The sequence below is a fragment of the Dipteris shenzhenensis genome, chromosome 2 (assembly GCF_047967505.1).
Source record: "Dipteris shenzhenensis isolate YYH24624 ecotype China chromosome 2, Dip_SZ_1.0, whole genome shotgun sequence".
NCBI classification, from domain to species: domain Eukaryota; kingdom Viridiplantae; phylum Streptophyta; class Polypodiopsida; order Gleicheniales; family Dipteridaceae; genus Dipteris; species Dipteris shenzhenensis.
The window spans coordinates 35,747,777-35,819,865 of NC_141597.1; the positions used below are offsets into that span (position 1 = coordinate 35,747,777).

Here is a 72,089-nt window from a genome sequence, read left to right on the forward strand (position 1 = left end):
GGGCAAAGACTAATTACATTTGCAACTCTCTTTGAAACAAGTTTGATGTGAGGAGGGCAAGATCCAAGAGTATCTGTCCATCTATAGAAGCAAACAAGAAGTATATGACAATTGGTTAGGAGTTGTCAATAGCTATGATGGTTGTGAAAGAGAGCCGAAAGAATGATGCTTTTATTAGGGCATTAGTAGCTTACATGATTGTGAAAGAGAGCCAAGAGAATGTTGCTTTAATGGGGGCATTTGATATAGCAAAATAGATAGACTTTGTTTGTTTGTGTGGTGTATGACATGTACCAAGGGATCGTAAGAATCACTGACAAAACTATAGTGTTGTCCCTTGTTTGTGTAGTACTTAGTACATATGAATATGAAATGTCTTTAACTTGGCCTAATCCAAATGACATTCTTAATATATCCAATTCGTCGGTTACTCGAGCCTCTTAGGCATCCGATTGTCTCAATGTAGATGTGTTGTGAGGAGACCCTAAGTTCCTTGAGAGATATGTGTAATGAGTGTGATAGCTAAATTTTGACACACTTAGGTTTAATAATGTTGCCCTTGGGAGATGGAAATAAAGTATTGGTAAAGTTTGAAGTTGCAACCTTTGACTGTAAGGGTGATGTTTGATCAAATGATTCCGGTCGCGTGCGTAGATATCTTCCTGATCCTTGGGTGATTTAGATTGTACTAAAGAGCTAGTGTGTAATCCTTTGTGACACCCAATGTTTTGCAACCATGTGACAACTTGCGCATACCAACACCGAACTTTCTTAGGAGGTGTGCACGTAAACTCAAGTGCAAGCCATGTGAGCTCTCATACTTAGAAATGTGCATAAATGTTGTACTTAAATACATTGCATCTAACCTCATTGAAGTGGTTGCAAACTTAACTAGAAGGATTTGATGAGGTTTTGATTGTTTGCACTTGATAAATTTGGAGAACATGAGGAAATGCTACTTTGTGGTGATGTATCTTGGTCTCTAAACGACTCTTGCATACATTGTTGGTCTCACTAATGAGTCAAATAAGAGGAGTTTCACTTTTGTATCTTGAAATAGATGAGATTCATATCCATATGGTGGAATCATGACAGAGGGATTATATATCAATATGCAGAAGACACAAAGAGATGCAAATTTGGCCCGGGCTATGGTTTCTATAGAACAACATGGAGTGGAAAAGACTTGCAGAGCAGTAGAAGAAAAAGGAGGAGAAACAATCAACTTTATAGAGCCAACGTGATGAAATTCAAAAAAAGCATCATACATTATGCCAACACATTGAATCATTGAAGAAGATGGTCACTAGCATGTAGTTAGTTGAAACCAAAATTAGTTTTGGTATCAAAAATATATTTAGTAAATAGTGTTCTTTTTCTATTTTGTAAATATGGAACTAATATCTTGTATCAACATTGCTTATGGGGTTTGGGGAAACAATACCTACGTCTAGGTGAGCATCATAGAAGTCAATTCATTGGACTATAAACAAAATTTGTAATTTGAATACGATAGTCAAATAGATACTATGTTGAGCTTGCTAGAGTTCATGGTTGTGCGCTAGAAAGAAAGAAAGAAAGAGAAAGAAAGAAAGAAAGAAGGAAAGATCTATTAACGTTCGTGGAAATTGAGGGACTACACAAGGCCAACTCCTCCCGAGTGATTAAGGCATAACAACATTCTAACACTATCATAAAGTGGCCTTTATAACATCAGTTTAAGACTGAGAGTCTTTGGGTTTGGATTTGAGAGAGAGAGAGAGAGAGAGAGAGAGAGAGAGAGACCCTCGATTTCTCATAGACTTGAGTTTAGGTCGATGGACAAGGACATCTCTAGAGTTGAGTAAACACCCTTTTCAAAGTTTTGACTATGTGATAAGTTCAAGAAGGGCAGTTGATTACCCCCTTCTAAATCACGTATTGATCCTTCAAGCGATTTAGGAGACTTAGAGACCAGGAAAAGGAAGAAGAAAGAGGTAGGCACTACATCATTGAATCTGGGGCTATCTCAACAAGTGCCCGCTCTTGTCGGTCCTTTAATACCTCTTACGGTGCATTGAGGTTTTTTATTCCTAAATCCAAAAAGATTAAATTAGGACTATGCGACCCATATGTAAGTAGGGGTTTTACTATTACCCCTTGAACAAACATTGTATGTGGGTTTTTCCAGTTATTCACCCCTAGAGATCATTAATTGTCAAGTGTAAGCATGTGCACAAGCACTTCCTACTTTACTTCATGAAGAACTTGAAAGGCACAAAAGTTCCTTGTTAACCATTAGAAAATGGTAAGTATGGTAGCCACCTAGTAGCCAAAGCAATTGTCCTAAGGGAAAGGGGACTCCCTTTGACTTAAGTGGAGGTTTTGATGAAAATGACAAGGGTGGCATTGGGATTGTGCCATGTAGATGATAAAAGATGGTTGAATTTGAGGCATGCCATTTTGAATTGAGGGCTACTAATATTGAAAAATGCAACCATGTGTTGAAATAGAGGACTGGCTATGGCTAGCAAGCGCCCATGTAAGCTCCTCATTTCAAAGATGTTCAAGAGGAAGTAAAGTTTGGGGGGAAGACTTGAGAGAGAGAGGGGGAAAGTCACTTGTTCTACCGAAGCTTGCTAGTAAAAAGAGTCACCTAGGAGTGAAAGTCCATATTAAGTACATGGTAACCTAAGCGCACAACTTACTCGAGTAGGAGTAGAACTCCAGCCCAACTTGTAGTTTATATACATGTTACTCTGGAAGTCCATCCCAGTATGACTTGACTTACTTGTGGAGCTTTGCCAGCTTACAAAATCCTCCATCCATGTCGCCTGATACAGGCATCAGGAGAGTGAGAGATAGCCACCCAGGACTCATCAATAGAAGTCTGCAGAGACTAAAGGACTCTGGTGCCCAACTCGGAGAGGAAGGAGCTGCATCATTTCTTTGGTTCACGAGGAGAAGCTCCATATGGATCACCTTCGTTTTCGTCTCCTTGAGCGTCGTCATAGGCCTGCTGATTTTCGCAATCGACCAACGCATTACCGAGAGCCATCCTTCCAGCCTTATTATTGCTGCGATCGTCCTTAGCTCTTGCTTGATCATTGTGCTTCTGACTTGTCTCCGGTGTGCTTACGGTCTCAAGGTTAAGGAAGATGCTAAGCGTGCTATGGATGATGTCCAATTGGGGGAATTGGATGCAGAATTTTTGAACACCCTCTCCGGGCTGCCCACCAGGTTTTCATACAAGGAGCTGGAAAGCGTCACGAAAAATTTCAGTAAGAAGCTGGGTCGAGGCGGTTTCGGGTCGGTGTACGAAGGGGAACTGCAAGACGGCAGCAAGGTGGCCGTGAAGAGGCTGGAGAAAGAAGGGCGGGGACAGAAAGAGTTCTATGCGGAGGTGGCCACCATTTCCAAGATCCGACACGTGAATCTCGTGTCCTTGAAAGGATTTTGCGCGGACTCGGCGGACCTATTGCTAGTTTACGAGCTCATGCCCGGAGGCTCGCTCGACAGATGGATCTTCAGGAACAAGGATGAGGATGCTGGGTCATCATCAACGGCGGCTTTGGATTGGGAGACTAGATTCAGCATAGCCGTGGAGACGGCAAGGGGACTGGCGTATTTGCACGAAGGGTGCGAGGAGACGATTTTGCATTTGGATGTGAAGCCGGAGAACATACTTTTGGACGATAGATTTCGAGCGAAAGTGTCGGATTTCGGATTATCACGTAGCGTGGAAAGGGAAGGGAGTCGGCTAATGACTACGATGCGGGGAACGCCGGGCTATCTAGCACCGGAATGGCTACTGGGAGCGGGCATCGACAGCAAGACCGACGTATACAGCTATGGAATAGTGCTATTGGAGATGGTGAGCGGGAGGAGGAGTGTGGATCAGATGCAGAAGGATCCCGAGGATTGGTATTTGCCAGCTTTGGCCATGAGGAAGTTGAGAGAGGGTCTCCTTTTCGAGGTCGTGGATCGAACCTTAAGGAAAGAGTTGATTGAGGATGAGCACCATAGGGAGCATGCCGAAATGTCCATCAGGGTGGCCCTCTGGTGCATCCAGGAGAAGCCCCCCATGAGGCCCACCATGGGTTTGGTGCTCGAGATGCTCACAGGCACGGTCACGGTCGAGGACCCTCCCCTCTCTACCAACTTATCTCGCGGAGGCACCCAAGGAGCTGGGACCATGGTGTCCTTCACCATTGATGTTGAATCTCTCATTACTTTGCCCAGATAATAACCAAATAAGGAGATCATGACCCATCACTCAAATAGTATGATTTCTTGGACGAGCTGTTTTTTCGACATTCACCCACCTCGACTAGCTAATCGCATCGAGAAGCCCCCTGCTACCTGGCAACACATGTCACAGGTCATTGTGCCTCTTGTAAAGGGCCGTGAGTGTGTACTGTCTCAATTCACTCAACCCATCACTCAAAATGCCCAAAGTATTTCTCTTCTTTCACCTTGCATTCTGGACATGACTCCATGAGTTATATGTCATATGAGAAACTAGTCATGGCTATCATTACTATGACGTTAATTAATTTCAATGTTTTTCACTTTATAAACTTGCCAAGTGTGGAACCAGATGTGAAAGACTTCTACATAAGCGTCACATATAACATCAAAGTATACATGGATAGCTAGTCCTCTTTAGACCTTAGTATATGGTGGAATTTACACCATTCTCAACAACAACAAGTACTTTTTCTTGCCATGCTATGGGTCTCTTGTGCATTAGATCGATAACACTATCCATTTAGAAGCAAGGTTTTATGAGGAAGACCCCAAAGACATCGCGGCACACAAATTCCTATACAAACTGGCCAGCTCATGCATCCTTCTATCAAATTGTTTGCATGGTGCATATGGAAGTGTTCTTCTATGAGGAAGACCCCGTGGACATTGCTAATGCCCAAATACTTTGGTAGACCCTCATCTATCATTAACACTATTATGTGAATCTGTTAAATTAGCCACTTCCTAGAATTATTCAAAAGCATCGATAAGGTGTTTTGAGATTTTGATTACTTGCCACAATAGCTTATGTGCTGAAAGAAACTTGGAATTATTATGGATTGGAACTTGCACCTATTACTTTGAGCTCTACCTAAAGTTTTAAGGTCAACCTAACACCGATATTTCTAGCTATTCTCTCAAGTTTTAAATAAAATGGCCATACTTCTTACTTGGAATGAGTTTTCTTAGAGTTTGTAAGTCCTAGAGTCTAAGGATAACTATAACACATATGTTTATATTTCCTTCGAACTAGATAATCATATTCATTATGATCTATGGCCTTAAATGTAATTTTAGTGAATGCTGATGACGAGGCAAAATTTGATCTTTTACAAATTCTTTGACGTGTCTAACAAGTTCCAAATTCAACCTTACTTTGTATATGTCTTCAATAGGATATTATGAAATAGCATGAGCTTTTAAGCGACCTAATGTCATGTAGAACACCAAATTCAAATCGTATATTAATTGCTCCTTATGCTAGAATTCACGCTAAATTCAAGATACAAGGGTTAATGGATATCATAAGAAGCTTTATACATTTAAATTATACCTATAGAGTGCCTCTAATCATGGATGCCTAAGGGGTGTTCTAAACTACCCGATCTACATACTCATCACAAAAAACAATAAAGAACAATAATTTTTATTTTTTTAATGGGTGATTTCCTACTTTTCCAAAAAACTATTTACTCTACCAGATTTTGAAATCCTCAAAAAACTCAATTCTAAGAATATTTTCTAGCTATTTGTCACAATTACAACCTTAACAATTAATTGCCTTGCTTCTCTTACGATTTCAACTTGTTATAAAACCAAACCACTCGAAAAATTCAAGAAACGAGCCCATTGGCCCCTATAAGTCCAATATCATCCACCTTTCAATACTCTAATTGTCATGGACAATGGGTAGATTACAACAAAAGCGATGTGAGTGTAAAGTGTACCTCTACTCCTCGGCAATGGCACCAAAAATGCTAAGGGAAAAGCCACCAACATCTCCATGTGTCATGGGAAGAGCTCATCTTCTTCTAAGCCTCATCTAAGAGCTCACACTTCAAAATGCCATCCACGAATGTCATGTCGTAGATCCCGAATTGCATCTTGCGAGTTGTTCCACAAGAATAGTACACGAGGAAGAGAGAGAGGAGAGGTGAGAGCATGAGTGTGTTGAATGGGAAAGGCAATGCAAGCATGGAAGCTATAAGGAGGGAGTAGACACAAGACATCAAAGCTTGGAAGCAAGAGAGCTTGTATTCTCCACAATGCATAATGAGCTCCAAAGAGAGAAAGTTGGCTTTAATATGTGACCCTTGTCCAAACCCTAATTCTTACCTCTCTCTCCACAAGCCCCTATTCTCACTCTTTTATGCCAATGTGACTCAATGAATCTATTCTCTGCTAGTCCTAGTAGAGGGAACAAGTTACACGGCTCATCTCATCAATGATATTATATGTCTTTTCCTACAAATCATGAGATATTACAAGTATTTTTGCACACGTGCCAAAGGAGACTCAATAGTACTAGTAACCAAATCGGTAACAAATGAGACTCAATAGGAAATAATTTTTGTACTACAAAAGATAATAGGGTGATAGGTCTTCGAATCATGATTTAGGCAAGACATCATGTACGTGTGTGTGTGTGTAACCATTGTAGTAAACACATATAATTCCTTGTTATAGTCTAATCACAAAAATCGAAGCTTGCTCTAATTCCAACTTCAATTCTTTAAATGCTCAATCTTGGTCTTTTCTCTAGTTGAATAGTGTACATTCTTCAATAGATCAGTCAAAGGTAAAGTTTGAGCAGCATATTCCTTGATGAAAGACCTATAGTATCCTACCCCTCCTAGGAATCTAGAGCTAGGGGATGTCTTGTAGCACAGGAAACTCTCTGGTTTGTTTTACCTGCTCTAGATCTACTTCAATACCTTGAATGCTTATAACATGTCCACGTAAGACCCCATAGGGAACTGAGGACATGCATTTTTTTGGGTTTAAGGAAATCAAGTGCCTTTAGCAACTCTCTAATAGGTTCCTCAAGCTATTGATGTGGTCCAAGGGTGTTGTTTCCCAAAGTCTAATAATCCGTGAAGATCTTGAGATCATCAAAATAAATTAGTGAATGAATCATTCCTGAACATTTGATATGTGCCCAATGCACTCCATAATCCAAAAGGCATAACATGGCTGTCAAAAACCCCAAACACATAAATGAATGTAGGTTTGAGATTATCCTCAAGTGCAACTACTTTTTGGTTGTACCCCACAAAGAAATCCATAAAGATGTAAATCTCTTTACCCACACATTGATCAAATATATGCTCTATGAAGGACAATGGATAGGCATATGTTATGGTCACCTTATTCAACTCCTTGATTTGTAGTACACAATCAAACGCTTCTTTAGAGGTACATTTTTTTGGGTTTAAGGAAATCAAGTGCCTTTGGCAACTCTCTAATAGGTTCATCAAGCTATTGATATGGTCCAAGGGTGTTGTTTCCCAAAGTCTAATAATCCATGATGATCTTGAGATCATCAAAAGTAAATTAGTGAATGAATCATTCATGAATGTTTGATGTGTGCCCAATGCACTCCATAATCCAAAAGGCATAACATAGCTGCCAAAAACCCCAAACATAGAAATGAATGTAGGATCGAGATTATCCTCAGGTGCAACTACTTCTTGGTTGTACCCCACAAAGAAATCCATAAAGATGTAGAGCTCTTTACCCACACATTGATCAAATATATGCCCTATTAAGGACAATGGATAGGCATCTGGTATGGTCACCTTAGTCAACTCCTTGATTTGTAGTACACAATCAAATGCTTCTTTAGAGGTACATTCATCAAATATTTGATCTATGAAGGATAGTGGATAAGAATCTAATATAATCGATGTAGACTTGCCCTTCAGTCAAAAACTTTTTGGTGGGAACTAACACGATGGGTGGGCACCATTCTAAAACATGTACTATAAATATTATTCTAGCCCCAAGGAGTTCTATAATCTCATCGTAACATACAGGTTGTAGCTTCTCACCCAGTCAATGGCATGGCTATCAAACCGGCTTGGCACATGGTCTGAGTGGAATATCATGAACCATCTCAAACGAATGGATTCCTTTTAAATCTGGATAGATCTAATGCAAACATATCAACAAATCATGTTAGTACATTTTTGTGAATGTTTTGGATATAAAATCCCCTTATATTGAACCCACGTCATAAGGTTGCACCATCTCCACATAAATTAAGTGGGTTTGTCTTAGTAGCATTTACATAAAAATCTGTGGGGCGTTCACTATGTAAAATTTCCCATAGCATCTGCAAGAAAGCAGATATCTAAAATACTCCTACATTTGAAATTTTACATGTGGGGCCAAAACTAGATTAGGTATTTTTTGACATATTCCTACGAAAGCTTAATTGGGTGTAGCCATTTTTTGTGATATCCAAGGAATATACTATGGACTGATAACTTGTTCATTGATTTATAATTTATGCATTATTACTCAATAGAATTTGACAAACTTGGTGTCTAAACTTCTCTAGACATTCCAAACTTGAATATGGGACCAAAATATTATAGATTTTCCTTCTTAAATGGAATATCATTAAACCATTTCAAAATGATATTTTGCATATGAAACATATGTTGGAGTAGAATTGTAGTAAAGTAAAGTAAGTAGAAGTTAAGTAGGTAGTGCTCATGCACATGCTTACACTTGACAGTTAATGACCTCAAGGGGTGAATAACTAGAAAAACCCACATTCAATGTCTCTTCAAGGGGTAATATTAAAACCCCTACTTAGATATGGGTCGTATAGTCCTAATTTGAATTTTTTGGATTTTGGAATTCATGTGAATATTTTTAATTAAAAATCCCCTTATATTAACCCATGCCATATGGTTACCTATTTTATAGTGCACCCATCACCACATACTTAAGTGATTTGTCTTAGTAGCATATACACAAAAATCCTTAGAGGGATCACTATGTAGAAATTTCCCATAGCATCTATGAGAAAGCATGTATCTAAATTACTCATACATTTGAAATTTTACTCGTGGGATCAATGCTTGATTGAGTATAAGCCATTTTTTGACATATTCCTATGTATGAAAGTCTACTTATGGGGTACAAACTTGATCGCATGTAGCCATTTTTTGTGAGATGTAAGGAATATACTATAGACTGAAAACTCATTCATTGATCTTATGCATTGTTACTTAACAGCATTTGAAAAACTTGGTATCTAAACTAATCTAGACATTCCAAACTTAAATATGGGACTAGATATCATTTTTGAATGGAATCTCATTATACCATTTCAAAATGTTATTTTGCATGTGAAACATGTATTGTAGACTATATATGATATTCAAATTGATTTGAAAACATTTAAAAATATTCCACGCATAAATTATCATTGAAAAGTGCGCTAATTGAGCTTTTGTTTAAGCTAGAAATTAGACTCCATAATCATAATTATGGAGTTTCTACATGGCTCTTAAAACATTGGTCTTTCATAATATTCATAGTTTGAATCACCCTAAAATGGGCATACTAGAAAATAATCAAATCATGAATATGTACATGTACACTGCTCTTTGTCCACCATTATTTATCCTTCCTTTCTTTTGCATTCATGTCCTTGCAAACAATGAGGCTCACAAACATGTCAATGATGACTCAATTTATTAATCTATAATAACATCAAATCCTCTGGTGTCTCGTTTTACCATTTGGTTTTTTCAATCATTTTAGGCCTCTTTGCACTTGTCTTGTGAGCACCAAGGAAATCCAATTTGGTGATGTATATGATTTGTAGTGGAAAACCATGGCCATCACCTCTTCCTAAAATTCACATCTCTTGCACTTGATTTTAAAATTTCATGGCTCTCACTCTAGTAAATCCTAAATATATTACATTTTTTTTCTAATATTCTTCCCATCTTTGGACTTGTACCTTTCCATATTGCACTGGGATTGCATTATTTCTTTTCAAAGATAAATTTCTCTCTCCATATTTTTATTCCCCTCTCCATTCTCATTTTCCTCATGTCATAAGCTCATGTCACTTTTCCCTTTGATCATGCAACTTGATATTGGATTTGGTAGGGTTTTGCATGTTGTGAGCCTATATTAACATGGTCATGTGATCATACTTTAGAATCACGAGAGAAAAATCTATGGTCATGCCAATATTCATGGCGACTTGGTCATGATTGTCTAGTTGACCTACCCATTGATAAGTAGTATATTATTGGTAGTATAAAATACCAAATTTAGTATATGCATTTTAATGATGGTATGTTGCACAATATTTTATGTATAAAACTAATCACCTTCCAATAGACAAGGACAAGATTGCCTTTCTCTTAGGATTGTGAACTCTTATACTAAATGTTCATTGGGGATTTGTTAATTCTAAGAAACAAAATAGAGTTTTGAGGATGTGGACAATTCATGCTTTTTTTTGGGAATGTGAGCTCTTTTTCTTCTTGTGGATGAGACCTTGAGCAATTCTAAGGAGAGATTAGAGTTTAGGGGTTATGCTTTATTTCCCAGCTTCTCAATCACTTGAGGGAGTCACTATATATAAATGGTATATATCATGTGCATTCAAGGCCTATTTCTTAAATCCCTTATCTATGAATATTGTATGACGAAAAGATATCCTTTATCTATGAATATTGTATGATGAGAAGATATCCTTTTTCTATACAAGTCTATAACTTTTTTTCAAAATGTTCTTTCTAGTATCCTTTTGTAAAAATATTTCAAAGTATTTTATGATCCCTCTCTATAAATATATTTCAAAATATTTTCGAAATATATTTTATGGTATCCCTCTAAATATATTTTGAACTACTTTTCCTTTGTAAAGACACTTTAGTTAAAAACATGATTTAAAACTATCCTTATATTGAATGCACATGATAATCACATTTTTTCTACACGATTCCTTCGAGCTCAATGACAACTATAGGGATTACAAATCTTATGTGGTTTGAGATTAGTCTTGACAACATTGGATTTCGGGTGATTCTAAGGAAAAACTTTTAGGTTCTCTTACTATTATGCTTAAGCCTTATATAGTATGAGTATTTGTTGTGTTGAGGTAGTAGCAATAGAAACCATGAATGACCAACATTACAGCCATTATAAGTAACTCAAAGCACAAGGAACAAACCAACTAAGGCACATAGCCCTAAGTAGGATTTTGTGGAATGGGCACATGAAGATATATCTAGTAGAAGTGCCCTATTTATTAAAAATCAGTGAGTGTAGGTGTTCCATGCATAAGAAGTCATTTTTGGGTGACAATAAATGTCAGATTACCAAGTATCCAAGACTCTATGCAAATGATATTGTAGATAAATTACAATAAAATCTCTCACTATCTAGGTTGGCCAATTAAGCATTAACATATGATGTGTGTTAGAGCATTCATCAAGAAAATTAGCTACTACAGAGAGTTCCCCACTTGGAAAAATACATTAAGGGGGATGCTAATGAAGTGTATCCTTCTACTAAGATCATAGAAATTTAAGGACTATGTTATATTTTAAGGCATGATTGATGAGATTACATTAGGGTGGAAGCATGGTAAGGTGGAATGATTTTTCCATTATATAGCATGAAAATATAGCAACTTCCATAGTAGAAAAAATGGTTTTTATATTTTGCAATTTATTATAAAAACTTAGTTACATAATTATATATGCTGCACCACTACCAAGTTATTGAAATATTGACACGACATTTTTGGCAGGCCCTTGATTCTCTTTCCAAACTTCCATTCCCCCTTGTTGCAAGTGACTATCTATTCAAGCATTTGTTTCTCCTATCCTTTGTGTTGGAGAATCTTTGTTCACCCTCCACCCCATCACCTAGCTTAATAGCTCATTATTCCTTCATTCACCCTTCACTATTCCTTTTTTTGTAGCTCTAGTCTATTGAGGATTCAAACACATGATAACAAAGCAATAGTAGACATCAATGCATCCATATTTCTTTTAAAGTGTGGATCAAGTGTTCTAGATTTTTCTCAGAAGAGTATTTCAAAAGCTGCCATTTTTTTCTTTCAATCAACTGGTGACTTCAGAGTTTGCATTGGGCAATATATACTGACTTTTAGTCTTTCTATTTTTTTTAAACCGATTCATATCAGGTCATCATGGCAGCTAATCCAACTTGTAAGACATCTAAGAAGGTATCCCAAGTGCAAGTCCCTATACAAAAGAAAATTTTCCAATAAACATGGGATTTTAATGAGGATTATGGGCTTAGTGTGGTTGGAATAGATCCAAGGGAGATACGAGCAAGTTTGAAAGATGTCAGCCTTGTACACTGGGAGTTTGTATTTGCATGTCCCAAACCAATTTTTGGATATCATGTACATGATGAATTTGCAAGAAGCTTGTGCAGTGTCAGTATGAAGTCTATTAAGATGGGCCATCACATTACAAAATTGGCCTATTTTTTCCTTGGAGAACTGCAAGGCAAAGGACTGAGGACATGTAGCCTTTAAGGCAGTCGATCAAGCGAGCGATGTCAAGCAAGCAAGACCAAATAAGCGAGCGAGAAAAAGCGAGCAAAGCTGAAATGGTTGGACTACAAACACATAATCTCATTGTATGTATGTATGTAATCATTAATAAAGATTTATAGTGCTTCCTCAACATTGACCATGATTATAATTTAATATTGCAAGTGTTCATTCGTAATCATGTTCTACATTCTATGAGATGAGCTTAAATAGAAATGGTTTGGCTATCAACAATAGGTACTATATAGTTGAAGTGGCATAGAAAACATTTGATTGTTTTTCTCCCAATATATATATATATATAGTTATAACATAATCTTATTATGAGTGGCCTTGCTCTAAATCTAGTGCAAGAAACTGGCAACAATTCTATTAAATTCACATTTTGATGCATGGAATCTTACTAAATGGTGCAAAAGGTCATGATAATCATCTAAATCATGCCTTGCTATTCATTTTGATATGTAACATGACCTTTTTTGGATTTGTAAATTTAAAGATACAGGACGTTGAAATTCTCATCTTTTGGGCCAAAAGAGAAAGCGTTAATGCACAGCCTGTGTGGAAGATTTGGTGATCTCACTTATGTTGGTGGAGAGAGAGAGCTTGATTATGGAGGATTACAAAAAATTGGATGAGTAAAAGTGAGTGAAGATAGGGTGTATGTTTACTAATGATGCCTTGGCAATGACCTAGGTCCAACTCTCTCATGGACTTTTGAAGAATTTGGAGAGTTTTGCTACTAAAATAAGGGATTTTCCAATCTATTATTGTTATTTATTTATTTATTTTTTTGGCTCGCTCGCTTTTTTCTTGCTTGCTTTTTTTGGTTCACTCACTTTTCCTCGCTCGCTTTTTGGTAATCCTTCTAGGCACAAAACACAAGAGGCGGGAAGACAATATGAGATCTTTGCATGGTGTGAACTCACTTTACCATCCAATATGAAACCTCTCGTTTCCACAACATTGGTGAAAAATATATCTTACATGAACCCAGGATTCTAGAAAAAACAGGAAGATGGTATTGGTAGGATGATGATTGCAACTGAGGTTAGGTTGGGATATCTGAAGTCTACACTTGATGGCAGACACAAGGTTCTTGAGAACACTAGCCAAGATTTGTATAGAGCAGAGGGCAAGCATATAGAAATGAACAATCTAGAAGCTAAACTGTGGTCTTGGAGAGGATAGTGATTGAGAATGGTTGCTATAAATGTTCCAAAGATTGCATACCAAAGATAATGTATAGGAATTATAGAATAGGGTTGATGATGCCAAGGTGAGTCTCTCAAATGATGTTATCTTATTTCTAATTTTCTATAGCTGTGCATGGTACATGTGCTACTTAGCTATCTGCCATCTATTATACAGCATGTTTATTTGCTATTTAGCACTATTTAGCATAATCTGTTCAATATAACATGGTTGATGTGCAATGTAGTATTGTTTGTGCCACAATTTCTCCATATAGCATAGTTAATGCACTTAGAAGCAAATTCTATGCTATATAGCTTATAATATATTAAGCTTCTATGCTATGTGCATTATCTATTCTATATATCACTCAATCTATTCTTTTAGGATTCTAAATGAGCTATACATCTCATACTATTTTCTACGTACAATATCTTTAATATATAGCACTTAATCCATTCTTTTAAGGCTATTTACTACATACAATATCTCTGATATATAGCACTTCATCTATCCTTTCGAGTGTAACTGATAAGGTATATAGCTCATACTATGTGCTATACAATATTTATTTTATATATTACTTTATCTAATCTTTCAAGAGTACAAGAATGAGCTATATAGTTCATACTATGTGCTATGTACATTATCTCTACTACATAGTAGTCAATCTATCCTCCTTTCAAGCCTACTAAATGAGCTATATATCTCATGATATGTGCTACATGCATTATCCCTACTATACACCACATAATCTATTCTTTTAGACATACTATATGAGCTATATAGCTCATGTTGTATGCTATTTACATGATCTCTGCTATATAGCACTCTATCTATTCTTTCAAGCCTATTGAATGAGCTATATAGCTCATGCTATGTGCTATACACCCTCTCTACTATATAGTACTTAATCTTATATTTCAAGCATATAGTACTCATACACTCTTAGTTATACAGCTCATTCTATGTGCTATACATTATTTTTGGTATATATTACTTTGTACCTAGTATGAGCTATATAGCTCCTACTATGTGCTATACATTATTTTTTGTTATATATTACTTTATCTAATCTTTTAAGCATACAATATGAGCTATATAGTTCATACTATGTGCTATGTATATTATCTCTACTATACAGCTGTTAATTCATTCATTCAAGCCTATTGAATGAGTTGTATATCTCATGTTATGTGTTATGTACAATAAATATGTCTTCTCTCGTGTCTTTGATATGCCATGCTTGGCGACGAATCATGATCAATCATGTGTTCCATCTTCTCCATATTTGTATTGTTACACTTGTTTCGATCATATTTAAGTCTAGTTGTGTGTTGCCCAAACAATGCAATGTGTATTTAGTTATTGTACACAATGCAACAAATGATGTGAATGATGATTCACACATAAGAAAAGATCATCCTTGAATCTTTCAACAGCCAGCCAACTTGCATGTACAAGCTCAACAAGATTTGTCGTGGGCACATGTGATATGTCCTCTGTGTCCTATCAAGAGTGAAGTACAGTGTGTGGTTTGTTTGCAAAATTTGGTGGGAAAATAAAATTTTGTATTTGTGAATAGATACTCACACCAACAAAGTGCTTCCGCCAATGTGGATATCGGACATGCCACTAACTCAGGCAACAATCCATCACAAGGATGTTCGAATCAGAAACCTTCCCTATGGCCCACCAAGCCTGAATGTACCTTTGCTAGGTGGTTGCATCCTCCTCTGTAGATGCACACCTCCACAATCGGCACAAGCATTTGTGCTCGTCTTGGAAGCTCCTATGCACATACTAGAAGGTGTGGATCTGTAGGCTTTGCTCCCAATGGAAAAGGCAAGACCTTTCTTGGCCATGCATCACGTTCTCTGGTCCATTATTGAATACTATTTGTACTGCCCTCCAATTCGCACCAGCCTCGTTTCCATGAAGCCTTTAAAGCCTGCAATGGGGTGCCCACACTTCTCCATGACATCATTTAACTTTGACCAAAAAATGATCTGATCCTCAATGTCCTCCTCTTTCATCTCGCACATGGCAATAGTCATCAACTCTTGGATGCTGCATCATACAACTAAAGTTAGGCATAAGCATAATCCTTTAAGTGCTGGAGGGAATGTAGGAATACTAGCATTTGCCTTACCTCGGATCATATATGTGAGCAGCCATCGTTGTCCACCTGCATATGCACCGTACATGGTCAAAACATATCCAGCTATTTTGTAGATCTCCCCCACTAGTGTGGCACATGCGGTTCACTAGATCTATCCCCGAAGCAGGCCTTGTTGTCGACATCTTGAAGATAAAGCATATGCTTTCATCATCGACCACTTTGACCGGGGAAGAGGCTCCCATGGAAAAATCTATAAGCACATCTTTGCTTTAGCTTCCAGAGCTTGGACTCCATGCCTTCATCACTTTCAATGCGAGCACCATGTACCATATGCTTGAACCTGAGCCAGGTGTCCATTTGACTACACGTTATGTTGCTTCTAATAATGCAAAGAAAACAAATTTATGTGTAGTTGCCATTGGGTTGGCCCTGTATGGTTTACCTGTGCCTTTGGACAAGAGGCTCCAACTCCTCAAGCATTGCCATCAACTCATTATCTGCTATAAGGGAGATGCCCGGGTCGCAGATGAGGGTACTTGAGACTACTTTTTTTGTGACTACCATTTGTAGTGTCTGGAATCTATTGCACTAAAGTCCTTCACCATCTCTTCGACTGTGCACTTAAGGTCTTTTACATGGGCTCTACAGGTACCTCTTTGCACCTTGTGATTATGCATGCCCACGTGGAAAATGAGTCTCATCATTTTGAGCCCCGCCAGCACATAGTATGCCACACATTCGCATTGCTTCAAAAGAATGGGGGACCTTTTGCAAAAGAAACAAGCCAAGGTTCCCAAGCCACTAGCAGACATTCCAACAGTTAGATGTTGTTGTTCATTTTTCCTACACCAAACGAGAGAAGATTATACCATGCAATCAAAGAGACATAGTCAACGTTCTCTAACTCAATTTCTCGGCAATGGGTGTGCGATCTATCCATGCAATGAGGTTCGACAATCCGTTAATTGACCTATCAAAGCAAAGGGGGTTTGTACACTCTAGCTCCCCCCCACACCTACTGAAACGAACTTTGCTAAGAAATGTCATTGTTGTTGACATTGGTTTCGTCCAACAATGGCCGTCACACTTTTGCTCCATGCCATCCATTGCACTCGCTCCATGCGGCATGGGCGGCAGTTTGAACGCAACGTTCCCATTGTACATTGTCAAAACTTCCATCAACTTCTCCATTATGGTTGAATTGTGCAACAGTTGATGAAGCAGTCGATGATGTCCCCCATAAGACTTGATGTATGATGCCATGCTAATGTATGCTTGAGGACCCTCCATTGTGGCTACTATATCATTGTCATCATCAATCAGTACTGTGCCATGGCCTCCTAATGGTTATTCAACATGGCTTGAACTCGGCCTCGAGCTCAGGCTTCTTGGGCTAGCCGCCATGAGATCTATTGTGGGTATAGCTTGTGCAATGGCTACCTTCCCTTGTGCTCAGAATGATGGGTCCAACTCAAATGGCCTCTACCTCAAATTAGCTGGGCTTTGGGTGAGATCTATTGTGGGTGGAGCATGGGCAGGTGCACTCTTTCCTCTCTCTAGCACATAGTCACACGACAACTCTGTGTTCAGCATGTACAATTACCACAATCCACTCTCCTAAATGGCTTCCACTTGTGTAGTCTATAAGCAACCATTTACATGTGTGATGGCCATCACACGAATGCTCTTGCCTATCACGGGGTCATCCTCACTTAGCACAATGGTTCCACCATTTGCATATCGTATCATTGGCTCTAACGAGAGGGAGTTCAAGTAGATCTGCACTTCATTGAGGTTGCTAGACCCTGCACTAGTTGGGCCGGTCATTTCAAGAGGGATCAAAGAGAGAGAGAGAGAGAGAGAGAGAGAGAGAGAGAGAGAGAGAGAGAGAGAGAGAGAGAGAGAGAGCTAGGGTATGGAGGAGGAGTTGAGAGAGAATGAGAGCTTGAGAGAGATGTGAGGGGGCAAGGGGGGTAGGGGGTCTTTATATAGTTGATGTCTGACAAATAGGGATAATCCCTTCATTTGCACGAGTTACACTGAGCACTATTGTAGTGTGTTGATCTCTCCAAGTGTATAAGAGAGATAGGGAGGACATATTGTTCTCTATTATGGATCATAGTGTCTCAGTATCATGATAATAGTTCTCTGTGATTGCACTAGACAAAATAGTTGGCCAGTTAGATAAAACCTTTACACTTTTGCTTTATTTGGTTGTGCATTTCCCTTGTGGTGTAAGGAAGGTTTTACATCAGTGCTGAAGGGATTTTTGGCTTGAGTCATTGATACTCTCACTAATTATGGATATCATGGGAGGCGAATACTGGTGTGTAGTGGTGGTTTGTGGCTATTGTGTTGCCAAGTGCATGGCCCCTTCACATCACCGTAATAGACTGTATGAGATATTATTGTGTTGTTTACCAGGGTATCAAGATCTTCTTATGTATCCTCAAAGAACAATCATGATCTAGTAATGTGGACCTACGTAACAATAATGATCATCCTTACTTGAAATATATATATATATATATATATATATATATGAACGAATCCTTTTGGGTACTTTTATTGATTGCAAAGGTAGCTTATTGCCCATGAGGTGGTGCCTAACTGTGTACAGATTACACTCCTCCTCATCTCCTTGGACGTAATATATAGTAGACATATTTAGTGTTGCTTATGTGTGGTTTCAAAAGAATTGACTATGTTCGCACATGGGCATATCTGCATCTATTTACCCTTAAGCATTGAAGCTTGACGACCAAGTCTTTTAATGCTCTATGAAACCTTAGAATTTGTTATATAAGAAAAATGTTGTTAATTTCCTCTTGACTTAATAGATCTTGGGGGGTAATTACTAAGTCGTCCTTAGTTGCATAAGGATGATTATCCATGGACTATATTTATTTGGACTCCTAGGGGCAATGGCTGGACTATATTTATTTGGACTCCTAGGGGCAGTGGTAATCTCCTTTGTGGTTTAAGGTTACTTCTTGGGCTATTACTTTGGCCAGTGTAAAGTAAATTTTCTAACCCTTGTCTCAGGCACAAGTCCCATGAATTAGTTAAGTTTCAATAATTTGGGAAGTTGAGAAATTATGTTGCCCATAAGATTTTAAGTGTGAAAAGGTGGTAAGGCCATGTAGCATGGAGTCAATCCTTCAATTTTGACATTATTTAATTGTGATATTGTGATAATTGGAAAGTGCCAACAGGAGATCGAAGAAAGGTATAAGTATCTTGAGGTTATATTTGGATTTTTTGAATTTGGGAATTCCCTTGGACTTGGTTGGAGTACCCAAATTTATGGTTTACTTGAGATTCCCACTTATTACTTAGATTTCACTAACATTTTATATGCATTTTCTTCATATCTTTAATTGCCCACCTCTGATTACTATTGAATAGTAAAATGCCAAGATTTGATTATGCTAATCTAGATCAAGTGACACGGATAACAACTGTGTGCCAGTACTACTAAACCTGCAGTTCCACAATTCATAGTGTGCATGTTCTAATGTGCTATGTTTGTGGATGGATCCAGGTGAGTCGGCATACCTCTCCATCAGGTTTGCAATGAAGACACAGTGTTGGCAACTTCGAGGAGCACTCTACAATGGATTTTCTCCAAGTACTTCTAAATATAATTAAACTCTATATTGGAGAGTCATCAATATCATTGTACTTTCTACAATGTACTGAAATAAATGTGAGTATAATAATTGACTCCCACGTTGACACATTGTTAAGAGGAATGGTATGATATGGATTATTCTCCACTTATGTGGTATTGAAAGGTTGGTTATTAATGGACTACTCTCACTAGGTGTCTGATAAGGGCAATAGTAGATGCTTGCAATTGATTTACTTTGACATTGAAAACTGGTCTAGTAGTATAGTAGGATAGATGTTTGATAGGAAGAAAACACTAGTATATCCATTGTAAGATAAGAAAAATCTTACTACTGATGGCTATACTTGGATTGACTTGTTTTGACTGATTGAAGTTTCAGGCCTAATGGTAGCATGAGGATTATGGAACCAATCCCTTTTCTTAGTTGCTACGCTATGATGCTTGGACCAACATCAAGTTATTGGATGCATCCATTGCCCATGATATAAAGGATTTACAAGGAGATGCAATTCCTCTTCAAATATTTGATATTCACAAAAAGTCTCCATATGGTAGAGGTAATTTATCTAGAAGCTCGAAGTGTTAATTATCATTAGAAGCATGTTAATTTGATACTTGGGACTGATACCCTCGACCAACTGATTGAGCGTCTTTCACTTGATACACTCTATGAATGTCTCCAACCTACTGGTCTAAGGACTATTCCATAACTATGAAAACTTGGTCACCCTCCACCGACTAGTTAGAGAGGATTGATACTTTTATTTACTTTTTACTTACACATCTAACTCCACTACATAGGGTAATTGATAGTAAATTTTCCCTCGAACAAATCTCTATTATACTTATTTTTTATTCTATCTAAGGTAGTAGTTCAACCCAATCCATTGTGATCAACGGACTACTGCCCTCACTTGGATTGTGTGTTAGACCTGCGAGAATGCGGTCAATGGAACACACACACACACACACACACTCCCATCTTTCTCTTTTTTGTCTTGTAATTAGGGTTTTGGTGTCATGAATGTAGGTCTTGTAAACCCTAACTTTGTACCATATCCTCAATTCGCATCCTAACAAGAACGGCATCACCTGTATTTAAGCAAGATGACATCGTCATCTTGTATGATGACAAATACGATCCCGTGGCTCAAGCATGCATTCGTTAGGCACATGAGTCGGAAGGCATTCGATCCAATGATGTTGGTGTCATTATTTTGTGCATGTATGATAAGGTCCCATTGAAAGGAATCAACAAGGATGGGGCTAAAGTGGACCTCAAAGAGAACGCGTTACTCGTGTGGCTTGTTAAACAAGTGGTGAGCTCTTCTATCATGTCCTTCTTCCTTTGCATCAGCTTAGAGTGGGCTTTGTTGGATTTTCTTGAACTGAATTTACCAATTTCTATGAATAGAGACTTGATGATATAGCCCAACCCGATGATGAGGAGTGCTACTTCAATGCAAGGGGGAGGTAGATGAAGGACAATTTGGCTCGATCCCTTGGACGTGCACACTGTTATCGATGCATCATCGATGGGAGGCCTATTCTTGAAACTCTGTGGAGCCTTGGTGACATCTGCTAGGGCTACCACCATTGCTTCTAAGCAAGATTCCAAAGGAAAGAGGAAACTTGTGATGCGAGAGAGTTCAATCGAAGAAGAGGAGGAGGAGGAAAATGAGGATAGTTCCTCCAACAAGCGTAGCAACTGTGAGCACACCCTCTTCTCAGGGGCGACATGGCAAAGGCACAGGTCAATGGCACCAAAGCAACTAGCTAGAGAGGATTCCAAGGATGATGACGAGGAGGGTGTCCTTGGAGAGACAGCACTGAGCACCTCTTGCGACAAGACAATTGTGCGGGAGTGCATCGAGGACCAGCTACAATCATTCACTATGAGTAGTTTGGTCTTTTGAAGGTCTATAATCTCAAGGCACGAAGTGAGAACGAATGTTTGGGCTAAATAAAAAAATTTCCTTTATAGGTGGAGAAAAATATTCCTCTGTCCTCGATCCCCTTGTGTTGATTGCTCTATCCACTAGATCACATCCCGCACCCAAGAGTTGCAGGAAACATTCTTCTCAAGTGGATACTTGCCAGGTTTGGGTGTCTTCATCATGTCCACCGGCACACCAAAGAGCAAAACATGGACGTGGATGAGGATGTGAAAAGGGAGTGGAATGCACACTAGCTCTAGAAGCACGAAGAATTTGAGGAAGAAATTAGGAACACAGAGTGGGCATTCTTGTCGAATTCCTTATTTTGTATTTGGGAAGGGAACCATCGCCACACATGGTGGATGATTGAGATAAGGACATGTAAGTATTGTAGTCCATCGATTTGGGTGATTCAACATTAGTAGCCACGTTTCATTTGTTTTCAACTCATGAATTCTTTTTTTTCTTTTGAGTGCCAGCCTTTCCTAATGATGAGCGCCAGCATATGCATGTCCAATGCCGTTTAGTGGAGGTGCCCTCGGAAGATGGAGAGTTGTTGTCTGTGTTGTCAAGGATGAATAGGTGAGTTCAATGATTCCTGATAAATGCACTGTGTCTTTAGTTGCCTCGCCCTCACTGAAGGATCCTTTAATATGTTGCTTTCGACTCTACACTAGCATAGAAGGGGGTTGTCACCACCACTTTTTTGGATCTCATTTGCGAGGCGAGAGTGTTGGGTGTTGTATTAGATGTGGCAATCCATCAAAGATTGTCAACTAAGTAGAAGCAGTGGCTGGATGCCAACAGGAAGAAGACAGCTACGAAAGTGCATAGGTACAAAAACCCTAAGGATCAATAATGGGACACTTTTCCCTTTCCTTCTCTAGTTTTTGTAATATGTTTGATGACAAGGCATGTGCAGGACAAACACTTGCGTCCAATCATGCATAGCCGCAGCAAGTTGTCGGATGTTGACTTTTGAAAGAAATGGAGCGAAGCGTGCTACAGTGTGAATGATGAGCTCTTGAAGTGCATGCATCGACTCTTGAAGTTGGCTGACCCTGCACTAGGGGCAAGATGATACAAGTAAGTGAATTGTGGGGATTACATGTGGAATGGCAATGATTAAATGACAAGCTTGTGTATGAAGTGATTGTTTATTGAAACCACTTTCGGTTTGTAGGACTATCACCACTCTGGAGTGGGGGATGAAGCCCCTGGGGGCGATCAATGAGGAGTGGCTATATAGCCTCACAATGTCGGGGTTGACTGAGGATGATAAAGTAAGGTCTATGGAAGCACTAGCAAGCAACGATAAGAGGATGTGTGTCATCATGAGCAAACCTGAGTGTATGCTTCAACACACCGTAAACCCACGATGAATAGGCTTCTTTGCTTTTGAATCGTGTTGTCATTGCTCAATTGATGAACACTTGTTTTGGGTGCTTTTTTGCAGATGGAAGTGTGGTTTTTAGACCCTGGCTATTTGCTGAGACTCCAGATTTTACGGTGCTGGAGGAATTTCTACTCAATTGAGTGCAACCAGAATAAGTTCTTTAGACACATGCATGAAACCAAGCGCAAACACAAGGAGCACCTCTTCATGCACGTCCACAAAAATTTCAAGCTCGGTACTACCTTGACAACCTAAGAAGATGCAAAGCTCGCAAGCTGGAGGCATGTGTATTGGTATGCTTTCATGACACATGTTTTTTTGTGAGATGTATTTGTGTTTTATAGTGGAGAGACTAACTTGGTGGGCTCGACCTTTTGAATGTGCCAGTTTCATGTTTGCAGAAATGGCGAACTGGGCCGTGAGCCATTTGTCAGGCGAGTACGAGGATCGGGCCATGATACATGATCCGGATGCATCAATGTATGAGGAGTTCCAGTTGGATCAAAAGTGGCCAGAGGAAGTGTACAAGAAGTGCCCGCTATTCTTGGATTACCTTAAAGGGGAGCATCCATGAGAGGAGAAAGAAATGTACATGACGTACAACAAACTAAGGGGGCCCAAAGAACCACAGAAGCCTGTAATAACAGTATGTACAAACTCAAGTGTCCCCTAAAAGATTTCTCTTCTAGGTTATTTTATGTACTTATAAAGGACTCTATGCTACAAGAAAGTGAAGCAAGCAAGGTCGGGATGCCTGCACCTACTAGACCGGGCAAGAAAGCGGCTGAAAGAACAAGGAGGGTAGAAAAAAAAGATCAAGCAGCTAGATAAACCCAATAGACTTGGACAGTCCCGCACCTAAATGTATGAGACAAGATTGTGATAAGAATCGAGTTGAATTAAGAGTCGCATGGATGTTGTTTTTTTTTTTTAAAGAGGGCCTCAAATAATTGGCAATGTATTAGCTTCTGCAGAAACGAAGCCACTGGCTGCACAAGTTGGAAGCACCCGAACAGGAGCTACAGGGAAAAAAATCAATGTAGAGATCAAGGTGAGGAGGAGCTTCGTATGGCAAAATTCCTAGATGCAGCAATGTAGGTGCTTGATGAATTACTGACACAAAGTAGTCAAGTGGGACCACTGCCAGTTGGCCCTCAATCCACGAGTGTAGGTGGGGCTACAACTACATCTAGACATCCAACCCAAACACGCAAGTAGCATGATCCTTTGTTTTTTCATTATTGTCCTTAACAGCATTCTAAAACATAATTTTCATTAGTGGCTGTGCAGCCACAGTTGTTGATGTGGCCACAACTTCAAACATACAAGCATCAGGTGGATGCAAAGAGAACGAGGAGGACCTACCAAGAGAGTGCGAACAATCCACTAGTATGTAGGTCTAGAAGCAACAAGATCCATGCAAATCAATAATCCATTGTTGAGGCACTTGTAACTGTGAGTTTATTGAACACAGCTAGGGGCGAGGAGATCCGAGAGAGGCAACTTGATGTTGCATGTGAGATGTCTGCATGCATGGACATCCACCGAGCACATTCCACCAAAATGGCAGGTTATTGTATGCAATCCATTCTAGGCAGGAAGTTTGTTACGGAACGAGTGGAATTACGAGAACTTCAATTGGTTATTGGAGTTTATGGAGGAGCTGAACCACGGGAAGTGTTTAGACATAGATGGTCAGAGCATAGATAGCTCATGTAAAATCATGGTGGTTTGCCTCCCTGATGCATCACCAATATTTGGACTAGGGGATGTCATTCAGTGGTGGAACGGTTTTGGACAGAATGCTTGCAATGCATTCGATCTTGAAGATCGAGTGCTTTCAGACAATGGTGTCCTTATATTCATAGGGACAATGAAAGTATTGGAGGTCCTTCTCATAAAGATCAGGGAGGATAAGCGTTTGCATGAAGAAATAGGATGCTAAGTGGATGTTTTTTTGCTCGCAGGTGGTGCACTCAAAAACCACAATATGTGTGCAGGGAAAGAGAGAGGTATGTGCTGTAATCATGAAAGGGTTTTTCAAGACATGATCACATGATGCATATGTTACACATATTTTGATTTGTTCATGTATGTTTATATGTAGGTCCACGTGATGCATGTAATGGTGTATGTGCACTAAGGTAAGGAGCATAGGGCCACCCCGTTGGATGACTTCATGGATGATGATATCAACACCGCAGAATGGGTGCATGATGCAAATGATATCCCTGTGTGAGGTACTACTTAGCAATTGTGTAATAGCTTTGGCAAAGTTCGAAACACAAGCTAGGCTTGCATTGACTTTTAGTGTTATGGTAGGTGGCATGCAATGCTGATGATTGTTTTGGATGAGATTGTTGCAAGCCTTCTCAGAACATGGAGACACACTCCTCGATTGCAATGTAGGGTGCAGAGATTTGGTAGAACCCGTAGTACAAGAGGGGCGGAGAGTCTTGTGCCTCACCATCGAGGGAAGGGAAACACGATTTCTAAGAGGTAGAGTATGGATTCGAGTTTGACATCTGCATGAATGTTTGCTGAAATTCAACTACGTACAATTTGGTTTTTCCTTTATGCAATATTGCACTTTTGTAATCTCATCAAGCTTGTGGCTATGAACAATTGCCCCTAGCTTCGAGGAAGCTGGTGATTTTTTATTTGAACGGGGTGTTGCTGCATAGGAGGCAAAAGACTCAAGGTGCCTTGCTCAACTTCAAGCATCAAAGTATAGCCTTAGCTTGCTATTTGTGCCTACATTTCCCCAAAGTACCTCGTCTACTATGCCTTCCCTCTTCTTGGAGAGTTGGAGAACCGGAATCCTCAGGTTCTATTTTTATTGAGTCTTGAAACTGGATGCTCAAGTTCCATTTTTTATTGAGTCCTCTCATAGTTACTAATCCCCCCCACCACCACCGTCCCTCCTTTCCCCTCCCCTTACGTATATATATATTTTTCTAAAAACCCTTTCTAATTTTCCTTTGGTCTCCCCCCTTGCATCATATTTACACTCAACTTCTAAATTCACTTTGTCTCTCTTTTTTCATTGAATACAAATCCCCCCTTTTTATTTATAATAAGTTCCTTTATAAAGTGCTCTTATATTTTCCCCTCTTAGTTTTTCCCCCTCCCAATACTTCATTCATAAAACCCACTCTTCCTTTTTCTAAAAAACCCCCTATATATCTATATAATTTCTCTCTATATTTCCGCTCTTTACCCTCATATCTCTCCCCTCGTTCTTTTTATAGAAGATACCTTTTTTCTCCCTTGTTTATACATATATCTTTTCCCTTCTATATATATTTATAATGTAGCCCCTTATACTTCAAAGACTAAAACGAGCAACAATGTAGAGCAAAATGCCAAAACAAAGACTCCTCTAACCCCTTATGAATATATAGCCCCTTATACTTCAAAGACTACAACGAGCAACAATGTAGAGCAAAATGCCACATTGGAATCGTCAAAACAAAGACTCCTCTAACTCCTTATGGCAAGGAAAGTCATAGCCATGTTAAAGTGGAGAGAGAGTGAGCAAGAGAGTACACCATAGAAACCTACAATATACAACTCTATTAAAGCCTCAGACCAAATACTTCCTCTCTTCCCTTATGTCAAGGATAGACACATCCATGTTAAAGCGGAGAAGAAAGAAGTAGAGAGTAAGTGAGCAAGCACAATAAATGAACTTCAACATGACACCATTCGCTTGGAACCACACCCCATCGGAGACTAATTGGCCTTTTGATCCCTAATAAAATTCTTAGGGCCCACACACACCCATGGATGAAGTAGAGCTCAGCTGCCACACGAAAGCAATCATTTATAAAACAATGCTTTATATGGTGTGAGAAATACGGAACTGTCATTCCTTGAGGCCCTGCACACACCTACAGGTGAAGTAGAACTCAACCCCCACAAGAAAGCAATCATTTACTTGTGTAGGTCTACTTCAGAATTTGGATCCAATTGCCACGCTACTATAACTAATGAAAAGTATAATGATTGGTTTGCAGTGGCTAACTAGGATCAACTCAACTCAAACCATGGGTGTGCCAAGCTATACGGTAATATAGGAATAAAATTTGTTGTATGTCTAAATGAATATGTAGGTCAATTTTAACATGAAAAACACTCTTCATCTCAATATATTTGATTGGTTTTAAAACATATAAGCTATGGTGCAAGCTCATGTTAGAACATATGAACTATTGTGCAAGAGTCCAATATGGCCCAAAAACGCACTACTTTCTTTTATTTCTAATTGTATGTACAATTGGGATGTGGTGTGCAGCCCTCTCCTCCTTCATCACTCCATCAAGGCCCACCCCATAACACACGGAACCACATTGAATATCTTGTCACACTCCACCAAACTGCTTTGAATGACTCTCCACCAAGACAACTTCTCACTCCCTTCCTTTCTCCACAACTTAATATTCAACACCTCACCTTTCTCATACACACACCTTATCACCTCATCCATTCCAGCAAACTCTGTCATGTCAACACCTATTAACCCTCCACCTCTACAAAGCCGTTGATGTATCTTCTTTACACCACACCCTAGAAGGTGGATCTGCTTTCAATCATGGCAGTATCATGTTTTGCACATTCTTACCAATCAAGGAGGTAAATTGGATAGATGAATATTTTATCCAAAGCTGAACCTAAACAAATTAATTAACCAATAAATGAGACCAACAAAGGATGTAGTGAGAATTAAAACATGATGCACTATACCTTTGTAAGACTAGAATATATCCATTCATACAAATTTAGATTTTTTATTGTTCTAAACCTCCAAAAATCTACACACAAAATAAAAGAGAAGGAAAGAGAAGAAAAAGAGGCTTTTTGAAAAAACAAAGGAAGACATACTGAGCAAGCAAAGCAACATTTATGTGGTAGAAGGGGATGAGAATGACACGGAGGAGGAGAGGAATGTTATAGAAGAAGAGAGAGAAACCCAAAAAGGAGAAGCAACTAGAGGTACCACGTCAGCCTTCAAGAGAATCAATGCATGCATGGTTTTTCCAAAAATTTGAGAAGTTTTATTTACCTAAATGCATATTCCATTATGAAAAAGAAGAGTGGGGAGGGGATACAATAGGTCCCATGAGGATGCAATTCTTCCCAAGAATGAGGCATAGCATGCTTTATTTCCAAGGACTTAAGAGGCGAAATGCTAGCTATTCTTGTAAATTTAGACCCATGAAATAACTTAAGTACAGTGTTGTCACTAAAGTTTGCACACACATAGTAGTATCCTTGCGACCATGACAACTTGGAATTTGGTGTGGACCTTCAAAGGCACACATCCCTTGCTGTCCAGTATTGTAACCTTCCACTACTCCCTCATGATAATGTTTTTATCCTTTTGTGCACTGACTACCTCCTATGAAATGTTAATGAAAATATTAAGCCCTGTAGCAGTGGGCTTTAGGAAATAGTCACTAGTTTACAAAGTGTACCTTGAAATAGTCACTAGCCACAACTTTAAGAAATAGTCACAAGTTTAGAAAGTGTACCTTGAAACTCCCCTCAGACTTCTATTTTCACATATGTGTACTGAAGCTCCAGACTTCATAGGCAATTTTGAGAATTTATAGGGGACTTTCTTCTTACCTGTGCTGTAGCCGTGCTTCCTGCAAGTTCTTCACTGCCTTATCATAATTCACAAATCCCAAAAACCAGAATTCATGATTATCAGAAGTCAATATTTGGATGTACTTCTCAGCAGGGTTATTCGGATTCGAAGAAGCATTGACAGCTTGTAGGCTATGCAATGGAACCACTACCTGAAATATGTCAACGAAATAAGGATACCATTCCCCTACCCCCCCCCGACCCAGCCCCCCCCTCTCTCTCTCTCTCTCTCTCTCTCTCTCTCATATATTAGGCATGACACAAACAAGTGACAGGCATACAAAACTTGGGTATATAGTTCATAAATAACGAAAAATGAGAGCCTCCAAAGTACATGCAAAAAATCACAGATCTGGAGTTGGGAGAAGATAAAATCCTTTTACATTGAGGTAATATGACAACTATTGTCTGAGGATGCCAGATCTTATCATAGCAAGAATAAGGCTGCATATGAAATTCATAATTCAAGAGTTGGTGAATAGTTGTAAAAACAGACTGCATGTGTAGCCATGAACACAACCACACATTGTGGTTCCAGATATTTTGTCACTTTCATGATGACTTCTCTTGATTCACATGGGTCTTTCTCATGAAAGAAGAATCTGAGTTGCTTCACTAGTTTCATGGATTCAAAGCTTTGGTTCAGTCCCCCTTCCCCTCTCGTGGCTGCTATTCTGAAGGCTTGGGGCTGCTTCAGAAACACACTTTGCAGAGTTCCACCCACCTCTCGTGAAGAAATTCACAGGCAGCCAGTCGTGTGGAATGACTCGATTTTGAATGACGATGGCAAGCCACTTGGAGTGTCATACTATATGCAGTGGTCTAGATGGGAGAGGGGACCTGCTTCTACAATAGGCGCTTGGTAGGCCTTTGTGAGACTTCCAGAGGATCAGAGACTTTTAGCAGTTGGCCACCTCAGAGGGAGTGCACTCAGGATACAGCAGATACAGGCAGCCATTCCACCAGAGTGGATTGACACAGATGACATGCCGATCAAAGAGTCCACTTGGTGGGGAGCGTTTTCAGGGACGGGCATTCCGTTACAAGTTATTGCATTGCAAGATGCACATGAGGATACTCTAGTCTTTGATGTTCGGTCGGGAGGCAAACTTATCAAGTCTTCTGATGATATTCTTTTGGAGGTTGCATTTCAGCCTGTCAGGATTGCAGGTTTCATGCAGTGGGGTAGGGACTCACAGTGGTATCTTGACCATGATCCTATTCTCCTTGCGCTGGGGTCTTGGAGACTCTGGCTGTATTGTGGTTTCCCTATTAGGTTCTTGCAGTGGGACCCAGGGGAGTGGGAATGGATTGATGAGGGGCACCGAGAGAGGAACTTCACCTTCTTTCGATACACAATTAGAAATGCCCGGAGGTTTCAGCTCAATAGTAGAGGTTGGAGGCCCTCCAGAGCACCCGATTGGGATAGTTTTCAGATTTTCGCAGTTGTGCGGAAAAACTTCTGATGTAGGCTCTGGAAATCCCTCAGGAATAGAAAGATCATTCTTTCTTTTGGCTTTCTATTCATGGAGGGATTGCAATGAACCTGTGGAGATCCAGGTTCGGGGCTGACCCTACTTGTCCTCGTTGTCACATTGCAGTTGAGTCAGTACAACATTGCCTTTGGGAGTGTAGACAGTGAGGAAGATCTGGAAAGTTGTTGCTAGGATTTTCAGCGTCTTTCATACAGCACCTTTCTACATGACCTGGGGTTCAATGGCTTGGTTATCTCTTACTGGCCCTCAAGTGTTTTTCGAGGGACATGATCCAAATCCAGTTCTCATTGTACGGTGACACTCAGTGGAGTCTTGTTCCCTCCGGGATGTTCCCTTCACTCCTTTCAGAGCTACTCATGCCTCAGTAGACACGTCTTGGGAAATTTTGGCTAGCATTGTAGCCTGGCATATTTGGAGAGCCAGGTGTACAGAGGCGATTGAGGGTATCCACCTCCTGGCATTACTTATAGTGTAACAAAATAAGGGGAGGCTCTTCTCTCGATGCCCTTCATCAATCCATTTCCACTCCCCTGGATCCCACCACAAATATTTTATGGTGGCTCTACCATAGAGCACCACAATCTCCATGAACCCAAGGCCAAGAGAAGTGGGTTAGGATCTAGATACCACTGAGAATCCGAGCCATGTTCCACAAAGTTAATGACCTTGATAGGCTGAAATGCAATCTCTAGTAGAACATCGTATGAAGATCTAGACAATTGGGACAATAAAAACCAAGACATCCTCGTGTGATTGTGGTAAAGCAATAACCTGAAGTGGAATGCTTGAACTCGTAAAAACTCCCATCCAGGTCGAACACAAAATAGGCAAATATTGTGGATTATATTTGTGTAATTAATATGGCATAATGAACATTTTGTACTCATAATTGCTTTGCTTGTCACGCTGATTATTTCTGCTTACATTGGGTACATAATCAATTAAAATAAAACCTAATCTAGAACAATCTAGAGCAATCTAGAGCAATGAGTTTGTTTTATGCTTTGCATTAGTCTGTTGGCTTTGCTTTTCACACTCATGTAGTCGTTTAAAGCAAGAATATAAATACAACACCCACAAATATTCGAGTCCTCGGGTATTTTATGAGAGGCACGACTCTTATTGGGCTTTCTCGATTCGGCAACACTTAGTTGAGCCATGTTCGCTAGATGATGTTCCAGGCTCAACCTTCAGAGCGGTGCATGCTTTTGTGGATTCCTCTTGGGAGATTAAGGCGAGCATTTCAGTGTGGCATATCTGGAGAGCCACATACACAAAGTCCTTGGATCATCCCTAAGGTCCACCCCTCTCGCACTTTGGCCAGTATTTGGACAGATACTATCCGTACATTGATGGCCACTTAGATAAGCATGTAGGGGTCCTCTCGGGGGAGGCCTTTGCTAGGAGGGTCATTGTCCTTAGAGAATGGAGAGGCTCCCCCTTCTTCTCGAAGTCCTCTACAGGGTTGAGATGGCATTTTCAGCCTCAACCTTAGATATTTTCTACCTCTTTTTGAGAAGCTCTTCTGGGCCATTTTGAGGCTTTATTTCATGCACTGTATGTTGTATTTCCGCTTTGAACTTGCTCTTGCAGGTTTTGTTTGTTGGAGATATCATAGCCAAAGAATGTGTTGATGTGATGTTTGGTGTGTAGTACTAGGAGATCTAGTACTAGTTCATGTGTGTGAGTCAAGTGTGAGTGCCACGTGTCACTATGGGAATTATCCCATATGCGCTTGGTGCAGCTGTGTGAGTGTGTAGCCTATATAAGGCTTGTAATTCGCTTGTCTTATCATACTTGATAAATGAATGATAGCCTTCTTTATGCCTTCATTTGAGTATCATTTCCTCACACCCTAACCTTCTCTCTCCCACCATGTTTCTAACATGGTATCAGGGCAGGTTCAACCTGCCATAACTACCATGTCACCCTAGACCTAAAAAACCCTAATTCTGCTCTAGCCTTTCTTTCTGCAGCCGCCTCAACCCTGCTCATTTTCGTCTCAGCCCAGCTTCTTTTCGCCTCCATTCTGCAGCCCATTTGCCCTCCTTTGTGCCCACTTAGCTTCACCATAGTTTGCCTCTTCATAGGCACATCCAAGTGCTTCAGCGGCCTGTAAACCCTAAAGACAGGAATGTAAATGCTCGGAAATCGCTCGAATCTCCACATGCAAGGGGCTCTTGAAAGGCGGTTGAAAAAATATTGCTGCAGCAGAAATTCGATGCCCTAGTATGCTCCAAAATGCACACAGCCCTTGGAAAATGCTCCAAAATGGAGAGGGTGGCCTCCACGCAGCACTTGCAAGGGCTGGTAATACTTGGAGGTGAAGGTTATGGCGCTGGAACTGCTTGGAACTGGCCGAATTCGCTGTAGAGACCCAAACAGAGGCAGAAATAGCTCCTAAACAGTCCGGTTGGAGGCATCTTCGACCTATTTTGGAGCAGCTTCTTGCATTTGCGAGCCTTTTTGGGATTGCTGTTGCAGAATTGCCTCCTTCACACTCATTTTCAGGGCTGCTCCTTGCCTCTCATTCATCCCGGAGCTGCTCTAGGCAGCTGCTTTGCATTTTGGAGCACTCATTTGGCTCTCTTTTGCCTCCTCCTTGCATCTCGGGCTTGCTGTCCGTCTCCATCAAGGTCTTCGCATCATGAATTCATGGTCTTCCAGCTCTTTGCTCGTGCAGAAGTTCAAAGGGGAACGTTTTCCCACATGGCAAACCAAGATGCAGCTGCTTCTTATGCCTGAAGGTGTTTGGGATGTCGTTGAGGATGACAAGGTTGAATTACTTGATCAGCCACACCAAAGGACTTGAAAGCAGTAAAATGCTAAGGCCATTGCCCTCATTGGTATTTGCTTGGCCGACACTCTTGTAACGAATTGAGAGTAGCTATGGAGGGTTGAAGATAAACATAGCTGAAAGGGATGAAGTGATGAACATGAAATGCAATTGATACTCTCATTCAGAAAGAGAAGCCTCTAAATAGGCTCAATACAAAGGTAGATGACATCACACATGAGCTCAAGAGAGCATCTCGTGATCCATAAATCACTCCTAGATTATCTCCATCATACCTACCAAATGAGTCCAGCTCAATCCACTCCAAACACACATCTAACAGTGCTTATGGGCACCTAACTGTGCCTCTAGCACACACACATAGAACCTAAGGTGTGCCTGGGGCATACACCTTGAGATATCCCAACAACAAACCCCCCCTCAAGGGAATGCCTCAGGCTATGTTAAGGATACAGCTAGCACAAGGTGTCTCATGCCATCTCATGGTGGTCATGGATCTATCAGTGGCTAGGATCTCAAGCTAGCAAGGGTTCCCATGGGTGTAAAGTAAACAAAAGGGATACAAAAGACCTTCCAATGGTTATCTCCCCTGCATGTACATGCACACACTGTCTGCAGGAGGTACCATGGAGCATAAACACATACACATGGCCTACATCATAAGGTAACCAGAGGTGTTTACAAAACACACAAAACACAATAGTTTATTTCATTCATTTTGGAGGACTATCCAGGCTGAGTACCTTGACTCAACATATTATTTCATTCATTCTTTTTTTTTTTTGGAAACAACCCAGGGCAAAGGACCCTACTCTTTAAACAAATGTTCTAGTTTCTCCCACGTTTCTCTTGCTGGCTTGTCAAAAGCAACACGGTGAATAAGGTTATCAGCCAAGTATAGTCCAATAATAGCCAAGGCTTTGTCATTGGACTTCTCCCATAAGAGAATCTCACTTTCATCTAAGTCTGGCTTTTGATCTCTTCCATTTACAAGGTTCCAAAGCCCTTTATGCATCAGGAGTCTCATATTTGTTTGCCATATTGGGAAGCCTTCCCCCATGAACTTCTCTGCGAGCATCGATCTAGAAGATGTCGAAGTCATGATGAATACAAAACTCAGAAGAAACATGATGCTGAGAGTCTGAGAAAGGAGAGATGCTTTATGGTGATCAGCTATAGGACCTCGAGTAAAAAATCTATCATAGATAGGCTTGACAATGCTCCAGTTACAACTGTTGCGAACTGGAGATATACCTCAGAAACATGGGCATCTAGGTGATTACACAGGCAAGAACCACGAGCACCGCATTGCCCAAACAAATGTGAATTTCAGCTGCAGCTGCTGCTTCGTGTATGCTCACAGGTTGGAGCCTCAGGTCCACAAGCAAGCATTCACGTACCGGACGAAGATAGACTGCATAAAATGATAGCTCATAACCATAAAAAGAGCTGTAAACCTTCATGGATCAGATCGCCATCGCAACACAGAATCAAATCTCAGAAATAGGCTGACAAAAGAAGCTCCACTTATTGAAACGCGATGGCATTAGCAGCGCTCTTTAGCTGATGATTAAGATCAACTGACCAAAGACATTCGCCAGTATGCTCCGCAAGACATGTTCAAATTGTCGAGTGACTCCTCATCAAGCCCTCCTATGACTTCTATGTGAAGGAGAGCTGGTGGGTTTAGTGCCTTCCTGAGCCAGAAGCGCTTCACCGACTTGCAGCAGGAAGAGCTCACTGTACTGAGCCGTGGGAAGATTACGGAAGGAACTCAATCGTTCTCGATGGATATGTAACTCTAGCTGGTCATCATGCAACTCACAAGCAGAGAGATGGAGTGACACTGCTATACCCGCAAGTTATCTTGATGAAAAAGTGGCACAAGTGTTCGGGCTTGTGGAATGCATCCAGTAGCAGCAGCGTAACATCTCCTTCAGCAAAAGGTAACGCCTCCAGCTTATGTTCAGAAAAATAGGCAGCTCCATGAGAAATCACAAAGTGGAAGAACAACGAGCTTCCTAAGCTCAACTAGGAAAGATATATCAGGAAATCATGCAGCTCTGATACCAAATGTAACGAATTGAGAGTAGCTATGGAGGGTTGAAGATAAACATAGCTGAAAGGGATGAAGTGATGAACACGAAATGCAATTGATACTCTCATTCAGAAAGAGAAGCCTCTAAATAGGCTCAATACAAAGGTAGATGACATCACACATGAGCTCAAGAGAGCATCTCGTGATCCATAAATCACTCCTAGATTATCTCCATCATACCTACCAAATGAGTCCAGCTCAATCCACTCCAAACACACATCTAACAATGCTTATGGGCACCTAACTGTGCCTCTAGCACGCACGCATAGAACCTAAGGTGTGCCTGGGGCATACACCTTGAGATATCCCAACAACTCTTATCCATCATGTGGACTTCAAGTAAACAGCTAAGGATATATGGGATCTCCTTGAGACATTGTTTGGTAATAAAATCACCAACTCTAAAGTATTTCTTAAGCTCAAATTTTATGATTTGAAAATGGAAGAGAGTGATGAGTTGAGTGATCATCCAGCACGGTTTCAATCTAAGTTTGAAAAGCGCGCCAAATGACGAAGATAAGATGGATGTAATTATGAAGAGTATGTATGGAATTTCTCGCTTTGAGCAAAATCCTCAAGTCCTTCGTCTTGCCACTACCACGTTTGATGATACGGTGGCACTACTCATTGAGAAGGATCGTCGCAATAAGGAAGCCTCTCTTGCCTCTTCTACTAATCAAGCATTTGCTTCCACAAGCAAATGGAAGACCACCAAGAACATTATTTGCAGGTTTTGCAAGAGGAAAGGACACATTGAAGCTCACTACTTCAAGCAGACGGAACAGGAACAACAGAAGCACCGTGCCAATCTCCTTGCTGAAGAACAGGCTAAACCTGAAGAGCCCCCTGAGGAGATACATGCAGCTACAGCAGAGGTTCACGGCCTCTCTCTTGAGGATCCATATGACACAGATTGGGCTTTCTAGGCCCCCTATGCTATGTGTGTTTGTGTTGAGTCAATTCTCAGCCTTGAGTTGTCCCTCTAAAGTGAATGTATTTGGAGTCAATAAGAGGTACTTTGCCTTGGGTTGTCCCCCAAAAATGAATGTATTGTCTTTTACTTTGATTTGATGGTATTGACCACCCAGTTCAGAGTAAGGGGGGGTGACGAGTGATGGTTTGCCCTTGCGAGTTGCAAGCTGATTGAGAAGTCACTATCACACGGGAGCTGTTGGATAGTTGGACTTGTTGTCTCACACTCTTGGCTCTGAAGGGGGGTGTTGGAGATATCATAGCCAAAGAGTGTTGATGTGATGTGTTCATGTGTAGTACTAGGAGATCTAGTACTGTGTGTGAGTCATGTGCGAGTGCCACGTGTCACTATGGGACTTATCCCATATGCACTTGGTGCAAGTGTGTGTGTGTATCCTATATAAGGCTTGTACTTCACTTGTTATACTTGATGAATGATCTTTATGTCTTCATTTAAGTATCATTCTCTCTCTCTCTCGCTCTCTCTCTCTCTCTCTCTCTCTCTCTCTCCCCACCATGCTTCTAACATTGTTCATGCTTAATAGAAGTCTTTTTCTTGAAAAAAAAAGGAAAATATTTCTATTGCAATTTTCTAGCATATTTCCTCAGGTAAATATTTGTGATTTCATCTCCTGTCTAGCAACCAAGATCATTGCCTACAAAAACAGCCTTCCACCTCTACATATTTCATGGTAGGGTGCTAGAAGCCTCATGCCGTTATCCGTAATATTGTGTGTGAAAATTCAATCATACAATTAAAGAATGCAAGCATGCTAATGTGCTAATCACAGTAATTTCATCCAAAAAATAAGCAGAGACATTCAAGTATAATATATGCTACCTTGTAGTAGTTCCAAGCTGTCTGTCCAGGACTGGTTTCGTAAGATAGAGGCCGGTCACTACCAAATGCAATCCTCTTCGTGGAGATATACAGAGTGCCAGCGATTGGACCTGAGGATGTAGAAAGATAACAAGCATAATACTTGAGCAGTTTTTCATCTGAGACGGTCTCAAATGATTGTCTGAAAACCCTTTCAGCTCCACCTTCCATGACAAACTTTGTTCCCTGACTTAGCCTTCCCCAAGCTGTGTCTGCCATGTTTGGGCCAGTTTTCACTGCAAATCAAAAGCACTGATAGTGACTGCAGGAAAAACTAGGCAAAATAGGTGAGGATCTAGATAGAAAGCATGTAGTTACACAACATTAAAGTTTTGTTTTTGTCAAAATGCAATGCAGAATCGGACGGAACAAACATAGAGTGAGCAAACACAAGCAGGTGTGTGTGAGAGAGAGAGAGAGAGCACATGTATGCTGCACAACTCTACTCAACTACATTATCCACAAAAGAATCAGTATATATATACAAATCTATTAGGTTTCAGCATGACTAATCCAGCATGAAGCCACTAGCCTGTTTTAAATCTTATGCACACACTTAGCAGAGGATATTCACACATATACAACATGACAATAAACACCGATTTCTAGCACTCCCCCTCAATAAATAATTTGAATGGAGCAAGTCCTTGCATAGATCTGAAGTATTGAAAGTTGTCTCTGCCTAGCCCCTTTGTAAAGCTATCAGTGGTCTCATCCTCCGATTTCACAAATAACAAATTAACTGCCTCCTTCTGGATCTGCTCCCGAGCAAAATTATGATGTGCCTCGATGTTTCTTGTCTGAGCACAAGAAATGATTGTAGGCCCTACTTGTGGTAGACCTATATTTTCCAACAACCATTGTAACCAAATACTCTTGATAGTCACTGCAAAGTACCCTGTATTCAGATTCCAGGGGCAACAAAGAAACAACCGATTGTTTCGTACTGCACCAAGCAATCACTGCTATGCCCAAGGAGAAACAATAACTCGTTGATCTTCTGTTCGGATTATTTTGCATCAGAATATCAGTGTAATACGATTTCACCATCCTCGGTATAGTCCAACCCATACCAAGTTTTACCCTTAATGTACGCAAGATTATCTTGGCAGCATTCGAATAAGATTCCCTTGGTTCCTGCATAAACTGACTGCCGTTCCAACTGCATGTGCATTATTGAGACAAGTATGTGTTAAGTATGTTAGACTTCCCACCAATTGCCTGTAGACAAGTGCAACCACTTTGGCTGACATATCAAACTTGCGTAGTTTTAAGTTGGTTTTTACATGCACTTGCTAATCTCTTATTGAATGTTTTCAAATGTTCCATTGCATACCTGCTAGGAAATAAAAGACCTTTGCCACACTTCCATACCGAACAAATAGTGCACTAGTCCCAGACCTAACATGTCAAATCATACTTGATTTCATCCACCAAAGGTTTATCATTGTCTGTAATGATCACCTCATCCACAAACAAGATAGCCAAACCAAACCTTTCTAATCTTTCAACACATACAAATTTGGATGAGCATCACTTTTGACAAGACCTTTCTATTGAAAGTGTTTGTTAGCCGTGAATACCAAGCTCGTGTTGCTTGTTTGAGACCACAAAGTGCCTTCTTCATTTTACATACATACAAGATGCTCTTTTCCTTTCTCCTCAAATCATTCAGGCTATACCATGTGGAGTTCCTCTTCTAGTGCACTATTAAGAAATGCCACCTTGAGATCAGTGCTGCAATTTTCAAGAAGTGCAATAAAAGTCTTCATCAGCAAAGATGCCGAGTCATCTTCATCAGCTGCGTCTTGTTTCCTAGCGCATAATTTCGAAAAAATTTAGAGTTCACATACCAATTATGGTTGCTACACAATATTATAGGTTAGTATCTTCTGTCTGTTGAACTGGTGCATAGCTCATCACATACATTCTCAGCATGCATGAGTCTTTGTCGAAGTTTCTACCTTCACATCTAGACACGGTGTCCATCATGGGCTAATTACGTCCTCTAATTTTTTGTCATTGTCCACTTTCTAGCAGTCATCAGTAGTTCAATCATAGCAAAAGCATGCACCTGTAGTCCTTCCATCCTCTTCAGCAGTAGGGTTACATACGTGGCACCCTAGGAGCTCCATGGTTGACCAGGAGTCTCTAGGACTTGAGGATTGTGCCACCTACAGTACACGCGGCGGGAGGTCAGTGGATAATTTAGAACGGCTTGTTGTTCCGAAATGGAAAGATATGTGTGCCAGATGTATCGGATCTTCGATCCAAGATTCTCTGGGAGTGTCATGATGCTCCTCGTGCTGGACATCCGAGCATACATCGGACGCTGTCTCTAGTGAAACATACCTTTTATTGACCTAAGATGCGTGCATTTACCGGTTTGCCTAAAACGCGCAAGGGTCATGACTCCATTTGGGTCATAGTTGACCGTCTGAAAAAGATGGCTAGATTCTTACCTACTAGATCAACCATATCAGCTATTCAATTGGCTCATGAGTTTGTGGGCCAATTGTTTAAACTATATGGTTTGCCTTCCGACATAGTCAGTGACCGCAACTCTAAGTTTACAAGTAGCTTTTGGACACTTGTTTTTGAGAAGTTGGAAACTACTTTAAATAAGAGTTCCTCAGATCATGCACAATCCGATGGCAGCACAGAGAAGGTTAACCAATTGGTTGAACATATGCTTCGTGCATATGTTTCTAAGAGACCGTCTTCATGAGAAGACTAACTCCCCAATGATAGAATTTACTTACAACAGTGCAAAGCATTCAAGTACAGGTTACAATCCTTTTATGCTTATGTATGGGTTTCAACCTAAGTCACCAGTTATGGTTGGGTTCAAGGGAATAAACAATGATGCTACAAGGATATTCTTGCAAGACATGCAAGAAATGTTGCACTTTGCTAAGGAGTCTATTAGAAGTGCCCAGGATCGGGATTTTCACCCAGAGAGTACTCTGATGCAACGATGGTATATTTACGTATTCCCAAGGAATCCAAGAGCCTAAATATTGGTTTGGTTCTGACATTATCCCCCAGATACTGTGGTCCATTCAAGGTTATTAAACGAACTGGACTGGTTGCATATTAACTAGAATTGCCTCTTGATGTTAAGGTACATCCAGTTTTTCATGTCGGCAGACTGAAAGAGTTACTGGGTGCTGATGATCAACTTGTTTCTCCTCCAAAAATAATAGAAGTGACTGATTTGACTTTTATTCCACATGAACTTGAGAGTATTCTTGAATTCCGTGAAAGACAAATAAGGAATCGAACGATCACGGAATACAAGATCAAGCGCAAGGATCGTGTTGAAGAGGACACAACATGGGAGTGTTAGAAATGACCCAACAGAGGGTATGCACAGCAGAAGACTGATAGTAATGCCTAGGAGCTCACACAGTGTGGTGTGGGGTGTGGAATCACAAACTTCTTCAACTTATGTGCATAGAATAGATGTGCAAACTCATCAATAGACAATGAACCAACCAGATAGAGAAACCACCAAAATAATATATTTCCGTCCAAAGCTATGAACACAATACAAAAGAGAGAGATCCAGAGTCCCACCAATGGTGTGGTCCTTCGATCTTACCACAAGATACTTCTCCTATCTGCCAGCTATCTCTAGACTCAAGACCACGTGCTCCACCTCAAGCGTCTATAGACTTTCCGTCCAGAATGGTTCTCTCTCCCTTACTGCCTGTAGATCAGCCTAGGTAGGCAGCCCTTTCTCAGCTTTGTCTGCAGCTTCTATGTGCCTCCTTCACCTCCTGGATGTAGGCCCAAGGACGGTCCTCTTGTTGCTTCAATCTGCTGGTGGTTGGCTGCTCTAGAGAATGAGTTATGAGGGCACAAAGGCCCTCCTTATATAGGGCACAAGGCCCTCCAGAACCAACCGACCAGCCAGCCCTAATTGGGCCGACTGGCTGGTCTGTAGCAGCCCTAACCAACCGACCAGTTGGTTGGCTGGTTGGCTGCCTCTCCAGCCCTATTTAGGGCCCTTTTCTGGCCCTTTGTTCCATGCAGGGCCCAGCCCCTTTGGACTTCTTACCCCGCCACCTGCCAGCCCTGCTTGCAGGCCATAGACCTGCCCAAGACCTGCTGCAACAGTGTGACTCCATGCTGCTACTGTTCGGCCTCTGTTCAGCCCTTCTCCAGACCCTGGTGCACCCTGCACACCTTCCATACACTGCCCTGTACAGATCCGTACAGTGGCTGTCCCCTTTCTCTGGGCATACCTTGCCCTAGGTCTCCCTCCCCCATGCTCTCCTCATTTGGGGGCTTACAGATGGGGAGGTGACCTTTCCAACACCCCCTCTCACTGACACATCTCGGCCCAATGCCAACACGTCGATGACCATGCTCCAGTAACTCCCTGGTCGTAGTCCTCAGGAACATTTCGGTGTCAAAATCTTTTCCTGGCTTTTCATCCAGTGACTCCTGCTCCACCAGGTCTGGTTCCGCTTCCACACACCATCCTGGTACACAGGTCTATCTCTGGTAGCACCTCCTCAGCCCTGGCACCACCTCCTTCAGTCACGTTCCCGCCTTTGAACTTGAGCAATCCAGCCGTCACGATCTTCCAGTTGTCCCCCTCATAATGAGTGAACAACCTGGAGTCTTCCAGGCACCATGCTCTCAGGGTCTGTTTCAACCTTTCCTTCCTTTAGCAAGTGCCAAGGTCTGCAACCAATGAATATTTCCAGATTACCTGGACCATGAACTCTCGTTGAGTTCTCAAGCACGTACTCTTCTGGCTTCAGTACTCTTTGTCCATCACTTTCTAGCAATCTACGTCTGAGATTTGAAGAAGCACCAATACTTCCCCTTTTGCCTTCGAAGAAGGCCAATTCCTTCCAATCTCGTATCTCCTGAGAAAAATGAAGAGCAAAGTCTCTCCACAGCATGCTATAAAGGCTCAAACGCAAAATATCAAGGACATACTAGACTATTGTACTGCCTGTGTGTCTGCTCTGAAAGCAAACCCTGTACTTCATCGAGGCACCCACCAAGAGCCTGTGTAATCATGTACTGTCCCCTTTTGAAGTACATCATCCATCTGACCATGAGACCCTCGGGCCTTCCATGGAATCCACCCTCGTGTTAGTGTCAACAGCCACGCACCTGGAAGGTAAGCGCTCCATGATGTCCTTCACCTTCACAAAGGCATCTGACTCCTCGTCGACCCATATCTCTATGTTAGACATCCTCACTGTGATTTCTTGGTCAACATATCTGACCTCGATAACACTCGGTGGTGTCTTTGACTACCACATTTGCTTTGGCCTCTCCCTCTGAATCTGAGTCGGACTCCTCTTTGTTTTTCTGATCCGCCTTTTTCTTTCTGCAGTCCTTTGCAAAATGTCCTCGCTTCTCACAGTAGAAGCACTTCTTCTTCTGCTTCCTCTTAGAAGTCTCCTCGTCGTCAGAGTGGTCTTTCTTGGACTTGCCACCGCTAGGCTTGCCCTTTCCTTTGCCAGCGTAATCCTTTGCCAGCATTGCCTTGTTGTCTTTGTCGTCTTGTAGAGCTTCTCCCGAGCTTCCTCCTGTAGCAGTAATGGACCCAACTCCTCAAAAGTCAGAGGTTTGGTCCTCTGTCCTGCTGTCACGATCGTAACAAAGCTCTTGAAACTCCGAGGTAGTCTCCTCAGTACCATCAAGGCCAAATGGCATGAGTCTGTCTTCTGACCAACTGCTGCCAACTGATCCCTAACCACCTTGACCTTCATCAAGTGGCTATGTACCGTATCTCCTTCTTCCATATCAAGATTGTAGAGTTGATGCTGAAGAAGCAAAATTCGGGAGGTGTTGTCCGTCTCGTATAGATCCTTCAGAGTGACCCACGCCTCTTTGACGTCTCGGCCATCTGGATATGTGGAAGAACAGAGTCCGCCGTAGTCCCTATGATTAATGCCAAGGCATGGGCATCTCTGTCTTCCCAAGCTTCGAGCTCCTCTCTGTATACTGCCATGACTATCTCCCCTTGCCTGTCCACCATGTCCTCCGGCTTCGCCTCCACTCCCGTGGTTAGCTTTCGAGCCACTAAATGACTCCGGATCTTCACTTTCCAGATCGGGTAGTTGGTCCCATCTAGTTTCCCAGACTCTCCGAAGTTAGGGATAGTGAATGAAAGAAAGCTGGGGGAGAAGGAAGGGAGAGTAGGGGCTGAAGAGGCTATAGAGGTCGACCTCTTTGCTGTTATACCACACAGCAAAGTCAACCAAACTCAATTTTTAGTAGACAAAAACTCTGAACGCACCTAACTAAACCTGAGTCACCCTCCTTGCAAGGGCACAATCCTCTAGTCGTGGAAGTCGATTCCCTAGAGCTTCTGAATCAAGGTCGTCCTTCAGCAAGGTCCTTGCCTTCAGGTTCCCACACCTATGAGCCTTGGGCTCTGATACCATGTTAGAAATGACCCAACAGAGGGTATGCACAGCGGAAGACTGATAGTAATGCCCAGGAGCTCACACACTGTGGTGTGGGGTGTGGAATCACAAACTTCTTCAACTTATGTGCATAGAATAGATGTGCAAACTCATCAATAGACAATGAACCAACCAGATAGAGAAACCACCAAAATAATATATTTCCGTCCAAAGCTATGGACACAATACAAAAGAGATAGATCCAGAGTCCCACCAATGGTGTGGTCCTCTGATCTTACCACAAGGTGCTTCTCTTATCTGCCAGTTATCTCTAGACTCGAGCCCGTGTGCTCCACCTCGAGCGTCTGTAGACTTTCCGTCCAGAATGGTTCTCTCTCACCGTGTATAAGCCCTCCTTCCCCATCAAGTTTTGTAAAACCCGCGTGGGTCTTGGTGGTTGAGGCTCTGGTTCATGTTGTTGGTGTGTGTTCGATCCTTGTGGTCCACTTCGGATACGCCTACTGTGTGCGTCTTGGCATTGTTGCTACGAAGTTAAAAGAACTCTCTCTCTCTCTCTCTCTCTCTCTCTCTCTCTCTCTCCCTTACTGCTTGTAGATCAGCCTAGGTAGGCAGCCCTTTCTCAGCTTTGTCTGCAGCTTCTATGTGCCTCCTTCAGCTCCTGGATGTAGGCCCAAGGACGGTCCTCCTACTACTTCAATCTGCTGGTGGTTGGCCGCTCTAGAGAATGAGTTATGAGGGCACAAAGGCCCTCCTTATATAGGGCACAAGGCCCTCCAGAACCAACCGACCAGCCAGCCCTAATTGGGCTGACCGGCTGGTCTGTAGCAGCTTCTATGTGCGTCCTTCACCTCCTGGATGTAGGCCCAAGGACGGTCCTCCTGCTGCTTCAATCTGCTGGTGGTTGGCTGCTCCAGAGAATGAGTTATGAGGGCACAAAAGCCCTCCTTATATAGGGCACAAGGCCCTCCAAAACCAACCGACCAGCCATCCCTAATTGGGCCGACTGGCTGGTCTGTAGCAGCCCTAACCAACCGACCAGTTGGTTGGCTGGTTGGCTGCTTATCCAGCCCTATTTAGGGCCCTTTCCTGGCCCTTTGTTCCATGCAGGGCCCAGCCCCTTTGGACTGCTTACCCCGCCACCTGACAGCCCTCCTTGCAGGCCATAGACCTGCCCAATACCTGCTGCAACAGTGCGACTCCATGCTGCTACTGTTCGGCCTCTGTTCAGCCCTTGTCCGGACCCTGGCTCACCCTGCACACCTTCCGTACACTGCCCTGCAGCAGCCTGTACTGATCCGTACAGTGGCTGTCCCCTTTCTCTCGGCATACCTTGCCCTAGGTCTCCCTCCCCCATGCTCTCCTCATTTGGGGGCTTACAGATGGGGAGGTGACCTTTCCAATAGGGAGACATTACCTAGCCTCCAGAGAACATTTCCGGGTTTTCTTATGAACTAAGGAGTAAGTTCTTAGAGGAGGGGAAGTATGTCATGTGCACGGATTGGTATCTGATGTGTACTGGGGTCCGCTATTTTTGGCGCATTTGGTCCGAGCCTATAAAGGGGGTCAGAGGTTCAGTCTTCAGAGAGCCGAGGGGAGCAAGTCTAGTTCCCTAGTGCTAGGTCTTGACCCTGGATCGACTTGTGGATGCACGCCTGCATCTTAGCGTAGCCCAAGGCCCAGCAGCAGATCCAAGGCCTCTGGTGGTATGGGACACCGGGCTGGTCACGAAATGGTTGGGAGTTCGTGCCAGTAGCTCAGCTCATGACTTGGAGGGGACGTCTCATGATTCAGGACCTTATCTTGTAGATGTCAAGGTGTGTTCTTGTGTTTGCTTGCAGGTCAGAGGTTTTAGGAGTGCTGGGGTCGCATCATATATATATATATATATAATACATACATCACACACATGTGTGAGTGTTTCTGTCTCTCTATATATAGATAGATATGTATCTATCTATCTATCTATCTATCTATCTATATATATATATATATAGAGAGAGAGAGAGAGAGAAACATACACTCACACATGTGTGTGATGTATGTATTATGTAGATCATATTTTGTACCGATTCCATAATATAAAAACTTGAAGGAGAAGATAGAACATTCGAATAATAACTCAAAGCAATGGGGATAGATATGCATGAGAGCATCTACATATTTACACAAATCCCCAAACCTACTCTCAAGCACGAATCTCTGGCTTCAGGGAGGGAGGGAAAACAAAGGCTTAGGCAGCCATAGACAAGGTTTCCGATCAGCTCCGAAAAGTTCAGTCAAAAAAGGTTCCAGATCCACTGTTATGAAAAATTGCTATGTAACCCGTTGTATCATGCATAAAGGGAGTCATGATTAGTAATCATGTTGGCAATATCATATAGTCAAAACTTGAACATTTTGTTTTTTGAGCAATTCTATAGTCTTGTCTTACTAACATCACTTTGCTTTACTCAACTGAGATCCTAAGTGGGGTATCTGCAGAGTGGTATACAACTGGATATTGCCTATCTACAAGACCGCAGGAGTGTGATTTTTTTTCGCAAATGGCAGGATGTAACACGGTTAGTCCTTTGACAGGGAAAGGTAGCACCTCGAGGAACATGCAGCCTCAAAAAGGGATGCGACAGCGCTATAATCAGAGGGTCCCTTTGTAACTGTGCAATAATGTTTTCCTTTGGTCAAGTAAGTTGAATGATCCCCTCAGGAAATCCGCATGCACTCGTGAAAAGATTATTTTAATTTCACACATACAGCAGGTTTCTGACACACTAAAGTTTAGACCATACTATCAACTTGAAAAACATGCAGAGAAACCAAACGACAAAGCCAATCAGCCCAGATGTTTACAGTCTAGTCTTATGTAAAGAAAGCATTGCTTGAAGAGGAATGGAAGCTATTACAGTGTTGCCAAATACTTCCAGCGCCCTGCTGCGCTTTTTTTCCAACTCCCTCAAACTTTTTGCCCCACCTCATCAGAGACTCCTCTATAGACCCTGAACACAATGGCCAAAAAGGAAACCCGTCAAAGGAAAACCTCCACAACGACATAAAAACTGCTAAAGCACAAGAACATTCACATTGTCATTATTGAGTAGGAATTATTAGCCATAAATAAGTTAAGAAAACCAAAGGCACCTAGCACCATTTAGGCCTTAAAACATCGATCACAACAGTAGTATACACAGATCATGAAGTAAAGTACAAGATGTTAAACACCTTGCAGATGTCTTTTAAAAATGTTGGCTTCGATTAGTGACCTTTTATGAAAAAGTTTCTTCTTAACTACTGTTGTGGTAAGAGGAGGAACATGGCAAGGAGGACAAAACGCTGTAAAAGATCTATAGGGATAAAAATTAGATAATCCTAGATCCAGGAATTGACTTATACAGAATAGCCGAGATGTCTTGGTCCCTATTAATATAATTAAAAAGTGCAAGGAGACTCGTTGAATGACAAGACTCAAATGAACATGTCCATCAGCAAACTGAGAGGCTCTGTAAACAATGCATTGCAACTCCTTCAAGGCTCACCCTATTGGCCAAATTGATGTGGCTACAAGCTGGACAGAATTTGATTGTGAAACATAGGAGTTGCAATATGTTGCAATGTGTGCCCTTGTGGTGGCAACTTTCCTGCAGAGTTGTGTATAAAACTGGTTGGCATTTGATTTTATCCACGCAAAGAGGAAGGACTAGGGCAACTTGCTACTCATTTGCAATGTTGATGCATACTTGGCAACAAAGGTGATGTGTTGTTTGGTTATAGGGATCAAATCTGAAGCCCTAAACCTCTCCCCGATCGATCTGAAGCCCTAAACCTCTCCCCATGTCAAGGGCACCATTAAGGCCAAAAGAAAACCAAAGGATTTGTGCAAGATGATGTCGCTTCTAGTAGAGGTGATGCAATACGTGGTCAAGAAGGCAATGAACATGCTCTAGGCACCAAGTCGCAGCACTCCACATATAGCCCATATGGCATGCCAACTCATTTTTAAAAATAATGCTCATGGCCGAGGACGCTCTCAAGTAATATCCCGGGTCCCCCACAACAAAGGAACACAAATAGTACTGGGGGCGCCTGGTAGAGTGATCTAAAAAGGAAAGGTGGTGATGGGGTGCCACTAGCTAATGTCTATCCCCCTAGTGATAAACTAGATCAAACCTCAAAACAAGGATGCCATGCTCACCCCATTAAATATCTTATAAAAAGATACCCTAAGGGGACGAGGATGTCATAGAATTGATAGAGGACAGTTGGGATGATCTCGTCTTTCGAGGGGATGTTGCCTGAACCTCCAAAAGCTAATAGTAGAAAGTTTTAGCCATCTTCAGGTGCACCCAAGTGTGTCTTGCCTTTAGGTCCCTCAAGCATTGAAGATGTGTTTTTATAAAGCTGGGCTAGAGGTATGAAAAACTGGCATGCCATCTGCCGGTCCTCAAGCTATATCAACACACATGGCTTTGCTCAATTGAATAGTATACTACGTGGCAAGGCCTCAATGGTGTGGAGCTCAGGTTTGCTTGCACGTGTCGGTCTACCAGCCGTGTAGAAGAAGGTGCTTGCACTCGTAGCCGCTTTGGGGAAGCCACATCACATGTTTCTTGTTGCTCCTTGAATTCTTGAAACGAAGTGCTTGCTCTTTGAAAGCATAACTAGGATTCTCCATAATCTCCATAAATCGGGCTGTCTTAGCTCTAGTCAAATCTAGGTAATGGCCTCTTCCCTCAATTGTTCTTGGAAAAGGTTATCTACATTCAGATGAATACTAGGTGGCCTCTCCTGAAGCTGCTCTAGCCTAAGCATGCATATATACCTTTGTAAGACTAGGATATATCTCTTGGGCAAACCCAATGCTTACTGAAATACGTCAATTTAACAAAAGGGAAAGAAAACAATAAATAAAGAAGAAAGGAAGAAAGAAAAATAAACAAACACATCAAGAAACAAAAGAGACCAAAACACAGGAATGAAATAACTCTCTCTCTCTCTCTCATAAAAACTAAAGGAACCACTTACACTTATGTACCATTCCTACAATGATGCAAAATTAAATTCCTTACTTAAAAAGCACAAGCATACTCAATTTAACTCTATTTTGAAAACGGACTGTTCAACTGCCCGCCTTTTGTTTTCAGCTTATGTTCAATCATTCTAAACATGATTCCTGAGCCCAATACACTATAGATAAAAGACTTCATATCTAAGAATGTACGTACTTTTTTCATTGTTTTTATTGGGTTCTACCTCTTGCGTACTAGCAAAGAGATCAAATTATTACATTAAGTGATAAAAGGCTCTTGTTCTAAAGTCCGAAATTCTACAATGAGAACAAAAGAGAAAACGAAAGAGAAGAAAAACCTACTCTAGTGATCTTGCATGGTGGCGCTCCAAAGAATGCAACAACTCATGTCTACATGGCCCAATCTCCTACATAGAACCGAGAAAGTTTCTCCAATACGCCATCTTTCTTACGGTAGTGAATGGACAAATACTCCGGTGGAAAAGGAGAAGCAATATTGGGATGCCCAATCTAGAGCTCTATTAAATTTTACCTAGATGCATCAATGGGTGCTGAAATTGCCAAAAGACTCAAATTGAGAGGGGGGATCAATGGCAGGATTGATATCTATTTTCTAATCCCAAGGACTGATGACTTGGATGATGAAGTCCAATGGATGAGCAAAAGCAGTATTTGGATGCCCAGTCAAATCTTAGTGATAAACTCAAATCTATCTTTAGTAAGATGGATATGAGGTCAGGATACAAGTGGAAGAAGCTGATGAGCACAAGATATCCTTCTGCACAAAAAGGGCCATGTATGATTTCAAAGCAATGCCATTCGGATTAGTTAATGCTTTCAGGCATTGATAACCGAGATATTGCAGCCAGTTCTATTTATTACATGCTGGTATTTTTCTATGACATTGTCATTTACAGCAAAACCAAACAAGAGCACATTGTGTCACCTATCGAGTCCTCACTAGGGAACTTGGTATCGCAAGAGCCTTTATAGAACCAGCTCACACACACAAGACAAATACGATCATATTGTAGGAGGGCTACCCAAGGCAGAGGGAACGCGTTAACTCATCTCAAAAAATATATACTAGAAAGCCAAATTGACATCAAATGCACCGATGATTTGAGTTGTTCGCAGCATGGATCTTTTTCCAAATTTGTTTGGCTGTGGACTCGCAAAAGAGTCTGCAACATTTAGACCAATTAGGGTAATGGCTTCCCATTGCATTGCTGCCAAACTTTGTGTTCATCTAGCTCAATATCTTCGAATTTTCTTCCTCTCCTGCGACCCTCTCTCTTCCTCTCTCTCGCATCGATATGAGTTGCATCATAATTCGTCAAGTTAGAAGTCTGGTGCCAATGAGTATAGCTATCTATTGCTGCCATGCTATAGAAAACAGAGATACCCCTCCAAAAGAAGAAATCTCGACCTTGAACAAGTTCTTCTCAGAGTGACAAGAGCATGTCAAAGATAGAGCCTGGTTGAAGTAGAGAGGCCTCGAGCAAATTCTCCTCAGTAACATTCAAAAGAAAGAGGAGGAGACCAGCCATTGGGAATGTCATGAAAGACATGCTTCAGTGATAGAAGGATGTTGATCAAAGCTGGCCGCAGCAGGACCAAAATATGGCAGTACTGTGACTGTAGAAGTGGGGCAGGTAGTGGTGGGAACCAGCAAAAGTATCAACCAAACTTTCCTCAAAATTAGGATTGACAGCAAGAGAGAAAGAGGTTGACTCTCACATGTTCAAAACAGCAGCATCAAAAGTCGATGATAAGTCTCAAACACATGGAATAAGATAAATTTTCATACTGTTCCAGGCTGAACTTAGGCAGGACAAAAAATGTGGCAGAAACAGCCGAAATAATGCAGGTCAGCTTCCCAGGTCTGCAAGAAAGATGACGTGCCAAGTCTCCTCCACAATGGCGATAAAGCAGTCAGAAGGGGCGGCTCTTTCAAGAAATCCAGCAGATCTTCATGGAGCTGGGCCTGGTTGAGTGGTAGAATCCGCTACAGCAGGTCGGCAGTAATCAGGGACAGCCTCCAATAAAACCCCTCTATAAAAAATGGCAGCATTTCTTGCACAAGAGATGCCCCCCAATCAGAAGAGATGTAACCATTTGAACAATGAAGGCTGAGATTAGTTGGATTGAACCTGGGAGCTCTAATACCATGTCAAAGTAACATGGAGAGAGAGAGCGAGAGAGAGAGAGAGAGAGAGAGAGATGGCTAAGGCAACACTTGAACCTGATTGATGTCTTATCTTCCCCAGACACATACATCACTAATGATGTCAATTGAGAAAATCTCACCAACATCATAGATGATGTCACACACAAATCAAACCAATCAAATCCCCAAAGGTCACGTGACCCTTCAAGCTCACACAAGACAAACCACAACCCTTTTTCACAGTAACACTAAAGCTAGAACCTTGTTAACACTAGAACTAGAACCTTGTTCACTCTAAAGACTCTGAAATACTCCAATGCAGAACTTATGGAAGTTAAGGATTTGACCTATATTTCACATAATTTCAAGGAAAGAAAACTCATGAATAAGATAATTGTAGAGTTCAAAGTTAAGTGGAAGGATAGGTCTGAAGAAGACTTGAACCTTGGAAGTCAATTGCTACTTTGCAGGAAAAGTTTCCCAATTTTGTTTAAGAGTAAATGCTTGAAGAGGGAAAGAATCTCATGTACCTGGAAGCTAATCTTCGGGTTAGTGGACTTGATCCAACAAGGTTAGGGGAACCTGGGATTAAGGCAAGAAGGTTACTGTGGGTCTAGAGGACCTCGGCAATACCAAAGGGTCAGTTAGGTATATATAGCCAAGGACGCTTGGTAAAGCGGGATGCTCTTCTATAAAAGAGTAGCTCAGGCTATTGAGCATTCAATCTGCGTACACACACAATTGGATGATCTGGTCTAGATCAAAAGCCTAGACTCCTACCATCTACATGGCGGATCATGAGATGTTGTACCGAATGTTCCTTGGGAACCGATTTCAGTGGTATGGAACGACGAAGCTATAGGCATGGGTTTGTAGAAGTTTGATCTCTAGCCCACATGCTCACAGGTGGCTGAGAGGTGGAAAGATGCTTCCTCATGATCAATGGGAGCACAGCCCAATTTTGAAGATCTGAACTTCGCATTGACTCCTGCCCTAAGTGGTATGCCCTAGTTTTTTAGGGTATACCTAGATGAATCTAGGAACATTCCCAAACTCATCCTCTAAAAACACAACATAGTGCAATTTCAATCTCATGATAGTCACTCAAGGTTGAAAACCATAAACTCCATCATGCATAGCAAAGACTAGCTACTATGACATCCCCACTGACGTCATCAGCGCCCAACAGTGGGTGTAGACCATAGTATAAAAATATGCTCTCACACATACAAATCCACACACCCACACATACTTGAGCATCCATTAATACAAAATCTTCGTACTAAGTTTCTGTCGGCACTCCGAAGGTGAAGGGCAGACTCGGCCATGACGAAGGCTAGCAATAAAGGAGAAAGCTAATCAAAAGGTAGTCCAAAATCTCTTCATTCAAGCTACAACTGCTTGTGAAGTCTAAATGTTTTCATTTTAGTCTCTCCCCAATGAGCATCTAAGTCTAAATCTAGCTGATAGGGCAACACATCATTTAAGATAGAAAGAATTATCACAATACCAGCAGGCTGCAACTTGGACGAAAACTTCACAAGGTGAAATTTGCATGTCCGCTAATATGGCAGAAGCATATACCTAGATGAATCTAGAAACATTCCCAAACTCATCCTCTAAAAACACAACATAGTGCAATTTCAATCTCATGATAGTCACTCACAAGGTTGAAAACCATAAACTCCATCATGCATAGCAGGGACTAGCTACTATGACATCCCCACTGACGTCATCAGCGCCCAATAAGGTGTAGACCATAGTATAAAAATATGCTCTCACACATACAAATCCACACACCCACACATACTTGAGCATCCATTTATACAAAGTCTTCGTACTGAGTTTCTGTAGGCACTCCGAAGGTGAAGGGCAGACTCAGCCATGACGACGGCTAGCACTAAAGGAGAAGGCTAATCAAAAGGTAGTCCAAAATCTCTTCATTCAAGCTACAACTGCTTGTGAAGTCTAAACGTTTTCATTTTAGTCTCTCCCCAACGAGCATCTAAGTCTAAATCTAGTTGATAGGGCAACACACCATTTAAGATAGAAAGAATTATCACAATACCAGCAAGCCGCAACTTGGACGAAAACTTCACAAGGTGAAATTTGCATGTCCACTAATATGGCAGAAGCATATACCTAGATGAATCCAGGAACATTCCCAAAGTCATCCTCTAAAAACACAACATAGTGTAGTTTCAATCTCATGATAGTCACTCACAAGGTTGAAAACCATAAACTCCATCATGCATAGCAGGGACTAGCTACTATGACATCCCCACTGACGTCATCAACCCCCAACAGTGGGTGTAGACCATAGTATAAAAATATGCTCTCACACATACAAATCCACACACCCACACATACTTGAGCATCCATTTATACAAAGTCTTCGTACTAAGTTTTTGTCAGCACTCCAGAGGTGAAAGGCAGACTTGACCATGACGAAGGCTAGCAATAAAGGAGAAGGCTAATCAAAAGGTAGTCCAAAATCTCTTCATTCAAGCTACAACTACTTGTGAAGTCTAAACGTCTTCATTTTAGTCCCTCCCCAACGAGCATAAGTCTAAATCTAGCTGATAGGGCAATGCACCATTTAAGATAGAAAGAATTATAACAATACCAGCAGGCTGCAACTTGGACGAAAACTTCACAAGGTGAAATTTGCATGTCCACTAATACGGCAGAAGCATATACCTAGATGAATCCAGGAACATTCCCAAACTCATCCTCTAAAAACACAACATATTGCAGTTTCAATCTCATGAAAGTCACAAGGTTGAAAACCATAAACTCCATCATGCATAGCAGGGACTAGCTACTATGACATCCCCACTGACATCATCAGCGCCCAACAGTGGGTGTAGACCATAGTATAAAAATATGCTCTCACAACACCCCCACACATACTTGAGCATCCTAGTTTTTTAGGGTTATTTATTGTGGAGGTAAATGCCTCAGGGGCTATTTGAAGGCAAAAGCATTGTGTAATAGCCTTTTAAAGCAAAAATTTTGATGACAAAGAGCTCACTTACCATGTTTATGACCAGGAGATGTTGGCAATCCTACATCTACCTGTATGGTAGCAAGATCAAAGTCAAGAATGATCATAGGGCACTTGGATACTTTCTTATGCAGCCCAGCTTGTCGACCAACAAAAGAGGAAGTTGGATTCAAAGCAATCATACAACTTCAATATTGGATACAAAGGAGGACAAATAAAATGTGGTTGTGGATGCCTCGTCAAGAATACATTGTTTGTTGTCTCCACTATAGTATACATGTCATTAAAGAGGAGTATATGCAGAATTTGAGGGCAACAGCCATATTTTCAGACTTGCAAGACCCCTCATATCAATGAATTGCAAGGTTTTTGGAGTTGTGACTATGTCCATGATAATTTCTTCTTCCTTTGAAAGCTTTGTTACTGTTGTACTAATTGCCTTGATCAAATTGCCTCTTCTATACTCGCTTTCTTACCACCAACCTTGTGGCATTAACTACATTGAATGTGGGCAAACCTACTTGAAAAATATTTCCTTTATTGATTTGAACCTCCATTGGATACACCTCCATTTTTGTAATTGCCTTTATGTGAGTGCTTATGCTGAAGATCATTGTAAGTCTGTTTTTGATGATGTTGATATTCTACATCCTTTATTTAATGATGTCCTCCACACATCTGAAACTAGAAAATGCTTGTTCACTTGGACCTTTTCTTGCTTGAATATCTTGATTCTCACGCTTCACTGAGTACGACCAGATTGTAACTAACTCAGGGTGGTCTCTATTTCTATATTGCAATGATTTGCACAATACTTTGATTGCCATCACCCAAATGATTGAGAATATCCCCAAGGGATCACCTTATAAAGACGCAACACCTTTACTAAAGGAGCAGCTAAATTATGGGCTTGCATCCCTTCACATCTCTCTCTCTCTCTCTCTCTCTCTCTCTCTCTCTCTCTCCCCTTCTTTGCTTCCTCAATCTGCTCTATTACAAGAGATTTCACAAAAATTCAACGATTCAAACCACTTTTGTACGGACCAATGGTAGATTATATGATGTACCTAGCATCAGTCCCTGAAGGATATGATCCTCATAATGCAGCAATGAAAAACATTCACTTGAATTGGAAGGATTCAGAGACTGCACAATGGGTATGAATGCGGTACATTCCTTGCCCCTATGACAAACTCCATTTTGGCTGCTCACTAGCATGCTACAAGAAAGGTTGTGGCACTCGGAAAATGGGAAGGTAAGTGAAACAAACTGTACTCTCTTAAATTATCACAGGGACTACTTTGACGTCCTTGTACCTATGGATCTCACTCCCGAAGAAGTGACTAGGTGTACGATATATGGATGTCGGATGAGAACGTTTACCAGAAAGAAGGTGATGCAAACTACAAGGCGTTTTGTGGCCACACACATACACACACAGCATACCTACGCATGTATCTTTTCAAACAGAGTGTCCATCAAAAGGTGGTTGAAAGGGTGGATGTGCCAAAACAAAGTGTCTCATTGATTGCCATGCATTTCCTTTTCTGCGACAAATCACTTCTTCGGTTCAATGCGTGCCACATATTGGGCTCCAGATTCATGCTTAATGACAACCAGTGGATTTCAGAGAAATGACTCTTTGGGGCAAGGCCTATTAGAATGTATATGCTACATCTAATGTTGCAATTACCATTACATATATTACACTCTAATTATGGCAGTCCTTAGTCTTCGGTCCACATGGGTAGCAGTAACTGTACAGCTGTTCATGATTATGATGTCATATCCTTTCTTTGTTTTGAATAAATTTTGCTCCCGGTCTATGTTCCTTTCACGGCTTTCCACAATCCCCCTTTCATGTGTTTTAGCCAACAGTTTCAGCTGATAATAAATATGAGGCCAGCCACATGGATTGCTTTTGATATCTTGAATATAAACGTAGGACAGAACCCATCACTCCTGGATTCAGAAAGGAGAATTCGACTTGTTATGCTACGTTTGAAAGTATTTTTATAGTTCATAGCTAGTTCCCCTTCATAATGGAGGTTGACCGTAGCCGTAAAAGACCTGCCAATCTTAGTTTCACCTTTACGTGCTTTCTTGAGGCCACAATTGTAATCAACGGTGTGGCAAACTACATGGGGAATGTTACGTACATCAATATTGCACCTGCCATTCCATGGGATGGATATCTAAAAAGTAGAAAACTAATGAGCCAAGCTCTACCGGTAGAAGACTTTTAAAGGAAATGGCGGCTGACGTATAACTGTGTGAGTTGCTAGTCGTGGAATTGGGATGCTCCCAAAAACACATGAGATGGGTGCAAGCATTTGAATGAGCAAGGAGATCTCCTTCTCGGCCTCTAATCTCCCCTTCTTGGTCATGACCTTTCTGCTTCAATCCGATTCTCAAATTTAGTTGCTTTTGGCTCCATCATCGTCCTCAACGCTTGCTTACTTACCTTGTTATCTTTGAAGTTCTCCCAAGGTATTGTCTGCAGGTGCGCTTGACTCTGGCCGTCGCTTGCGCTCTCTCTCTCTCTCGTTGAGCTCGCGTTCGCTGCTCTCACTATTTCACATACACAGTCCCAGACAGGCTTCTCTCTCTCTCTCTCTCTCTCTCCCCTTTCCTCTGCAGCTTTTTTTTCCTCGTTCTGCCCAGCGCCATTAAGTTAAATCGAATCGAGAGCCCTCATAAATTTATGATGCAGAGAAGCAAGGCACTGGAGTCTTACTGCCGTTGCATCACTGCCCGTGCGATTAAAGTCAATTTTCCAGTCCATGTTTCTGAGCTATTGTTTCCACATGAGTCTTTTAAATACGAGCTATAAAGGACGATCTAATTTAAAAAAACTGTGATAAAAACGAAAACGAAGGCAAGTGTGATAAAAGGCATAGCCAATAGCAATTCTCATCCCCAAAAGGAACTGAATAAGTCAGTCAAAACACAAGCCAAATATCCGGATAAATGCAGGAGACTGAGAACTTGTACCGACCAGGAGGTGCAGGGCTAGTCAGAATGTAAGGGTTTCCCGTCGGATTGGGGTAAGCCGTGTTTGCGTTCATGTTGCCTAATCGCGCGCGCGCTCTCTCTCTCTTTCGCGCGTGCGCGCGCTCTCTCTCTCACTCTCTCTGCTCGTCTGCGTTTCTTGCGCCCTCGTGAATTTCCAGAACGACGCTATCCGTGTTGAAAAAGTGGCTGAAAATGCGATTCCTATCGGATTATTAGTGGATGCCGTGTATGCATGAGACGATTGACGCATGCCACCTCCGATTCTTCTTGCCTGCTTGACTCGTGTACTTTTCCGTCGTCATCGGCTCGCGTCGGCAGAGAGCCAATCCCAGCCGTCCGATTTAAAATCTTCCGTCGCACACTCCAACACTCCCGGATAAATTACAAACCTCTCTCAAGCATTTAATGGAAAGAAGAGAAAACAAGCGAGTACAAGTACTCATGAGCACTACCTTAGGTCAGCCATAATCAATTGTCAAGATGAATGGATGATGCAACCACTTGCAAATGAAAGAGATTTGCAAACTGAGAGAGAGAGAGAGTCTTCAAAGAAAATATGTGTGAGTGAGTGTGCATGAGAGAGAGAGAGTGAGAGAAGACTAAAATAAAAGGGGGCCACTTGGTAAGAAAATGTGCGGGATAGTTCTTTACAAAAAGTGTTACTATAGCGCTACGTGAAAGGCAATGCTAACAAGGTGAATGATATCTAATCATTCATAAGGCTTGCCCAAGATCAAAAAAGCTAACAAGATGAGGTTACCTCAATGGGCCTACCTTTGTGTTTATGAGATGAGGAACGAATGGTCGGACTAGTAAATGTAATTCGTCCTTGTTATTGCACTTGTGTTGTTGAAGTCAGTTCGTATGTGATTTATAGTTGTTCCATGGATCGTAGTGCTGCTTGTAATTAATTGCCACAACCCATGTTGTCGAAACATTTTCTTAAGGTTTGTTGGCGGCGTTGCACCCAAATTGTAGTCAATGTTGAAGTCGCCCACAACGTAAGTTGTTGTACCCTGCGATACTTGTGCCAGTATTGATTCTATTGTTTTGGTTAGTTGGTTTTTTTTTGGCTTTGGTGATTTATATGTATTAAGAATTGCAATGGTATTGCATGTATGCGTGCGGAAAATCATCAGCAAGCATTCGCAACCGTCGGTGTATGCCTCTTTTGGTTGTATCCGTATTAGTTCTTGTTTCCAAAAAGTTGCCAACCCGTGTCCTTGCATTGCCGATGTTTTGTTGAAGAGTTCCGAGCCTTCTGTTGTTTCTTTTTGTGTGTGTGTTTCTTGCAGGCACAGTATGGTTGCGGCCATGATTCCTCTAGACCTTGTTATGTCCTGTCAATGAAGTTTCAATGACCTTGTGTTTAGGCTTTGCAACGTTTTGTAATGGTTTTCTGTGGAGCCGAAGTCGATTTCCTTGAGTTTCCATTTAGATTGTTGGCATAGCCTTTGTAGTTCTTGTTGGATGCTCGCATCCGTTCTTATCTGATTTTTTTCTAGTTTGGAAAGGATGTATAGTTTTGTCGAGTCTCGCACTCTTGGATAGTGCCGTGTAGACTAGGTCGTGCACCTGTTGGGTCAAAAGCAAGTGATTCTAGTGTTAGTCCTTGCGATTGATGGATTGTTCTCCCTGTCGCTGGTTGTATTGGGAATTGTCTCATGATGGTGTTTTGTGAGTTGTTGCCAATATGGATCTCGCAGGTCACACGTTGAATCGATGTCCAAGTTACTTGTTTGCGATTATTGTACAAGTGCCTATGCTTGTAGCGCACACGCTCCCCTGCTCTTCTGTCATTTAGCTCGATCCATATGACAGATGGTCTTCTGGAGATGTCTGCTCCTTTGAAAATGCCATTGGCACCGTGGACAATCCCATCACTGATGTCAAGGTTTCCTAAGCATATCTCAACCAGTATCCCAGGTTTTAGTTGCAGCTCTTTGTGTAGCCCTATTGTTTTTCTTGGGTCCTCGAGGGTCATTATTTTTTTGCTACATGACTTTTGCATGTTATTGTTTGTAATGACGATGTGTTGTGTTCCTTCTATGCTATCGAACACAGTCTTGTTGTGCTTGTCCTTGACGCTGTTCGTGTAAAACAAGTGCAGGATGTTGTTTTTATCGGGAGGATCTCCATAGTACTTTGCATTTAAGTTGTGGATGTATTCGATCGTCCGTGTTCCTGCCCTTATTTTGTCGAGGACTTCCAAGAAATCTTTGTTTTCTTCTCGCATTGGCTCATGTCGCTTGTAGCATTTTATGTGGTATCTCCAAAAAAGATCCCAGCATGGATGTCGTTATTGTATGCTCGTTGAAAATCCATGAGTCTTTTACGGGGCTTGCTTGGCATAAATTGCCACATAGCAAGACATCCATGCCACCAAATGGTTTCTTGTGATTGTGCTTTATCTCCCTCATTTGCATGTCCATTGCAAGGAATGTATTGATTCCTACCAGTGATATTTCGTCCACCAATATTGCCGCAACATTATTGTATTGTGCAGCTAACTTGCCTGCCGAGACAAGCATGTGTAAGAGCTTGTCAGTAGCGGTAGGTGCAGGGATGCATGTATGGTGTTGCCGTCTATTGCTCAAGCTACTTTGCCAGTGTAAGCTAGTAGCAACACTCTCGGTGAATCTATGTCCTCAGTGGATTTGTGCGAGTAGAGGCATCGCAAAGCCTTTGCTATTGCCAGCGCAACGAATGTTTTTCTTGCCCCCGTGTTGCCCGAAACGAACAAGTGCAGTGGCTCGTCTGAGTTTGTTCTTTTTCTTAGCATAATGTCGTCCAGAATGTTTCGCTGTTCTGTGTTCATTCCTCTCAGCATTTGGGCGCATGTATCATTAGCAATTGCGTTTTGATTGCACTATTGGAGTCTGTCGTTGTTCTTTGTTGGCCTAGTTCGTGTCATGTCATCTCCGAAGTCGTACTCGTCACCTGATAGTAGTGGAATGTCATTGCTATTGTTTTCTATGGATTCCTCACTGTTGGAGTTTGATCTTGTCGGGGCAATGGCTGACTTCAGGAACAACGACTGATTGAAATCAATAAGCAGTTGGTGATGTTCGTAGATGTCTTTCCAAGTTGGAAATGTTGGATTTAGTTTGTGCTCTCTATTTTATTTCTGAATAGTAGATATAGCAAGCATAACTCCCTGTAATGGTTCTCGGGGTCTTTGTGCTTGTTGTAATTATTGAATCGTATTATTCTCTCTTTTTTTATTTTGATGTTTCCTTTCGTCACCGTGTAGTTGCTAGCAAACGAAGCCAGGCATATGGCATGCAAAGAAGGTGCCCTTTTGGTGTACTTTGTGATAATATCATCAAAGAAGATGTCGATGCTTTCGAGTTACAGTAACTCTAGTTGAGCACGGCGCTTTAGCAGTACTATCCTCCCCTCGATGGGGTTTGTGTTTATGTATGTAAAGTCTCTTGTTGAAGTTGTCAAGGGAAGCGAAAGGCAAAGGTAGAGAGCTTGTTGGGCACTGATGTGTTGTGTGTTTAGAATCACATTTCCAACCTTGCGAATGCGCGATCATCAGCCGGAGCATTTCCCCTGACGCTCTGCTCCATTGCTATCTTCACTGCCACATTTGTCTCTTTGTCAATTTTTGTATTGTACGATGTGCAGTATGTTGCTACCCCGTGTGGGTTCACGACGAATTGGATGTCTGTGTTTGCCCCCCAAAGCTTCATCAAAGCTAAATTGAAATTGTTCATGTAGGTGTCCCTTGGTCTCTTCTCAAGAAGACTTTCGCTTCAAAGAGGCTACTTCTAAGCGCCAGTTCATAGTCCTCGTCGGTTATCGACAATTCTTGGAGGAAGGCATCGAGCGTCGGCACATCGATCGTTTTGTCACGCAAGGTTCTTTTAATCTTTTGAAAGTTTGATTTGTGCCATTCCATGTCCATCTCGCTGGGCAAAGGCCTCATGATTTTCGTCTGCCTCATTGGTGGCCTGGGAAAGCCGAACCTGCAATCCCTTTTTTTCTTTTTGAATGTGTGCCTATGGCAGTGTGTTTGCAAATCAAATTGGTTGCTATTTGTTGTGATCCACCTGTCAATGAATTTTGTAATACTATTGTCACTGCTCATCCCGAAAAGCAGCGCATCATTTATCCATAGCAACCCATGGTTGTGTTGGTTACCTCTGTTTTGAAATTCTATCACAAAAAAGAAATCGATAATTTTCCCAGAATGCTCTCATCTTGTCGGAGCAAAGTCTTCAAAGCCCTGAATCGATGTACATAATACTGCCTCGTTGTTACGAGGTTTGCCGTGGTCAACTCTTGCACGTCGTAGTTATTGTTGCTGGTGTCGCTCAGAATGTTGGTATGTCTTAGTTCACAGAGGCATCGAACAAGCGGCTCCCACCGTTTCTCGATCGCAGAAAGTGTGACAAAGAGTGTCGGGGCTCCGAGCTGCCTGACCATGGCAAACAGGTTTCTTTTGAGTCACTGCTTGTAATCTGCTGATGTCTTGAGGCACATGAAGTCCCGGAATCCAATTTTAGATTGCAGTAGTCTTTCAATGTTTGTGCCGATCCTCGCTGTCCCTGCCTCAATTGTTCTTCCCTGCAATTGTGCCTTCCTTAGCCGGATCCATGTAGAGGACAGCAGGTGCCGCACTAGCACTTCCATTGTCTTGAAGAACAGGTTCTCAATGGAGAGTGCAAATTGTCGATCCTCATTGCGTAGCTCCCACTTGACTATGTCTTGGTAACTTTCTCTATCGAATGCACAGTACATTCTTGGGCACTTGAAAAAGAGAGTCGGAAACGCGAGTCTGGCATCTATCCGCAATGAAGGAATGCAGCTAGCGAAGAAAACATGGGGATCAAAATAGATGCCGGGCAGGGGGGGGGGAGGGGAGGGGAGGAGGCCAAGGAAATGGTAAGTTTTCGCTGTTGCACAGTCTTCTCGGTTGAGGTCGTCAGCGATAGTGATCTGGTCTGTTGGAGGGCCATCTAAATCCACCTTAACAATCATGAAGGCGATTGTGTCAATGACCAACGTGAAAGGCGCCCTCAAGTTCTCCATCAGATTCGCGACCCATGGTGCATACCGGCGAATGAATGGTGTCTCGAATTGCCTCATTCCCATCAATGGTTGCATTTTCGAATTGCCTCGTTCCCATCAATGGTTGCATTTTCGAATTGGACCTCGTGCAAGTGGCTCACAATTTCTTTCGGGGAAATTTTTGGAATGTGGCGTGCAATGTTTGAGCTCGCTGAAAATCAAGGACAATGTACTTTGTAAGCACGAGAGCGTGAGAAGAACCAAATAGTTCCTAGGTGTCTTCCATGATATGACCAAACCGTGATGCTTGGGATGTTAGTGCATCTCCTGTTTCCTCGCAAAAGCAAAATAGAACATACCACTGTAAGTGAAATGATGTAAGTTGATTGCCAAAATGCAAATGAATGGATTGGTGTAGAATAGTGTAAAGAGAGAGCGAGTAAGTCTTTCATTTGTTTTTACATAGCATTGAACTTGAGTTTGAACTTGATTTGCAACTGCAACACAATGAGTTGGGTTTGTAATTGACAAACTTGACACAATGATGGTGCTACACCCAAAATTGTTTAGAGAGGGCACAAATACATTTACTCTCTTTGCATCTTGCCAATGCTTTTTTACTACAGCTGCTACCGAGCGTTTTTATTAAAGTGGAATACTTTGCCTTGCAACGTTGCAGTTTCGATCATTCTGAGCTTAATGCACCTTTTCGAACAAATTGCAAGGTCTACTTGCGAGGTACACTGTCCATCAATATGGCCCTTGCATTAATCAAAAGGCGACCGGTCGCGTCATAAGAAGAGAAAACGTTGTCATGAAACAAGACTATGAGTGCAACGCTGTGCCAAGAGCATTCTTTTTTTCCCAAGAGAAAACATTATAACAGAGAACCTCATCAGAGAGGCTTTAGAAAGGATATTAATTATTTGCGAAACTCGACCACAGGAATCCTTACATTTATATAACAAGATCATCTCCCGACTACAAAACAATTGAAGGCAGAAAGCCTGACGAACCAAGAGAGTTGTCCAATCTCCTTGATTTACGATTAATACTTTCAGATTACAAAGCTCTTTATCATTTATTCTAGATGGCTCTCCGTCGCACCAATATAGCTCCACTGCTCTCTCTGGGATATTTCGTAGTGCCGCAGGGAGCTTGAAATTCTGCTTTGGTATTTTTACCAGCAATCCCTCCCAAAATCAACATAAGGTGAAGTCACAAGGGTCCAAATGAGAATAATAACCAAAATTGTACCAAAAGGGAGAGCTGCACTAGAATCGCAACAGTGTTCAAGAAACAAAATGTCAAGAAAAGAGGACCGCAAAATAGACAGCCAGTTAACAGCACATTGCGCACCTGCAAAACAATATGTTGCGCAGCTTCAATCCAATGACAACCTGAAGAAGGACAATAGGAAACTACTGAATGTCAGCTCACCCAATTGGCTCCTTCAAGTTGTTGGTAAAAGGAAGCTGCGCTATAGCTTGCAATTCCTAATGTGAGAGCATATATCACAACAAGTGCGGTCTAGAGTGCACCTCGGTTGTAAGGGTAGAAAACACCAACTACAGCCAGCATGAATATGAAGATGGCACTGCAAGTCCGAATTCAACTTGAATAAAACCATATAGAATCTACCAAGTGCCTTTTGATAAAGCGCATGCAAATCCAATTATTCACAGAATTTCAACACTCACAGGGCAGGCAATTGAGTGCCGCTTCCAAGCACAGCACAGAACAATGACTTGTTCGAAGGATATCTGAAAACGTCTCCAGCCCATTTCCTCTTGGTCCTCAGCTGTCTCATCATCGCGTGAATACCTGAAGTGCGACAGTTTGCTGGCGAAGCTGGACATGCCTAAAAGGGAGCAGAAGATACGACGAAAAGCTTGAGAAGCACTCGATTCGGAGCCAATGGCCATGTGCACTGTCCAACACTGCCCCAAGGAAAACTGTGGCGAACCTGACTAAGGACAAAGATTTTTTGAGCCGAAACTTTGCAATCAATATTCCTCTGGACATGCGCTCCATTCTGAGGTTGAACTTGAGAAATTGACCGAAGCGATTTCAAAGCAGCAGCATCGCTCAGAGGGAGGGGAACTTTGAAGTTTCAAGGAGAGACAGACCGGTGGAAAGTGCAACATGCAGCCTAAACAGGACAAATCCCCACAGTAAGGAAGGAGGACGCGATATACACGCACATCCATGCAGACTCGAGGACGGGAAGCCATGCAGCAATATTGATTGGCCAAACTCAACGAAACACATAGCAACATGTGGGTGGCACTTGGACTACAAAGAAGGGACAACATGTGCAATTCTAATTTTCATGAAATAAATAAAACAACCATTTTCACTTTCATGAGGTGACACACCATTACTTAGGCTTCCACTTTAAAAGTGGCAGGCCAAAAAGAATACAATGGAGATGTAGGAAAACTAGAGATAAATGAAGGAGAGAGAGGGGGTGGGGGGGAGAGAGAGAGAGAGAGAGAGAGAGCTGGAGGATTTCAAGGGAAAGAAATAGAAACTGGTGAGTTTCTGAATTTTGGCTTTCACAGAACACACACTGGCCACTATACCCTCCCCCCCGGGGCAGGCCAAACATGGAGGAAATGGTGGAGATCACACGGTCCCAAGCAATCACAAAAAAGAGATGAAATTTTAGGGGAAAACGAATTTCATCTTTCTCAAAGGGTGCCTATACTAAGGCCTTCCCTAGACGGCGGGCTAAATTTACGAATTAAAATACACTATAATATAACATCCAAACAAAAAATAGACAAAACGGTTTACTTTTATTCAATATGAAGTATTGTTTACAAAAGACCAGTTGAACCAGTAACACCCGTAATACCAAAAATCCGGTAACAGAATACATGAAACCTAGCCCAACCACCGGCAGACTACTGAGTTTTTGTTAATAAATTGCACATAGCAGTTGTTAAAGACAGAAGCATGCAACAAGGCGACAGGAGCTCCACAATAGCTCAATCCCAAAACTTTCATAGCAACAGGAGAAACCCGGGACAACTCTTCCAACAACTCTGAATCATCATCTCCAAACAAAGCACCAAAGTCCATCTCCGTCGCCAGTCATAGAACCACCACCAAGATGCATCGCCATAGGAGAAGAAATACCACAAACACCAGCACTCGTAACATAACCAGGAGAACATGTCACAGAAGGAGGAGAAACACCAGAAACCACAACAACATCTGCAAAAGCATGATCCACCAAACCAGGAGAACCAAGACCATCGAAAGGAATTTCCACAGCAACATTACCGACAACAGAACATCCGTGACCAAAAGCAGCACCATCAACTAAACCACCATAGAGAGCAGCATTAGATGAAACTTGCAGAAACTTGCAGACCACCTGCTACAGACCTGAATTCCCTCATACAACCCAGAACATCAGTGCAACTCCGACCACCAATATCTACATTCTTCTTAAGAGCAAAATCTACAAAGCCTTCAAGCTTTGACGTAGCACCCAAATCTCCACCACAATCCATATCACCAACTGCCAAACAAAGGAAAGATCCATCAACACACACCACAACATAAACAAATCAAATTAAAAACCAACATCATAAACACATACCTACTGATGTAAAACCACCCGAACATCCCACACTCACCGCAACTGCATCAGAGACATTAGAAATAAGCGCTAACTGCAACGCCCACACAAAAACCTCGATAACAAACAATAATATATACACAAACCACATAAAAATCAACAGAACGACATACATTACCTGAGCAGACAACATTACCAATAGGAGACTCAATATCAAAATTCCGAACATTAATAGCCTCGCAAGAAACAACCACCACGTCAACTCTCTGAGAATACGACTTTACATTTTCTTCCAAAACCTAGGATAAGTCCTCAAATTCCCCAACTCATCGTAAGGATTTGAAACGATCGATTGTGCAGCAGCAATCCTCAACGAGTTACTCTTATCATATTTTCGATAGCTGGAAACCCTCTTGGCAGCAGCATCGCAACTAATAATTGTTAGCATGGAGCGAACCAATCTATTGAGACTTCTCACTTGCATAACTCGTGTTAAACTAGACCTACAAATCGGAAAACAATTACACACACAAATACAAAAAAAACAACAACGTCATATGATACTCACCTGAGTCGAGAAGTTTTCAATAACCTATAAAAACAGAAACCTAGAATTTGGAACACCATCTTGAACAAGAGGCAAATGACATATGAGTTGATCATAAGTTCTCACAACATCCTCCTCATGTACACGGACACCAGTCCTAAAGTCAGACTTTTGATACCGATTCAAAGTGACCACATAATTCTTGCTAAGATGTTGATTGTACCTATCCAACACACAAAACAACAATCAAACAACACAACACATGCAAACCAAAAAAAAAAAGCATATGCAAAAAACTCGAAAACTTACTCAACATGTTCACCTAGTTAATCACATCCTCTCGCAATATCCGCACGCAAAACAGAATGCAATTCCTTGCCTCCCCGATACAAAACCTAGAAAGGCAATAATATGCGAACCTCTTCTGAACACCTCTAGGGTGATAAATGCAAAAATCAAGATCCTCCAATATTCGACGTTCTTCACCAACACCAACTACACTGTCACCCTCCTTCTCCTTCTCAGAACCCTGCTGAACATACCGGTTCATAGCTTGAACTACCGCACATTGGGCAGCCCTTCACAATATCTATGGGACCCTCAATTTTACCTGAAGCCACAACACGAACCTCCTGCTCACTCCTCAAAATACGACTAATGCATCGAAACACACCCATTATACTTTCGGGTGGATAGAGACTACTTGTAGAAAAAACCGCTTCAGGATATCGTAAAAAGCCTAGTCCGGGCTTGTAGCTCTTCTGGTTGCTTTCGATATTTCTATGTGCTGTAAAGCTTTTTTAGAGATAAGTCCCTTTTCATATCCTCATCTAGAAGACATTCAAGGCCATCCGTTGACAATGGACCATTGACATCATAACCCTCTCCTCCATGAGATTTGCTTGGTTGAAATCCTGGGCATGCATGGCATTGTATTCTTCCTTGCTTTCATATGCAACCAAGGAGTAGAATGCAAGCACTTCATGTGCTTCAATCCAATTGATGTTGGAGAAATGGGCAGACTGTGTAGAAGGTTGTGTGCTAGAGGGATCAGCCGTTCGCTATGCAGTTGATGGGCTAGTGGGTTGAGGCTGTAGGGGATGTATGATGTTTGCAGTGAGCTAAAGAAAGAAGAAATCTCCAGCTAATCCAAGAAGAAATGCCCTGCTGATCCAAGCCTGTTTAGTGGTAGGCACTGAAGGATGGCTTTTTTGTGTAGCTCTAGCATGTCTTGTTGATCATCATGGAGTTCACTCCTTGGACTGCTTTTCTTTTTCTTTTATTTATTGGGCTTCCTGTTCTACACATAGCCTGGCTACTTCATGCTCCATCTTTTCTTTTCTATGATGCTCCATATAAGCTTTGTATTCTTGCTTGTCCCATGCCTTGCTCTCCTTTGATGTTTAGCCTTTGCCATATCCTCTTCATTGGTGGCCTTCTCTTTGTTCCTTTTGAATTGTTGTGGGGATGGGAGCTGATATTGAGGGGGCTACAGGACTTTTTGAGGCATCAAGGGTAAATTTCTAGGCAACCAAACCATAAGCTCCACAAGGGAAGTCCATGTTCTTCATCATGCGATAGATAACCAGCATGAGAATCATTGGGTTGCCAATATTTTGATCGTGATGGTGGCAAAGGTTGCAGAGTGCCTTGAGGAAGTATTGTCCACTTGGTGGCATAGGGTTTGTGCAAGTAGGCCAATGGATTAGGGGTAATATTTTTAGGATGGTCTGTCGTTTCCACCTTAATCAAAAACTGAAATGCTCATGTAGATTCGACCAGGATATAGATGGCACTAGCCCTGTGCTTCTCCTCGCAGCCCTCCTCTGATTGTCAAACTTTTGAAGGTTGTCCCTCATATCCTTCTTCAAAAATTTTCAGTTAGCTTTATCCGCCTAGCTGGGTTTAGGCTTCTTTGCTACGATGGCATCTCGCAAGTCCGACCTGGATGCTTCAAGATAGCACACATGCGCTCTCTCATGTAATTGTCATCGAACTCCCACCTGGAGGGGTTAGGGTATTGTCTTTTCAATTCCTCGATGACTGCCTTCTTCTTTTCGTCATCCTGGTGCCGCCAGTCAATTGTTATACCGCTCTTGCAATGGTGGCTCATCGACCATGGTGGCCATCACTTCTTTGCCTTTTTTAGTTTCTATGATCTCTTTATCCATAATGAGGTCATAGTACAGGTCCTCAGGCGAGGGAGTGGCAGTAGCAGAGCTAGAGCGAGGGGTGGTACTGCGAGCATTTACAAAGCGAGGAGTAGTAGAGGGAGTGGGCTCTGGGGGGTGCCTCTAACTGTGAGTGGAGAGGGCAAGGGACATGACTGGTATTGGGTTCATGACCAAGTGGAGACCTGTAGGGATGTGAGTGTGCTGACTCGTCTACATCCCTCGAGTCACCACAGTAGCCTCGACCCTTCCTACTCTTCTTAGACTGAAGATGGGTACACTCGTGTGATGACCCCTCGGTCGAAGGGGCTACAGGGGACGGCTGTCGAGTATGTCTAACCGTCGATGGCCCTGATCTACTTGTGAGGGATGTAGGAGAGGGAATAGCTGAGGTCCTTTGGGACGGTAGAGAGAAGAATCTCATTGTGTCCCATCGCTCATGGATGCGACAAACTCATCGAGACTCCCGAGGAAGCCATGGGTTGCTAGCAAAGGAGTTCCCTGAGGTGTAGTCGCAGTGTTAGGCCTGAGAGGAGTGGCCCAGGGGTATTTGCAGGGGTAGGCCCCTTAGGAGTCGGCTGAGGGGAATCAAAGTCCTCGCTAGAGAGTACAGATCATGACGTCTCCTCCTACGAGGGGTTTTGTACTCTCCGGACATGCGGCGTGATGCCATGTCTAATTTGGGGGGATTGGACAAACGCAGACACAAACATGAAAACAAAAACAAACACAAGAGCGGGTAGAAGTGGAAAGACAATTTACTTAAAAGACAATTTATTAGTTTAAACTCAAATTCAATTTAATAAAACTATGAAAAGATAATGATTTACTTAAGACAATTATGAAAGGACAACTATTTACTTAAGACAAGTGGAATCCAAGGGAGTTTTCATATACAAAAAATATCGCAAAAAATAGTATTGTTAAATAAGAGTTCTCATATACAAAAAATATCACGAAAATAGTATTACTAAGCAAGATTTGTCTCCAAAAGACATTCTCCAAAAATTCCAAAGAGAAAAAGAGGAAAAGAGAAGAAAAGAGAGGAAAAGAGGAAAAGAGAGAAGGAAAGAGAGGAAAAGAGAGAAAAAGAGAGAAAAAGAGAGGAGGATGAAAGAGAGGATGAAAGAGTGAAAGAAAAAGAGAGGAAACAAGAGGAGGAAAGAGATGAGGAAAAGAGAGGGAAGAAGAGAGGAAAAGAGAGAAGGAAAGAGAGGAGGAAAAGAGAGGAAAAGAGAGGGGAGGAGAGGATAGAAGAGATGAAAATAGAGAAGGAAAAGAGAGAAGAGGATGAAAGAGAGGAAAAGAGAGTGAAAGAGAGGAGGAGAAGAGAGGGAAAGAGAAGGAAAAGAGAGAAGGAAAGAGAGGAAAAGAGAGGATAAAAGAGGAAAAGAGAGGGGAAAAGAGAGGAAGAGAGGATGAAAGAGAGGAAAAGAGAGGAAAAAAGAGAGGGGAAAAGAAGAGGAAAGGAGAGAATGAAAGAGAGGAAAAAGGAGGAAAAGAGAGAATGAAAGAGAGGAGGAAAAGAGAGGAAAAGAGAGAGGGGAAAGAGAGGAAGAGAGAGGAAAAGAGAGACGAGAAGAGAGGAGAAAAGAGAACAAGAGCTCCTACATCCATCACTAGCTGCAAGCCAATGCAATTACGAAAATAAAAGCAAAATTAAAAAAGAGAGGAAGCAATTTCTTACCTAGAAATGACATGCCCTGGCACTAGATAATCCCGCTCGGAAGAGGAGGTGTTTCGTGTTTCGTGTACTGGCCCTATAAAAGAGAGAAAATGTACCATTTTTAAGAAAACTAGTTAGTGAAAGGAGGAGTTTAGAGAAGCAACATTCCAAAGGGATTGGATTGAGGAGACAAAGAGAAGCCTACAAACAAGGAGAAAGCATGAAAACAATAGGTATAACTTTCATACTCTTCTCTTTCATGATTGTTTTTTGTGTATTGTTTCTTCCTTTAAAGAGAAAAGGAAAGGAAAGGAGGAGAGAAACTTTAGAAAAAGGAAGGGAAAGTGAAAGTAGAGGAAGGGAAAGTAGAGAAATACCAAAAAAAGAAGAGGTGAGCTTTCTTTCACCAAATCTCGTTTTTGGTCCTTCAACTCTGAAAATCAAGCATGAAAATGAGCACATGGGCTTAGCAATGCAAGGAGAAACATGCTTCAACACTCACAAAACGAAATGGGGGAAGGCAAAACCTATTGTTTAAATACACACCTTCTTGGAAAACGTACTTTCACATGAGTAGAGAGGGAGCACAAGTGTTGGGAGAGGGGCTGGGTAGGGGTGAGGAGTGTGGGGAAGAGGTTGGAGGAAGGTGAGGTCACCAAAGGTGAGGAAGGACGAGAGGTTGTGAGGGGCGGCAATGCATGGGTTTCAAGCTTTAGCTCCTAGAGTCGGTATATACCGACTCTGTATATCCTTTAAAGGTCAGTATATACCAATGGAACAAGGCATAAAGTCGGTATATAATGACGGTATAGGGCATAAAAGCTACCAATAGGCATTAAAGCTAACAATAGGCTATTTTTTGGATCTTGAATGGATTTCCTTGCATTTTGTGTTGTGATTTTGGAGGTGTGCAGATGAAAGTGACGAGTGGAAGCCCATTAGATGATGCGCCAACGCCTGGGAGCACGGAGTGGCTTACGGAGAGGTTGTATTGTCATTGCACTCATTGCAAGTGAGAAGTACTTCATCAACGCCATATTGTCATGTGCCACTTGCGGATGTATGGGGAGGAGCCTGCACCAGTAGCAACCGTTGGTGGTGCACTTGGTGATGGATCATCAGTAAGTCAATGCTATTTGATTTCATGATTAATATTGCATGTATACTTTACACGAAACCTTGAGACATGATCTTATATTAATACAAAACCTTGAGATAGGATTGAAGAGGGTGGTGAGGCGGCACATATATCTTCACACTTTGAGCAGGAGGATAGTCTCCCGGATGTGCCAGATGATGACGAGGGTATGGTGGACATGATGGATTCTATTTTTAGGGGCACTACATCACATGTACACGTGATGTTTGAGTCTGAGGCTGTGGTGTGAGAGTTGCAATCAACACGGTTGTCCGAGGGTGCTGGGATGTCAAAACTACAGACTTGTCTCTCAATCTTGAATCTGCAAGCAAAGTATGGGTGGTTGGATACATGTGTCTCGACCTTAATGAGGTTAGCACCTGCATTCATTTATCTCATAATTCGGATCGTGATTGTTTAAGAATCATCACAGTTTCTCATTATTGGAAGCATGTGTATGTTTGAATTGCGATAGGTTGCTCTAGAAGATGTTGCTTGCACCAAATACCATGCCCGTATCAAGAGATGAAGCAAAGAAGATGCTGACAACGGTGGGTATGGATTATGATACCATTCATGCTTGTCGTAATGATTGTATTCTCTTTCGTTCATGAGCATGGAGATTTGGCTAGTTGTCTGGAGTGTGGGGAACAACAATATAGAGATGATGTAGGGTGAGCAGATTCCAATAAAGGTCTTGAGACACTTTCCCATCATTGCTAGAATACAACACATGTTCCGATGCAAATCCATAGCGGAGTTGATGACTTGGCATGCTACACATTGGTCCACTAAGGACACATTGAGGATTCTTGCAGATTGTGTTGCTTGGAAGCACATAGACAATCAGTGGTCGGACTTTGTGAGGGAGCCACACAACTTACATCTTGGGCTCGCCATGGACGGTGTGAACCCTTTCGGATTACGCTCGACATCTTGGTTGACATGGCCTATAGTCTTGGTGAATTACAATATCGCACCATGACTAACAATAAAGAAGGGACACCTCATGCTTGCACTACTTGTGCCAAGGAAGTACAAGGCCAAAAATATGGACGTGTACATGGCACCTTTGATAGAGGAGTTACAAATCTTATGGAGAGGCATACAGGTCTTTGATAATTCTAGAGCTCCTAGACATACCAATGACATTTTGGTTAGGGAAATCTTGATGTGGACCATGCATGACTACCCAGGATATGGAGAGTGCGTAGGTACGTGGTTGTGTCTTTACATGTATAATGATACTTTTATGACTCTCTTTCTAGCGCATGTCTTATACTAACACATTCATGCATGCATGTAGGACTTGTAATAAGTGGGTACCATGATTGTCCTATTTGTGGTGGGAAGGGTTTGAGTGAGCTTGCACTACACTCCAAACATATAAGGAAAATGGTTTATGAAGGTCATGCTCAATACCTTCTGCTAGACCATCTTGCACATGAAGGCCAGCTTGATCCACCACCACCATATTTGGCGGCAAGTGACTGGATTCAAGCTTGGAGAGAAAATGGAGAGGAGCCTCCTCTTGGGATGAAGAGGCTATCCATTTTTCACGATCTCCTCTTGCTCGCACTCATTTATT

The 72,089-nt window shown here is 41.7% G+C and overlaps 4 protein-coding genes and 1 pseudogene across 4 annotated transcripts; 1 reads left to right on the forward strand and 4 right to left on the reverse strand.

The window, feature by feature from the left end:
* The first annotated feature begins 2,806 nt into the window (after positions 1-2,806).
* On the forward strand, positions 2,807-4,225 carry LOC147904688 (G-type lectin S-receptor-like serine/threonine-protein kinase SD2-5 pseudogene; annotated as a pseudogene).
* A 23,811-nt stretch (positions 4,226-28,036) lies between these two features.
* Positions 28,037-56,572, reverse strand: LOC147904689 (GEM-like protein 1). Its single transcript, XM_087395172.1, has 4 exons — positions 56,352-56,572; positions 46,057-46,149; positions 36,717-36,991; positions 28,037-28,664 (listed from the first exon to the last, which is right to left on the reverse strand). Exons 1-4 carry the CDS (start codon positions 56,419-56,421, stop codon positions 28,488-28,490), a joined length of 615 nt encoding a protein of 204 aa, XP_087251298.1. The 5' UTR covers positions 56,422-56,572; the 3' UTR covers positions 28,037-28,487.
* Positions 56,573-62,199: 5,627 nt separating this feature from the next.
* LOC147904690 (uncharacterized) lies at positions 62,200-63,559 on the reverse strand. Its single transcript, XM_087392097.1, has 4 exons — positions 63,088-63,559; positions 62,929-62,984; positions 62,747-62,787; positions 62,200-62,553 (listed from the first exon to the last, which is right to left on the reverse strand). The coding sequence occupies exons 1-4, from the start codon at positions 63,198-63,200 to the stop codon at positions 62,200-62,202; spliced, it is 564 nt and encodes a 187-aa protein (XP_087248223.1). The 5' UTR covers positions 63,201-63,559.
* A 1,038-nt stretch (positions 63,560-64,597) lies between these two features.
* Positions 64,598-65,295, reverse strand: LOC147904691 (uncharacterized). The gene is made up of 2 exons (XM_087397971.1): positions 65,001-65,295; positions 64,598-64,919 (listed from the first exon to the last, which is right to left on the reverse strand). The coding sequence occupies exons 1-2, from the start codon at positions 65,206-65,208 to the stop codon at positions 64,741-64,743; spliced, it is 387 nt and encodes a 128-aa protein (XP_087254097.1). The 5' UTR covers positions 65,209-65,295; the 3' UTR covers positions 64,598-64,740.
* A 253-nt stretch (positions 65,296-65,548) lies between these two features.
* Positions 65,549-66,167, reverse strand: LOC147904692 (uncharacterized). The gene is made up of 2 exons (XM_087386488.1): positions 65,946-66,167; positions 65,549-65,749 (listed from the first exon to the last, which is right to left on the reverse strand). Exons 1-2 carry the CDS (start codon positions 66,074-66,076, stop codon positions 65,572-65,574), a joined length of 309 nt encoding a protein of 102 aa, XP_087242614.1. The 5' UTR covers positions 66,077-66,167; the 3' UTR covers positions 65,549-65,571.
* Between the last annotated feature and the right edge of the window lie 5,922 nt (positions 66,168-72,089).

Bases quoted from the DNA above. Each gene is read 5' to 3' on its own strand.
- LOC147904689 (XM_087395172.1), bottom strand. From the start codon at position 56,421: ATGAACGCAAACACGGCTTACCCCAATCCGACGGGAAACCCTTACATT. The intron at 46,150-56,351 runs GTCGGTACAAGT...CATTGTGTTCAG, and splicing joins GACTAGCCCTGCACCTCCTG to GGTCTATAGAGGAGTCTCTG. The intron at 28,665-36,716 runs GTAGCATATATT...GACATATTTCAG, and splicing joins CAGCTTGGAACTACTACAAG to GTAGTGGTTCCATTGCATAG.
- LOC147904690 (XM_087392097.1), bottom strand. From the start codon at position 63,200: ATGATGAGACAGCTGAGGACCAAGAGGAAATGGGCTGGAGACGTTTTC. The intron at 62,985-63,087 runs GTGAGTGTTGAA...TCGGACTTGCAG, and splicing joins GGCACTCAATTGCCTGCCCT to TGCCATCTTCATATTCATGC. The intron at 62,788-62,928 runs GTGCACTCTAGA...GTCCTTCTTCAG, and splicing joins TTTCTACCCTTACAACCGAG to GTTGTCATTGGATTGAAGCT.
- LOC147904691 (XM_087397971.1), bottom strand. From the start codon at position 65,208: ATGTTCGGAATTTTGATATTGAGTCTCCTATTGGTAATGTTGTCTGCT. The intron at 64,920-65,000 runs GTATGTGTTTAT...TTTGTTTGGCAG, and splicing joins GGGTGGTTTTACATCAGTAG to TTGGTGATATGGATTGTGGT.
- LOC147904692 (XM_087386488.1), bottom strand. From the start codon at position 66,076: ATGAACCGGTATGTTCAGCAGGGTTCTGAGAAGGAGAAGGAGGGTGAC. The intron at 65,750-65,945 runs GTTCGCATATTA...TGTGTTGGATAG, and splicing joins CCTAGAGGTGTTCAGAAGAG to GTACAATCAACATCTTAGCA.